This window comes from Colossoma macropomum, unplaced genomic scaffold, assembly GCF_904425465.1.
Source record: "Colossoma macropomum unplaced genomic scaffold, Colossoma_macropomum, whole genome shotgun sequence".
Lineage (NCBI taxonomy): Eukaryota > Metazoa > Chordata > Actinopteri > Characiformes > Serrasalmidae > Colossoma > Colossoma macropomum.
Genome location: NW_023494799.1, coordinates 2086779 through 2158867, shown reverse-complemented (window position 1 = coordinate 2158867; position 72089 = coordinate 2086779). Strand labels below are relative to the sequence as shown.

Here is a 72089-nt window from a genome sequence, read left to right as displayed (position 1 = left end):
GAGAGAACAGAAAGAGAGAGAGAGAGAGAGAGAAAACGGAGAGAGAGAGAGACAGAGAGAGAGAACGGAGAGAGTACAGAGAGAGAGCAGAGAGCGAGTGAGCGAGAGACAGAGAGAGAGAGAGAGAACAGAAAAAGAGAGAGAGAATGGAGAGACAGAGAGAGAATGGAGAGCGAGTGAGCAAGAGACAGAGAGACAGAGAGAGAAAGAGAGGGAGAACAGAAAGAGAGATAGAGAGAACAGAAAGAGAGATAGAGAGAACAGAAAGAGAGATAGAGAGAACAGAAAGAGAGTGAGAGAGTGAGAGAGACAGAGAGGAGAGAGAGAGAGACAGAGAGGAGAGAGCGAGAGAGAGAGAGAGAGAGAGAGAGAGAGAGAGGAGAGAGCGAGAGCGAGAGAGAGAGAGAGAGAGAGAGAGAGAGAGAGAGAGAGAGAGAGAGGAGAGAGCGAGAGCGAGAGAGAGAGAGAGAGAGAGAGATGGTATAGATCCTTTTTTTTATCTGTTTTTTTTTACCAGTAAATTACTCAATTTTAAGATTTCCTGACTAATTGAGGCATAGAAGACAAATTCATGATAAATTTAAGAATCTCTCACGAATTCAAAGACTGAAATTAGTAAATTACTTTTAAAATAAGATCATTAATCTCATATTTACAGATCTGGGATTTTAAATCTTGGTAAGTGCAGAACAGTTTGCCATGTGTAAACCATTAAAAATCAGGTCAACATGAAATTTTAAGTCAAAAATAAACCTTTTTAATTTTCCCAACTTAATTTAGCCAGAAGTTGTCCATACTTGTAACATTTTTATAGTGTGTCTAATTTACGGCTACAAAATACGGTTTAATTTGTTTTGAGTTTACTTAGAATAAACAGTGTGGTTTTGTCTTTAAGCTGAAACTGTTTACTCAATTCTCCCCCCCAGTTTAGTTACTGTCAGTTCCTGCCCACAGGCTACAGCTGTGGTCACACAGTGCCCCCAGCCTGGAGGGGGGGGGGTCTCCATATGAGACTTCCTCATGATCTCTCGTGTCCTGATGTTCAGGCAGTTAGACAGACGCACCACAGGTGACCGTTCTTCCCCCAAGCACAGACAGGTTTCTCTATCTGAGCGTGAGGATTCACCTTTCCTCTACTTATTCTCTATTTAACTACTTAAATGGCCAAAGACCAAAGTTTTATTACACTGCAAGAAATTGTATCTTGTCACATAAAACTAACTTACATAGAGTCAATAAATCTAATATTTCTCCTGTTAAGATTGCTGTAAGCTTAATTTAAGACTATTTATCTTATTTCTAGATGTTTTTTACTTGTTTAAAGTAATTTTATTAAGTAAAATTATCCCACTGTATTATTGGCAGATAATTTTGGTTGTTTTAAGAAATGAAGTATCTGCCAGTATAGTGAGAGAATTTTACTTAATAAAATTACTCAAAACAACTGAAAATGACAAGAAATAAGATAGTTAATCTTATAATAAATGCACAACCATCTAAAATGGGAAATATTAGATATATCGACAGAATTAAGATCATTTCACTTGACAAAATATTATTTTTTTGCAGTGCACACACTTCTATAATCTAATAATAGCTCAGCCAGGTTACATTGAAGTCCCTGTAGTTACTGAATAATAAGCCTTTGCATGTAATCTGCCTGGAATTTGAAAGGCTTACAGAGTACATTCATGGTGGAGGGATACATAATATGCAGGGCGCTGTGAGACAAAATAGTCCCCACATTAAACTTATTATTTCAGATTTTCCACTATTTTCCAACATCAACATTCCATATAAACTCAGAAGACTCGTGTAGGTTCACTGGTGTTTCTGGATAGTAAATAAAATGTCTATATTTGTGTTGTAGTCATGGCGACCCCTGGTTCCTATCACCACCACTGTAAAGAGATCTGAGTCATTTCACACCACCATTTCGATTACAGACTGCCTTTAAATATCTCTAATAGGCTTGATTATGTGGTTTCTGAGGCTGTATGACTCACTGTTATCTATAAACATGGACTAAAGCATGTTAGCATAGCTAAAAACAGTAGCAGCCACCTGGAACACTGAATTCAATCCATGCTTTAGTCCATGTTTATAGATAACAGTGAGTCATACAGTCTCAGAAACCACATAATCAAGTCTATTAGAGACACTGAACACCTCCACATGGTTTAAGACGAGCCTGTGATGATTTAGGCATGTAGGTAGCACCATGCTAATCACTGGGGCATAAGCTTCCATTACTTGTTAGCTACATTAGCCTTGGAGCTCCAGTGCTCAAACTACAGAAGCAAACTTCATGTTTTGGCTGATCCAATAACGGGAAAAATTGTGACATGATGAGCATTGTTCAAGTCCATTACCTTCCCCAAAAAATAATTTAATAAATACATGACCTGTCACATTATTCAGCAATGTTTCTTTTATGTGAAACAGTTTTCAGTGCATCCATACAAAATTCACTTTAGTTTCTTTTTGCCTCCAAAATGTCAGGTGGTGCAACCGTCCAACCATATATGCTGAATAAGTAAACCTTTAAAAAAAGGTAATTTAGTTTAAAAAAAATTCTAAATAAAATAGTTTGCCATGATTTTATGTTTGAAGACTTTAAAATAAAAACCATGTTGCAAAATGAGGCAACTTCAAAAGTGCTCAACCCAACTTTTGTCCGCAAGGTCTTTCTTCCTCAAATGTCAGACAGCACAACCAAAATCAAAGAACTTTTATTTTGAAATGCTTTTACCAAAGACAGGCCAGGGTATTACATCATAAAGAAGATGCCATGCGACCTTCATGGTGCAATGTCTGTCTTGTAAAGCTGTGATGTTTGAGTCGTGGTTAGAAAGGTTCACTTTACCATGTCAGGCAGTCTGACCTCAGGAGAACCATGAAAATGTGGAATTATTATAATAATGTTTATTTATCTGAAAAGATATCTGAAAAGTATGAACTCAAGCTGAAGGTAAGTAGATGCCTGTTTAATTTGAAATTAGTCTGAAAAGTCAGGCGGCGCAACCAGTCAGTCAGATGGAGCAACCAGACCAGCACAGTATAATAACTGAATCAGGTAATATATATTATTAACCTGTAAATTAGATTTTTTTTCTTTACTTTACTTTTTTTTTTTACTTACTTTACTTCATCATCACTTATGTATTTGCCATCAACACTACTTACTTTTGCAATTGTTGCACGGAGGCTGTGGCTGCAGGGTTGCCCTCAGTTTGCTAACATAGGACAGACTGCCTTCCTGCAAGAGAGATCAAAACATAAAACATGATCGTACATCAGGCTTGTTACAACAGAAGAACCCTTTTTAGAAAGGTATATATAGAACCACCTACAGCACATTCTCTGTCAACCTGAAGAACCCTTTCATGATGCATATAACTCTTTAATCACGCAAAGGGTTCTTAGAGTGTTCATGGCTCGATGTAGAATCATTTTCTTTACTAAAGAACCCTTAAAGAACCATCATTTTAAGTGTGTATATTAATGAAATTGACATTATCAGCTGGTAAAGCTGTAGTTATTCAGAAACAATGTTCATATTTTACTGATGTTTTTATTTGCTGTTCTAAAATAAATCTGTCATTGTTTGACACACAGTCTAATAGTGTTCTAATGCAATTTGATGTGTGTCTATCAGTTTATGTGTCTGTCTTATAGATGATAATATATAAAGCAGTTTGGTTGGAAATTATTTTTGTTTCTTACAGCATAGAATTGGATTAACTCTGTTTGCTCTGATTGATCAGATGTTTCTAGCAGGTGTTAAACTGACCCTCTGTCTGTTACAGTGAACCCACCCATGGGCTAAACTGGACACTGCACTTCCCCTCGTTTTGGGTGGGCTTGTACATGAACGATAGGAGCTGGAAACAAAGTTCAGGTGTTCGTTTGTAGCAGAGATGTTTATGTTGCTTGTATATAAGTATGATTATTCTAGCTTAAATATTTTGGTCCCACTTTATTTGGATGGTCCACTATAGATGATCTACAGATACTTAAATTATTAACAAACTTTCTGGTGATACTCAGTTGAGTCTCAACAACATTAAGGTTAGGGTTAGGTTTAGGAGTAGGTTTTGGGTTGAAGTTAAGGTAAGGTTTAGGTTTAGGGTTAGATTTAATATGTTTTTTCAGACTCAACTTTAAGTTCAGTTGCATTTCATTGATATTTAGATGGATGTCAGTTAAAGACAGACTGAGTAACATAAAAGCATCTACAGTGGACCATCCAAATAAAGTGTTACCGATATTTTTAAAATTATTTCACAAAAACTAAAACATGTTAGGTTGTCAAGTAAAATTATCCTAAAAATAATCAATAAATCCAATATTTCTCCTGTTGTGACTGTTATGAGCTGAATTTAAAATTATTTGCCTTATTTCTAGGCAGTTTTCACTTGTTTTAAGTAAATATATTCAGTTATAAAATTATCTCACTATATTGGCAGATAATTTTGCTTGTTGTAAGAAATGAGCTTGAAACCAGCAAAATTATCTGCCAGTATAGTGAGATAATTTTACTAAATATAATTACTTAAAACAAGTAAAAAAAATGGACATTATTCAGTTTTTGACATAATTTGAAAATACCCTTTGACCTTTACATTGTATGTAAATTTCATGATGAATGGACCAAAAGAAACGACCCGAAATGACTTGGAAAAAAAGTCTGGTTCCATTGACTTACATTAAAAGTACAGTAGATTTTTTCCTTCTCCTGTAAAGTTACTATTTTGGAGATACGAGGTTTGATATACTGACTAGATTTAAGATCATTTCACTTGACAAGATGCCATTTTTTGCAGTGTGCCCTGCTCTCCTCTATGTATAACTGTGCTAAATAAAACTGCACTTATACTGAGTAAAAGTTGTCAAAGCAGCTGCCCATTGACTCTAAGTGTTCCTCGAGTCAGTGGTTTTTCTGTTGTTTTGTAAGTAAAAACATCTTGAGAAACGACATGAAATTACCGTCAACGTTAATCGACTGCATTCCACAGACGTGATAGATGGACAATACTCTCAAAAATATTGAAATATTCCTTTAATGTTGGTGAGCGAACAGAATTCAGTTCCACTGTTGGTTTGAAAGTTATTACACAAGCATTTGGATGCTAAATGTGATGCTTACAAGCAGAGTGAAGACTCGGTGCTCTTAACTGTAGTGATGCTGCGTACCTTGATGAAAGTGAACTCCAGATTTCCTCCATCAAAAACGAGAGAGAGTACAGTCCTCTGGTCTCCACAGTAACCGGTCCTCTTTGTGGATTTAGGGTCCATGTTGAAGAACAAGCTCTTCTGCAAAATGAACAGGAAAGTGTTTCATTCAGTTCAGTTTCATTTGTGTGGAACTTTTCACAACAGGCCTCGTCAAGAAGCAGCTGTACAGAACCAGAGCTATAATGAACCGACAGTAGCTTTGACGATCAATTAATTGATTAATTGATTTGATGTTCAGTTTTAAGGGTTTAGATGAACAATAGATGAAAATTTGGCGAAATCTGACACATTTACACCGTAATGACACTGATTAGCGAGCATCAATTCTGTTATTAATTAACAAGTTATTAGATAACTTGATTAATTGATTTCTTTTATTGACCTTTTTGTTGACCATTTGGTCAACAAAAAGGTCAATAAAAGTGATTTAAAGTAATATGAAATGTGAAATAAAACGTAAACTATTTAGAGTGTTTCAGACAACAAAATGTTTAATGAGTGTTAAATGGTACCTGTGAGGAGTCTTGATGAGTTCTGTGTGGATTAAATATGTTTACTTGGTGATTTATATGCTTTTTTGTTTATGTGTATTTATATGTATTAATGCTGTCTTCAGACATTTAACAGGGAATTCTCAAAATTTCTCAAAATTATTAACTAAATTAAACAGATTCTACACCACACGCTGCATCCGCAAAGCCACCAGCATTGTGGACGACCCCACACACCCCTCACACAGACTTTTTTCACTGCTGCCGTCTGGCAGAAGGTACCGGAGCCTCTGCGCCATCGCTGCCAGACTCTGCAACAGCTTTGTCCCTCAAGCAACCAGGTTTTCAAACTCACAAGGGCTGAACTAAACCCCCCCTACACACTCATACACACCTCTTTTCATGCTCTACTTGCACTATCTATCTGGAACATTGTTGCCAATACTGTGTTTACACTGTTTACAGCCTCAGTAACTGTTCAGTAACTACTCAGTAATTATAATTGTTTTACTACCTCAGTAACTGCTGTGTTTATGTATGTTATCTGACGTAACTCACAGATCACAGCATGTTAAATATGTCTGCACCTTATTCCACAACCTCATGTCCAGAAATCTGTGCTGTGTCGGTGCTGCACTCTCCTGTCTGTTCACTGTGTCTAATGTCTGTTTAATTTATCGTATTTATTGTATTGTTTCTAGCTGCATTTTTGTTTGCACTCTGTCTGCACGTTCACACTTTATAATTTTATACTTTTGTTCCTTGTTGCACCGTGTTGTTCCTGCAGGAACGTAATTTCGCTCCACTGTGTACTTGTACATAGATGGAATGACAATAAAAGCCTCTTGACTTGACTTGAGATTTGAACAGTCAGAGTGGTTCGGTGTGAAATGCTCTGTTCTAGAGAAACTTATCGAGTCAGAATTGTTCACACTGTAATCCTAGCCTAGTAAGCCTAGTCTTGAACTAAATTGCAGTACTAAAGTGTGAATCACCATTAAAAATGAATTTTATTCTAGGCTTGGGCTTAATCTGTGTCTGGAACACTGACCGTATGTTTCTATAGCACCTTTTAGGCTGAGATACAAATAAAAAAGAAAATAATAAATAGAAAACTAGCAAAAAACAACAGGTTAAATGGGAATTCCACTAGTTTTTTACCAATTTCTGTATGTTTAAACGGTTAAGATGTAAACAGAATCGTTCAGAGTGGTTTGGCGTGAAACGCTCTGTTCTAGAGAAACTTACAATCACCACAGTGGTGGTGATAGGAACCAGACGTCCACCTCTAAAAGCTCCCTCACAGAAACATTACATGAAATGGTCATGAATTCACTGATACCCGAGACATTGTTTTAAGATACGTTTGAAAAGATTTTGGCCTTAAACTCCATTCATGGTGGAGGGATACATAATATGCACAGTGTTGTGAGGCAAAATAGTCCCCAAAGAAAACGTATTATTTCAGATTTTCCACTATTTTCCATCATCAACATTCCATATAAACTCAGAAGACTCGTGTAGGTTCACTGGTGGTTCTGGATAGTAAATAAAATGTCTATATTTGTGTTGTAGTCATGGTGACCCCTGGTTCCTGTCACCACCACTGTAAAGAAATCTGAACCGTTTCACACCAAACCACTCTGAATCTCTCTGATTACACCTCACACACTGAGTTATGCAGAACATTTGGAAAAATCAGTTGAATTTCCTTCTAACCTTTTAAGATAAATAAAAAAGGCTGTTTCTGGTGTTTAATCTACTCTTCTCCTTTAATTACGTAACTTCTCAGTGCTGGTGTTGCACAGAGATGAAACTACAGCAATGCATCCGACAATAAAGGCAGCACGGAGCTTCTTTTATGCAGCAGTAACTCACAGAAAGCTCCAGTTAAACACGCTAATCCATTTTACTGACCAGAGTGGACGTGCACTCTCACCAACTACTCTGAAGGCAGATTTGATGTTCGGTTTTAAGGGTTTAGATAAAAATTAGATGAAAATTTTGCGAAACCTGACACATTTACACCGTAATGACACTGATTAGTGAGCATCATTTCTGTTATACTGATAAATAAAGAGGTTCTATATAGAACTATGAACACTCAAAGAACCCTTTGCATGATTAAAGGATTCTTTGCATCATTAAGGCTTCTTCAGATTGATGGAGAATGAGCTGCAGCTGTTTCTATATAGAACATTTTTAAAAAGGGCTCTTCTGTTATAAGAGGCCTGACATCGTAACAATAGAAGAACCCTTTTTGGTGCTATATTAATAAAACCTTTGTCCCGTGTCCTGACGGAGGCCCCTGGCCATTTAAGGGGTTAACAGTTTTTGTTCTGTTTTCTGAGAGTTTTATGTGTTTGTGAACAATGTTTTACTGTATTTTTGACACTGTGACAGTGTTTTTTAGTGTTTTTCTGTGACCATTTGTTTTTGTTGTACTTTTAGATGCAGAGATGCTGTGCTGTCGCGTTTTATTTTTGTTTTGTTAGTATTTGTGAACAATTTTATTGTATTTTCTGACATAAAACCTTTTTAAGTGTAGTTTTAGGGCTGTTTTTGGGACCAATTTGCAGTTTCAGAGGGACTTTTGTGTTTTGTAAGTTTTTTTATGTTTTTGTGAACAATGTTTTATTGTATTTTCAAACACAGGACACTTTTAAGTGTAGTTTTTCGGGGGGAGTGTTTTGACCAATGTTCACTGTCATTTTTTTTTCTATTTTAAGTGTTTTTTTTATGTTTTTATTGTACTTTTAGATACTGAGATCTTGTGCTTTATTTCTGTTTCATGAGTATTAGTGAACAATTTTTATTGTATTTACAGAGATAATACCATTTTATGTGTAGTTTTAGGGTTTTTTGTGAACGATTTTCAATTTTACAGGTTGTTTTTCTGTTTTGTGAGTATTTGATGTGTTAGTGAACAATGTCATATTGTATTTTCAAACATAGGACATTTTTAGGTGTAGTGTTGGGGGGTGGTCATGACCAATGTTCACCTTTTTTTTAAGCATTTTTTGTGACCACTTGTTTTTATAGCATTTTTAAATACAGAGATCTTGTGTTGTCACACTTTATTTTAGTTTTGTGAGTATTTCTGAACAATGTGTACTGTATTTTCAGACATGAGACCTTTTTGAGTGTAGTTTTTGGGGTTTTTGTTGTGACCAACTTGCAATTTTACAGGGTTTTTTAGTATTTCAAACGTTAGTGAACAATGTCTTATTGTATTTTCAAATTTGTACTGTAGTTTTAGGGAAAAGTTTATGCACTATGACATTTTTTTCTATTTTAGAAAAAATTTAGAAAATTTTCTATATGATTTTTTTCTGTTTTAAGTGTTTTTTTGTGATCACTCGTTTTTATTGTATTTTTAAATACAGAGATCTTGCGCGGTCACACTGCATTTCTTTTTTGTGAGTATTTGTGAACAATAGTTTTTAGATATGAGACCTTTTAAAGTGTACTTTAGGATTTTTTGTAATTAATTTTCACTTTAACTGTCAACCTGTCCAGGGTGTATCCTGCCTTCCACCCAGTGAACACTGGGATCAGCTCCAGCTGCCCCCCGCGACCCAGAAGGATAAGCGGTTTAGAAAATGTGTGTGTTTTAGTCGTGTTTTGTGGTATTTTATGTGTTTGCAAACATTTTTTTTTGTATTTTGAAACAGACGACCTCTTAAAGTGCAGTTAAAGTGTGTTTTTAGTGCCCACTCTGCACCGTGACCGTTTTTCTCTGTGTGTAAGTGTGTGTTGTGTGCAGCTCCCTCAGTGAGGTGTGAACAGAGTGCGTTCTCACCCGAGGCCGTTAGTGCTGAGAGGGAGATAAAAAGTGCTGAAGTGATGGCGCGCGGTACCTTGTTCTCTATCACAGTGAACTCCACTCCCATAGACGCCCTCACACACACGCGGCCCTGCCGGTTCTTCAGTTCGTACGTTTCCACCAGCGGCGGGCTCGGTTTGGGCTGGAGGGTGGGCTTTTTGGAGGCGTTAAGCAGAACAAGGTCCTCATCTCCGGAGTGGTCCAGAGAGGCTTCATGCGTCAAAGCATGTTCGACCACTTCAGACTCCCCTGACACCACACTGTTTCCTGTGTGCACAGTTTTTCACACATACACTTTGTTCATGCTGGCAGAATTCACCACTCACTGCTCGGTTTGGTCACGACTCTCTTATCACACATTCAACATGCGCTGAGCGAGTTACGTTAAACTGTTATGTTATAAACGTTGTGAACACAGATTCTACAGGAAAACAAACCTTTTCACAGTGAAGCTACTGCACAGTGTACGACAACGGCCAAAGGGTCTACTCTGTAAATGCCTGTTGAGTTTCATGTGGATCAAAGTCAATGGTGTCATGTTATGGTACGTGTGTTCAGAATCCAGATAACTTTATGAATGTGCATGCACAACTGCAAACCCTAAAACTGTACTGGTCTTTATGCAGGTTCATATTACAATTTATCACAACTACAGGACTGACACATTAGTTTGATAGTAGACTCATAGTAGGTACTGAATAATTCATAGTAGATACTGAATAATTCATAGTAGATACTGAATAATTCATAGTGGTAATTGAATAATTCATAGTAATTACTGAATAACTCATAGTAGATACTGAATAATTCATAACAATTACTGAATAATTCATAGTAGATACTGAATAATTCATAGTAGATACTGAATAATTCATAGAAGATACTGAATAATTCATGGTAGTTACTGAATAATTCATAGTAGTTGCTGAATAATTCATAGTAGTTACTGAATAATTCATAGTAGGTACTGAATAATTCATAGAAGATACTTAATAATTCATGGTAGTTACTGAATAATTCATAGTAGTTGCTGAATAATTCATAGTAGTTACTGAATTATTCATAGTAGGTACTGAAAAATTTATAGTTGATACTGAATAATTCATAGTAGTTACTGAATGATTAAAAGTAGATACTGAATAATTCATAGTAGTTACTGAATAATTCATGGTAGTTACTGAATAATTAATAGTAGATACTGAATAATTCATAGTAGATACTGAATAATTCATAGAAGATACTGAATAATTCATGGTAGTTACTGAATAATTAATAGTAGATACTGAATAATTCATAGTAGTTGCTGAATAATTCATAGTAGTTGCTGAATAATTCATGGTGGTTACTGAATAATTTTTAGTACTTACTGAATAATAAGTAGTAGATGCATTGAGATATACTTCTAACTGAACTTCATCCTCACCCTGAAGTGACTTCATTCTGTACTTAAATCATTCTTCCTGTTAATGTTTGAGTCACATTGCCTTTTATCAAAATAACCACTACAATGTTTCTCACCGAGGCTTGTTCCACTGAAACTACTGCTGGAGGGTGTCAGTGTCGCACCTCGCTGAATCACACATGACAGAGTGGAGAAAATGAAACTCACCCAGGAAGAGCAGAGCGGAGAGAATGAACAACTGCATGGCGGCGATTCTCGCAACAGTCATCTTGAGAAACAGCTCAGCGTACGAAGTGCTCTGAAATGGACTGTAGTGAGGGATCTACTCTAAAGCAGTGCTGCCCTTATGGACGCATCCTTCTCTGGGAGGAGCTTTAGGTTTTGATGCCCTCAGCTACCCTGCCCAACTCCGTCTGTGGCTGCAACACTCTGAAAAAAGTGCTGCGTTGAATTCACTTTATTCAAATGTGTATTATAATCCACAGGATTGTTGCAAATGATCAGTTATTATTTACTGCAAAATGAATTAAACTCACAAAACACAAAACAGTGTTGTGATATATTTTATTATATTTTATTTATAAGGTAACTACTAGTTTAAGCTAACAGTTGTTGACAAGCCAGTCAAACTAATCATAGGCTAATTAATCACAGGCTCATCAGGATAACCAGTCATACATTAGCCAACCATCTGCTAACCAAACACAGGCAAACTAATCATTGACCAATCAGTCATAGGCTAACTAAATACTCACTAACCAATCACAGGCTAATAATCACATGCTAAATAATCATATACTAACAATCACTGGTGAAGTGATCAGGGTTAGGGTCATAGACTAACCAGTCACTATACAATCATCAACTAACCAATCATAGGTTAATCAATCACAAGCTATCCAATCATAGACTAACCAATTACAGGCTAAATGTAGACCAACCAACCATATGCTAACTACTCAAAGTACAACCAATCACAGGCTAACCAATTACAAGCTAAATAATCATAGGGTAACTAATCACAGGCTACCCAATCACAGGCTAACCGATTACAAGCTAACTAAGCATAGGCTAACTAATCATAGGCTAACCAATTACAGGCTAACCAATTACAAGCTAACTAAGCATAGGCTAACTAATCATAGGCTAACTAATTACAGGCTAACCAATTACAAGCTAACTAATTATAGGCTAACTAATCATAGGCTAACCAATTACAGGCTAACCAATTACAAGCTAACTAAGCATAGGCTAACTAATCATAGGCTAACCAATTACAAGCTAACTAATTATAGGCTAACTAATCATAGGCTAACCAATTACAGGCTAACCAATTACATGCTAACTAATCATAGGCTAACCAATCATAGGCTAGCCAATTACAGGCAAACCAATTACAAGCTAAATAATCATAGGCTAACCAATCACAGGCTAACCAATTACAAGCTAACTAATTATAGGCTAACCAATCACAGGCTAACCAATTACAAGCTAAATAATCATAGGCTAACTAATCACAGGCTACCCAATCACAGGCTAACCGATTACAAGCTAACTAAGCATAGGCTAACTAATCATAGGCTAACCAATTACAGGCTAACCAATTACAAGCTAACTAATTATAGGCTAACTAATCATAGGCTAACCAATTACAGGCTAACCAATTACATGCTAACTAAGCATAGGCTAACCAATCATAGGCTAACCAATTACAGGCTAACCAATTACAAGCTAAATAATCATAGGCTAACCAATCACAGGCTAACCAATTACAAGCTAACTAATTATAGGCTAACCAATCACAGGCTAACCAATTACAAGCTAAATAATCATAGGCTATCCAATCACAGGCTAACCAATTACAAGCTAACTAAGCATAGGCTAATTAATCATAGGCTAACCAATTACAAGCTAACTAATTATAGGCTAACTAATCATAGGCTAACCAATTACAGGCTAACCAATTACAAGCTAACTAATCATAGGCTAACCAATCATAGGCTAGCCAATTACAGGCTAACCAATTACAAGCTAAATAACCATAGACTAACCAATCACAGGCTAACCAATTACAAGCTAACTAATTACAGGCTAACCAATCACAGGCTAACCAATTACAAGCTAAATAATCATAGGCTAACCAATCACAGGCTAACCAATTACAAGCTAACTAATTATAGGCTAACCAATCACAGGCTAACCAATTACAAGCTAACTAATCATAAGCTAACTAATCACAGGCTAACCAATTACAAGCTAACTAATCACAAGCTAACTAATCACAGGCTAACCAATTACAGGCTAACCAATTACAAGCTAACTAATCATAGGCTAACTAAGCATAGGCTAGCCAATTACAGGCTAACCAATCACAGGCTAATAATCACATGCTAAATAATCATATACTAACAATCACTGGTGAAGTGATCAGGGTTAGGGTCATAGACTAACCAGTCACTATACAATCATCAACTAACCAATCATAGGTTAATCAATCACAAGCTATCCAATCATAGACTAACCAATTACAGGCTAAATGTAGACCAATTACAGGCTAACCAATTACAAGCTAAATAATCATAGGCTAACCAATCACAGGCTAACCAATTACACGCTAACTAATTATAGGCTAACCAATCACAGGCTAACCAATTACAAGCTAAATAATCATAGGCTAACAAATCACAGGCTAACCAATTACAAGCTAACTAAGCATAGGCTAACTAATCATAGGCTAACCAATTACAGGCTAACCAATTACAAGCTAACTAATTATAGGCTAACTAATCATAGGCTAACCAATTACAGGCTAACCAATTACAAGCTAACTAATCATAGGCTAACCAATCATAGTCTAGCCAATTACAGGCTAACCAATTACAAGCTAACTAATTATAGGCTAACCAATCACAGGCTAACCAATTACAAGCTAAATAATCATAGGCTAACCAATCACAGGCTAACCAATTACAAGCTAACTAATTATAGGCTAACCAATCACAGGCTAACCAATTACAAGCTAACTAATCATAAGCTAACCAATCACAGGCTAACCAATTACAAGCTAACTGATCACAAGCTAACTAATCACAGGCTAACCAGTTACAAGCTAACCAATTACAAGCTAACTAATCACAAGCTAACTAATCACAGGCTAACCAATTACAGGCTAACCAATTACAAGCTAACTAATCATAGGCTAACTAAGCATAGGCTAGCCAATTACAGGCTAACCAATTACAAGCTAAATAATCATAGGCTAACCAATCACAGGCTAACCAATTACAAGCTAACTAATTATAGGCTAACCAATCACAAGCTAACTAATCATAGGCTAGCCAATTACAGGCTAACTGATTACAAGCTAACTAATCACAGGCTAACCAATTACAAGCTAAATAATCATAGGCTAACTAATCATAGGCTAGCCAATAACAGGCTAACCATTTACAAGCTAACTAATCACAGGCTAACCAATCACAGGCTAACCAATTACAAGCTAACTAAGCATAGGCTAACTAATCATAGGCTAGCCAATTACAGGCTAACCAATTACAAGCTAACTAATCACAGGCTAACCAATCACAGGCTATCCAATTACAAGCTAATTAATCACAGGCTAACCAATCACAGGCTAACCAATCACACGATTACTGATTACAAGCTAACTAATTATAGGCTAACCAATCACAGGGTAACCAATTACAAGCTAAACGATCACAAGAGATAGAAATCTTTTATAGAACTATACTGTAATTTATTCTCATGCATGCTGACCGTTTTTATTGAGTGTTCCATAGTTTGCCAGCTTCACTCTCCATGGTAGCTGATGTATGATTTTCTGACAGTTTAAAAAGTTGGTGCCCAATTTTATCAGTCGGCTTTCAGCAGAGTTTATTACAGCACAACAGTTATCATGGCCAAAATACGGGAAACTGGAACTGCCCCCCATTTTTATTTCATAGATAAAAACATTGGAAATTTTAATGATATATTGACCACCAAACTGGAGCTGTCACCATTTTCATTTCAGAAATCTGGTCACCTTAAATTTTAAGCTAACTAATCACAGGCTGACCAATAGACCACTGTAGTCGTGCGTCATTCTGTAGTCCTCGTCATGCCCATATTAGGAACTCCAGGTTCTCTATGGCCAGAATGAATAGGGCTTTCGAAAATTCGCCTCTATCTCAAGCAGAAATAGATAAGTAAGCAATAGAACACCAGAGGGAGTGTCATCACGAAATAACATCACGGCTGTGATTTGGTCGCAGGCACAAGCTAGTTTCCTGTATTTTGGCCATAATAACTGCTGTGCTGTAATAATAAACTCTGCTGAAGGCCGACTGATGAAATGTTACTGGCAATAACACACTCCTCGAGTGTTCTACTGCTTTTATACAAGTTAAATAAATAAAGTAATAAATTAATAAACTGGGCCGTGAACGCGGCATTTAATATGTTTTAATGTTCGCAGTTCCTTCACCAAATTATAGTTCCTTAACGAGCAGCTTGTTGCTATGTCAGAGTAACGAACTCCGCCCACTCGTTGCACAGTCTGCTGTAAGCCTCGCCTTCTGAAGTGCGGACTGAGCTATAAAACTGCCACAATATCAGGTTCAGCTCAGTTTTGTCAGTTTTTGCCAGATCAGTATTAATGCTGTTTTGTTCCAGCCAGTCTGTAAAGCATCTTACAGCCCGTTTAGTTTGGCGAATGGTGTTGGGTTCATTTCTGGCTGATTCCAGGTTGTTTAGCTGTTCTTCTGTCACAGCTGCCGACTGAAAAGCTGCTCAGTGGTGACGACAGTTTGGGGATTTAGTGTCGTCTCATCTTCAGAGTCTGACCAAATTGGCTGTCGATCAAATGTGATCTTTAAAGTGTCCATTTTCTGTTTGTGGCAAAGTAAGAAGTAAAAACGCTCAAATGGCTTGAGCGTCTCCTACAGCTGTCAAAGTCGTTGCTTAGCAACGGTGCCTCAGCGGAGTGATACAGTGTTGTAAAAAGAAAGAATACTTTATGAGGTGGTGCTTAGGTCAGCGCGTGAGTGTGGTTCTCTCCTCACTCTGGGCTCCTATGCTTTCATATTTTTGTGCACAGCACGAGTAAGCATCATCAGGGGGTGGTAACATTGGTTGACTTATTTGCATAATGTCACCCACGCCTATAGCAGAGTTGAACCAGATGGGGCGCTGCAGAGGCGGAACTGACCACAATAACAATATTCTTTTCACAGTTTAGAAAGATACAGAGCCCCTAAGGGGCCATGGTTAAAAAAAACGTTAATGACATTGTGTTCCCTCGCAAAAAAATTGTGTTTCCTCGCAAATGTTTTGCATTACGATGCAAACAGTTTGCATTCTCTTGCAAAAGCTGTGCTTTGCTTAAGCTCAGAGATGAAGCAGCTCACTGAATTTTACGTTGATCTTGGATTGAAATATAAAGACATGGTGTCGCTTCTCAAAATCAAACATGATTTTGCTGTTAGTGACTCAAACTGAGACTGAGGGTCCTCGTACACTAAAAGCTACATTTACAGAGACCTGCAGAGAACAGTTGCTGAGTAAACTCAGCACCGACTGGTGAAGCTGGGAAAACAGCTTTTAACGTTAGCTACGCTAAAAAACAAAGCTCTAATGTAGGCATTGTCATTGGCCACCTCTGGTCCTACATTTGCTTGCTGTCTGATGAGCATATATTTTGCGAGGGAATGCAAAACATTTGCGGGGGAACGCAATGTCATTAACTTATCATTTTTACCACGGCCCCTTAGGGGCTCCGTAGAAAGATGTGTTCACATTTCAAGCAAGGCTGGTATATTTTATTATTACAGAGCAGTGCGTTTCAGCTGTTAATGAAAAAAAAGGTCCGAAGGGGGTCCGAACTTCGGGTAATGTGTCATACGACTGGACTGGTACTTTACACGACTCATGTAAAAGTCTGGGTTCAGTCCAGTTTCCAGTTCAGACCTTAGCCGGTTAAGAAAACTAATGTGAATTCAGCTGCATTTCACACAGACGCCTCTTCAAAACAGCTCCCACGTACTGTTTACTCAAACACATCATCCACCTACATACTCAAAACCCTCCCACTGATCAGCTGCACCTTCCTCCAGCTACGCGCTTCTCCCTCAGCATGGCATTAGGCTTTTTATAGCTTCATTAGCAAGACAGCTTTCATATTTGTAAGCAAGGTGTGAAATACAGGGGGTCCTGGGGGGTCTGGGACCTCCTGATTAACCTCGTGACCCCCTGAATGTCTCAAAGTCAAATTTTCTGGGAGTCCCTGAAAATAAACTTATGACGTTTTGCTGTCCGTTTGGGAAAAACAGACACTCCAATATAGATTCAGTGAAGCTCATTGTTTATCCGCTTCACCCACAATCAGCTTCTGTCTTTGGTGTTCTTAACTAACTACAGCTGCAGCACTGCTCTGCCTCAGGGTGGCGCTGTAGCAGACTGGTTCACCCAGTTGGTCCTTCATAGGCTAGAAACTGTAACTCTGCCCAGATTCCTCTGAAAAACTTTACAATGAGCTGCAGCAGATCTGTAAATCTGAAAACTCACCCAGTTTCCCAAGAGTTTGGAGTGAAGAGTGACTGTTCCTCATTTCTCACACTGAAGACAGAAGAGGAGACGAGGAAGATCTCAGTTACTGTGAGGAAGAGCGCAGAACCGCACTAGAACAGAGACTCTACAGAAGAGGAGACGAGGAAGATCTCAGTTACTGTGAGGAAGAGCGCAGAACCGCACTAGAACAGAGACTCTACAGAAGAACAGCTGATAAACCAGACATTTACTGACATTGAAGCATCAGCGCTGCTATGGAGAGAGAGAGTTAGCAGACAGACAACATGAGACCCATGAATACCAGGGGGTGTTTCAGACACTGTAAGGATGTAAACAGGGCTATGTTTGAAATTTCCTCAAGAACTCATTGTAAAACCATCAACATCATTACCAGTTAACATATACTGACCTTCTGAGTCATAATAAAACTGATTTGCGGCCGATAGATCAGCTGCTCCCATTCGGCCTCTTAAAAAGTGCTTTTACAAAGTTCTTAAAATTTCTTTTTAACATATCTTGGTGATATATTGACTATAAATAGGATTTCTTGTTTTAACTTTAAAAAAAGGAAATAACTAACCTCATCGCAGAGTGAGTTAAAGGGGAATTCCACCCATTTTTTATATTTTTGCTCAGTCATTTACTAAATAATGTTATTCGGACTGGTTTGGTGTGAAATGGTTCAGATGTCTTTACAATATAGACATTTTATTTACTATCCAAAACCACCAGTGAACCTACACGAGTCTTCTGAGTTTATATGGAATGTTGATGATGGAAAATCTGAAATAATAAGTTTTCTTTGGGGACTATTTTGCCTCACAACACCCTACATGTTATGTATCCCTCCACTATGGATGGAGTTTAAGGCCAAAATCTTTTCAAAACTATCATAAAACAGTGTCTCAGTCATCAGGCAGTGAATTCATAACCATTTCATGTAGTAAATTTCTGTGAGGGAGCTTTCAGAGGTGGATGTCTGGTTCCTATCACCACCACTGTGAACAGTTCTGACTCGGTATGTTTCTCTAGAACGGAGCGTTTCACACCAAACCACTCTGAACGACTCTGTTCGCATCTTAACCATTTTATTATACAGAAAATTGGTGAAAAAATGTTTGCTTGTTTTCTAATATTTTTCTTTTGTATTTTTAGATTTGTACCTCAGCCTAAAAGGTGCTATAGACAGTTGGCCAGTGTCCTAGACACAGATTAAGCCCAAGCCTAGAATAATATTAATTTTTAATGGTGATTTACACGTTAGCACTGCAATTTAGTCCAAGACTAAGCTTAATCTACAGCGCTGTTTACATCTTAACCATTTAGTTATGCTAAAAATTTGAAAAATGGGTGGAATTCCCCTGAAAACAAAACAATAATCTATATCTTACATTCTGCTAACTTATTATTTGGAGTTAAATAACTTACACTTTTGAGCAAAAAACATCAAATCATTTACTATACAGTGTTATTATTATGGCTGCTGGGATTTGATCCTCTTTAATTTGCTCAGTAGAACTTTGATGCCGTTTTTATTTGATTATGGTAGATTTTTTTACTCTCTCTGCCACAAACAACACTAAGAGAGCAATGCGTAAAGCCTCTTGCTTGATACAACCTGTAAAACACAGTAAAATATGAATAAACCTCAGTTTTTATTCAATGTACATAACAGTATGTGGACCTACAGTGTGAAATACGCTTCGTTTTGTAGATGGTGCAAAAAAATAAGTTCTGGGAAGAGCTTTAGAGGCCCGGGTGGATTTTGGAGAAGCGGCCCAGGGGTCAAAGGACAAAGAGTGGTTTTAGTTACACATTGGCTGTGTTTACCCATCCAAAGTCTTTGGAAAGAGCTGAACCGATGCTGATACTGAATCTGCGGCCTTTCTGTTGTTTTGAATAGGCAGCAGTGTTAAACGTGCAGAATGACACAGAATTACAGAAATTAGTTTGAAAAATTAAGCTTATTTAAGAAGTCCTAGGTATACAGGAACATTTTGCCGTCTCATCGTGACATTTTACCTCCGTTACCTCAGTATTGTAGGCCTACGTGACCTTTTAACCTGAAAAAGTCTGAGATGAGTCAGACATAACATCAACACAAGTGACTAATAGTTGCATGCTATGATAATGTAATAATATTAAAGGTGCACTCCACCTATTTCCACCCTGATCTGTATCTGCCGCACCGATAGCGCATGATTGATCACCACAGATGATAATTTCGATGTGCCTTCCTGAACTCAAAATAACAGAAAACCTGTTAATACTCTTATAACAGAAGTCAATGGGCAGCTGCTTCAGTGTCTGCCCATTCGTTTCTATTATATGTTTTGATTTAACCGATTTTCTTGGGGTTTCTTTCGCGTTCCACACGTAGAGATTAGGTTGGACTACACCTTTAATGTGTGACAGCACTCTGACCCCAAATGGGAGGCATTATTGATTAAAAAAAAAATGTGTGGGTTGGGGAATGAGCAAACATTTGCACTGTATCCAGTGAGTGACTGCATGCCTCGGTGCATTGACTCCGGGGGAGGTAGACTGGGTTACTTTAGCTATATAACGGACGGTCAGTCGTTAGAGAGAGCGAAGAGTGCAGCAGGGGCAGCGCCGACCCCCTTCATCTGCCCAAAGCAGCTCCAGAGACGTCCATGAGGTCGGAATAATGAAAGGAGACAGGATTTGTGCTCTTTTCGCCCTGACGTGGCTTTTCTACGTGGGATCACACGGCCAGGAGGAGGCCAGGCTTCAGTGCGGTGACAAAAGTGTGTTCGACGTCGTAGATTTTGCCCTTTTAGAGCACAATAAAGACTTAACTGCTGGAAGTCAGCTGGCTCTGTATCAAGTCCTGGGGGCTACGAAGGTCAGCTCAATCTGTTCTAACTTGTACAAGGACTTTTTCACATGTTTACTTGTATTTATGGCAGTTTGAGAACCTGCAGCTGCTCAGTGCGGCTTCTAACTTTAGAAGTATTTTCCTTTTTTCGCATTTTCTTTAAGCAAATCAACATCCAGCACTTTTCTCACAAGCAGGCCCAGAATGAAACTGATGAAATCATGTCAGTGCACTTCACAGCGAGGGAGTCCGACTGTCTAGCAGGCGGAGACAAAGTGTGGCACCAATGTGACTACCTGCAGGACCACTCTAAGGTAAGTGAAAAATTGTTTTAGCTAATTTAAAAGGAAATTTCTGCATAATTCAGTGTGTGAGATGTAAACAGAGAGATTCAGAGTGGTTTGGTGTGAAATGGTTCAGATGTCTTTACAGTGGTGGTGATAGGAACCAGGGGTCGCCATGACTACAACACAAATATAGACATTTTATTTACTATCCAGAACCACCAGTGAACCTACACGAGTCTTCTGAGTTTATATGGAATGTTGATGATGGAAAATAGTGGAAAATCTGCAATAATAAGTTTTCTTTGGGGACTATTTTGCCTCACAAAGCCCTGCATATTACGTATCCCTCCACCATGAATGGAGTTTAAGGCCAAAATCTTCTCAAAGCTATCTAAAGACAGTGTCTCAGTCATCAGGCAGTGAATTCATAACCATTTCATGTAGTAACTTTCTGTGAGGGAGCTTTTAGAGGTGGACGTCTGGTTCCTATCACCACCACTGTGAACAGTTCTGACTCGGTAAGTTTCTCTAGAACGGAGCGTTTCACACCAAACCACTCTAAAGGACTGGTTAAATCTATATAATTAAGCAGAAATTTTAAGAAATTGGTGGAATTCCCTTTTAAAAATCTAAAGGTTGCATTAATTACAACAAACACGTTAAGTTTTCTTTGGGGACTATTTTGCTTCACAGCACCCTGCATATTATGTATCCCTCCACCATGAATGGATTCTAAGACCAAAATCTTCTCAAAACTATCGTAAAACAATGTCTCAGTCATCAGGCAGTGAATTCATAACTATTTCATGAGATGGACGTCTGGTTCCTATCACCACCACTGTGAACAATTCTTACTCGGTATGTTTATCTAGAACAGAGCGTTTCACACCAAACCACTCTGAACCACTCTGTTTACATCTTAACCACTTAATTATGCTGAAAATTGGTAAAAAAACTGGTGGAATTCCCATTTAACCTGTTAATTTTGCGAGTTTTCTATTTATTATTTTCCTTTGTATTTGTATATTTGTACCTCAGCCTAAAAGGTGCTATAGAAACATATGGCCAGTGGCCTAGGCACAGATTAAGCCCAAGCCTAGAATAAAATTAATTTTTAATGGTGATTCACACTTTAGTACTGCAATTTAGTCTAGTAAGACTAGGCTTAATCCACAGTACTGCACAAAACTCTTAGGCACCAAATTATTTATCCAGGCACTGTGTGTGTTTTTGCTTGTATATTTTCAAGGTTAAGTGACCCTTATTAGTCCCACAACAAGGAAATTTCACCTCCACATTTTAACCCATCCGTGCAGTGAAACACCACATACACACTAGTGAGCACACACACTAGGGGGCAGTGAGCACACTTGCCCGGAGTGGTGGGCAGCGCTATCCACAGTGCCCAGGGAACAGTTGGGGGTTGGGTCACTTCAGTCATGTACTGTTGGCTCAGGGAATCCAACCGGCTACCTTCCAGTCACAGGGCTGGTTCCCTAACCTCCAGCCCACGACTGCCCCCTATATAACATTAAAGGGAGCATATAAGGTAAAATCCAGTTTTACCTGCTTTTGTGACATCAGAGAGTTGTGATGTAGTATGCGAACATTATTAAAGTTTCAGATTGTAACGGTCCAGACCGTCCATACATGGAAACTAAACTGTGAACTCATAGTTTCTGTGATGTCACAAAAACCAACATATTTACATACATACACCTATGCAACCCACATCAATTTGGCCCCGCCCATTTACGTTACAGTTACAATGAGTGTTTCAGCCCAGACTGCTTTTTGAACCAGGCAGCCAATCAGAACAGAGCTCATTTACATACAGTCATATGCAAAAGTTTGTGCACCCCTGGTCAAATTCCATGTTATTGTTGTTTTTCTGAGTGTAAATAAGCTACACATCCTCAATGTGTTTATTTGCTGAATTTAAACATAAAATGTCGGCTGTGCAAAAGTTTTGGCACATTTTATATTTTGTGTGTTTTTTCCCAAATATGTTAAACAAGTGAATAGAAATTATGCACTAACATTTACAGAAACATGCCATTTTTGAGTCTGTTCTCTGTAAAGGGTGTGTTAACTTATTTTCACCTAGAAAACCAATAAAACAAAAGTAAATAATGGTCACAAATGAACTATGGCTGTTTTTGGTACACAGAACCACATACACAAAAAGTAACAAGAAAATCTTATATAAAAAAAGTGGTTAAAAAATAGCTAGACTTTATTATTATATTACTTTATATTGTTTATCCTGACTTTATTATATACAACTTATTACATACTGAGGTTTATTATTCAGTAACTGCAGGGACGTCATTGCAAACTGACTGAGCTGTTCTTAGATTATAGAAGTGTGTAATAAAACTTTGGGCTCTGGCCATTTAAGGGGTCAATGAGGGGCTGATTAGATGAACTAGGTATTGTATGATCACTACAAATAACACTGAGCTTGGAAATGTTTTGAAATGTTTGGAAATACAAATTATTTGAATAATATTAATTGTAATAATAATTGTATTGCAATGATATTACAAATTATTGTAATAATATTAATAAAATATTATTTTTCTAAACAATAAACTTACACTTATTGCTCCGATAAACATATTTATACATATATATATTTTTTGTGCAGCACCGTATATCTAGGAAACCAGCACAAATGTTTTGCTCTTATTATTATAATCATTATTATTATTATTATTATTATTATTATTATTATTATTGCTACTATTGCTCTATTTTAAATGGCTGTTTTGGGTCATGTTTAATATTTTCATTCCTCAGCCGCTCCGTATCTGTCACACAAAGGTCCTGCTGAAAGAAACAAATGAGCTCCTCTCACACGAGTGTTCAGGTATGTTATGAGCGCAGATCTGTGTTTAACCTTCATATATGAGGCTGTTTCTTAATCTCACTTCATTATGGCCTTAATAACGAGGTTGATTTGCATAAATGCGTCATTCATTTCAAGCTGTTATTATATTATACTATGCTCTGTCCCTTTAAAGCTTATGTTAATTAAGCAATAGAACACGAGAGGGAGTGTGTTAGTGCGAAATAACATCACGGCTGTGATGATCTACGGTGACCAAATCACAGCCGTGATGTTATTGGTGATAACAGGCTCCCTCTGTGTTCTACTGCTTTTATACAACAGTTAACAGTTCTTACAGCTGCTGTTACTTTATTCCTACTTTTGTATGTTACATCAGTTTTAATGAAACATTTTAAGTGACTATAGTATCATATATAAATATAGCTATGAATAAATAACACTATTATTGTTATTGTTGTTGTTATTATGATGATTATCACACAGATGTTTTCCGCTCTCCCCTCAGTGGAGCCGCCTGTAATTGCTGACCCGCGTCCGCCGTGTCTGGGCTGCCCCATCGACATCGACGTGGAGAGTGAGGATATCAGAGAGTCTCTGAGTTATTCTCTCTCCAAAGCCAATGTGGCGCACAACCACACGCACTTCTTCATCCTCAACACCGTCGACTCGGCAACCAGGCAGGCAAGTCGTCTTATAATAAAGGCGACAAGTTATTAATGCAAAACAATGAACTTTCACATGTAAAACCAGAATTCTAAGATCTTATAATTCAGGTTTTACTCAGTAGATGGAATTCATGGTTTTTCCCCATTCAGTTTCAATGTGGAGAGCAATTTTTTATCAGTATGAATCACATTTTTAACACTGTAATTCAATTTGTATGTAAAAGTTACACTGAGATGTTAAATTTCTTATTATTATTATCAAATTCTAATTGACTTCTTACTAGTGGAGGTGCTAAATGTAGCTTTATGCTAAAAACATGCTAAAATTTAGTTTTCACATGAAGGCTTAGCTTATCTTACATGTGGCAATTACAGTTTCAATGGAAAGAACTCAATTCAAACATATTAATCAGGTGAATCGCCATGTTAAAACTTAATTAATACGACACACTTGAAAAACATGGTTCTTCAAGGGTTCTTTAGTGATGAAAATGGTGCTATATAGAACCATCAACACTCAAAAAAGCATTAGCATGATTATAGAGTTCTTTGCATCATGAAATGGTTCTATATAGCACCAAAAAGGGTTCTTCTACTGGTACAGGCTTAACATTGTAACAATAGAAGAACCCTTTTGGGTGCTTTTCAAAAAGGTTCTGTATAGAACCATATACAACAGATTCTCCATCAATCTGAAGAACCTTTTCACGAAGCAAAGATCCCTTTAATCATGCGAATGGTTCATTCAGTGTTCGTGGTTCTATATAGAACCATTTTCTTTTCTTTTTTACAAGTGTAGTAAAAACTGTCCATTTCATTAAAATGAACTACTGTCTGTTATTAAAATGTGAATTTTACATTTTATATTTATACTTAGTTCAATCTGAATTCAGAGTATCTAGAAATATCTGGAGTAAAAATGTTTCGGAATAGAATAGAATAGAGTAAAATAATAACTGTTATAGAATAGAAAAGAGAATAGAATAAAATGGAATAGAATAATGCTGAATTAAACAGTAGAACAGAACAGAATATAATAAAAGATAATAGAGTAGAACTCAATAAAATAGACCAGAATTGAAAGAAATAGAACAGAATAGAGTAAAATAGAATATTTTCACATCAGAAGTTTACATTTTGTATTTATACTTCGTTCAATCTAAATTCTGAATATCTAGAAATATCTTGAGTAGAAATGTTTCAGAATAGAATAAAATAGAACAGAATCGAATAGGAAAAGGAATAAAACAAAATAGAATAAAACAATAGAATCAAAATGTTTTAGAATAGAATAGAGTAAAATAACTGTTACAGAAGAGAAAAGATAGAATAGAATAAAATGGAATAGAATAATGAATTAAACACAGTAGAACAGAATAGAAAGTAATAAAAGATAATGGAGTAGAACTCAATTGAATAGAACAGAATTAAAAGAAATAAAATAGAACAAAATAGAGTAAAACAGAATATTTTAACAGAATTTTACATTCCGTATCCTTATTTAGTTCAATCTGAATTCTGAATATCTAGAAACGTCTGGAGTAAAAATGTTTCAGAATAGAGTAAAACAGGAATAAAACGGAGTAGAAAAGAACAGAATATAATAAAAGATAATAGAGTAAAATAGAACAGAACAGAATTGAATAGAATGGAGCAAAACAAAATAGAACAAAAAATAGAATAAAATTGTTTTAGAATAGAATAGAGTAAAATGATAACTGTTATAGAATAGAAAAGATAGAACAGAATAAAATGGAATAATGTTGAATAACAGAGTAGAATTCAATAAAATAGAACAGAATTGAAAGAAATAGAACAGAATACAATAAAATAGAATATTTTCACATTAGAATGTTACATATTTATACTTAGTTCAATCTGAATTCTGAATATTTAGAAATATTTAGAGTAAAAGTGTTTCAGAATAGAATAGAATAGAACAGAACTGAATAAAAAGGAACAAAATAGAAGAAAACAATAGAGTGAAAATGCTTTAGAATAGAATAGAGTAAAATAATAACTGTTATAGAAAAGACAGAACAGAATTAAATGGAATAGAATAATGTTGAATAACAGAATTGAAAGAAATAGAACAGAATAGAATTCTGAATGGAATTCAGATTGGTTCAATCTGAATTCCAAATATCTAGAAACTTCATTCTGCAGCTGGAGCTTGTTTCAGTTTTAGTTGTAGATATTAACATGTTTTTAGTTCGTATTTCAGCTGAATGGCCTCAAGGTTGATTCTTTAGACAGATTTGTTTTGATTGGTCACTGACCGCAGTGGCCTCACCGTGTACACAGTCTGCTCTGAGTTCACTGTAAAGGGAATCAATGCGGTGCTCCGTGTCTGTGTGCTTTTCAGGTGATCGCCGGGTTCAGATATCGTCTACGGTTCGACATGCTGAAGAGCAACTGCAGCAAATCTGAATTCAAAGAAGTGACCGAGGAATGCCACGCAGACGAGAACGAAAAGGTAAACCTGGAAATGAGACACTTTTCACATAATACATAAAATAATGTTGTAAACATTGTTATTAACGTTCACTCTAAAGTCTGTACATAAAAACTAATCTAAGTTATACGCTGAATAGAACAGAAAGGAACAGAATAGAATGGAGTAAGACAAAATAGAATAAAACAGTAGAGTAAAAATGTTTTAGAATAGAATGGAGTAAAATAATTTAATAAAACTGTTACAGAACAGAATAGAAGAGATAGAACGGAATAAAATAATGTAGAATAAAACAGAATATAACAAAATAGAAAGTAATAAGACCTAGTAGAGTAGAATGCAATAAAATAGAACAGAATTGAGTAAAATAGAATATAATTCAATAGAAAGAAATAAACTAGAACCTAATAGAATAAAATAGAATAATATAGAATAAAACACAACAAAACAGAATAGAACAGAGTGTATCACCATAATAGAAAGCAATACAATAAAAAATAATACAATCAAATAGAGTCAATAGAAAACTATAGAATAGAAAGCAAAATAGAAAAGAGTAGAATATAGTAAAACAGAATGAAGTAGAATAGAATAGAATAGAAAAGAAAAGAAAACAATAAACCAGAATAAAAAAGAATGGAACTAAATAGAATAAAATGCAATAAAATAGAATTGATAGAAATAAAATAGAACCTAACAGATCAAAATAGAGTAATGTAAAATAGAATACAACAGAATAGAATAGAAAAGAAAAGAAAACAATAAACCAGAATAAAAAAGAATGGAACTAAATAGAATAAAATGCAATAAAATAGAATTGAAAGAAATAAAATAGAACCTAACAGATCAAAATAGAGTAATGTAAAATAGAATACAACAGAATAGAACACAATAGAAAAGAATAGAATATAAATATAATAGAATGCAATACAGGAGTAAAGAAAATAATAGAATGGAAAAAAATAGAATAGAATAGAATAGAATAGAATAGAAAGCTAAACAGACTAGAGAAGAGTAGAATATAGTAAAAAGTATTTAAGCAAAAAATATTTTCACAGTATAAATAAACACTTTGGTAAATAAACTCAAACATTCTGTGTGTATTTTGTTTAGACGTACATCAACTGCAACTCCACTGTCGATGTCGCCCCCTGGAGGCACGAGATGCCAGAGACGCACGTGCAGTGTGCACCAGGCCTGTTACCGGGAACGGTGAGGCTTTACGATTCACTTTCAACACCTCAATCAATATTAAACAGGGACGCACGATCGGAATCGGCCTGGACCCGAATCTGATTTTTGCTCCAAACATGCAATTATCAATAATGCAGTTGCACTGCAGTGATGCAATTATCACTGCAGTTTTATGAAGTGATTAACTTAAGGCAGATGCACCTTCAGCCCCAGTGACGTCACGTGCACGTGCACTCTCTGCCACAACGGCAGAAGCAGCACAACGGCACGGTAACATTTGGCCGCTGCTGCTTAGCGACATCATCACTTAGTCCATTTTTCGTCCATAACACAGCTGGAGAGTTACATTTAATGTACCTCCCTGCAGAAAAAAATCATAGAACCCATTAAAAGTGTCTGGTTCCTGGTGGTTTTCAGTGGTCGCGGGTTGATATCACAGTGTAAAGGACTCTGATGGTTTAATCAGGTCTTCTGGGATTGATTCCACATACATTTGATCGTTTCCTAATGGCCTCTAAAACCATCAGGTTTTATTCCTAACGGCCCTGCAAACACAGTTACGCTGTGACATCGTACTGTTTCGGTGCCCACAGCGTCGTCTGCTTGATGCTCTCTACATTGTCACACGACACGTTGTAACAACGTTGAGACAGCAAAAGTAATCAGTACCACGTTGACTGTATGTTGTCAGAGCCTCCTAGAATCCTTAATGAGTTCTATTTTAATCAATATTACAGTTTTTAATCACCGGTTCTGATCGTCTTCAGCTTGGCTTTCATGAGTTTCAGTAGCCTTTTTTTTCTGCGAATAAACCCGACATTCATGTCTGATCACTGCGGTAGGTTTTATATTTAATTACCCTATTATCAGTATGGCAACGTCATTAATAGGCTGGCGGTGCATGTCTGCAGCATTTGTGCTGTATTTGACTGCTTCTGCTACAGCTGCACCAAAATATTGTAGCATAATGAAACACGACCCACTAAACAGCCAGTCGCCCGGTTCTTTCAGTGAAGAACTTCATCTGACTCGCTATTTAAACAGGCTGACGAAGTTTTACCCATTAAACTACATACCGTTGTTAATACTGTTAACTGTCGCCCCGTTTTTGCCCGAAACAGCCTATCCAAAGTAAAAGCAGCACTGTTCTTACATACTTTGAGCTACCGTCATGATTTTGGTCAACACCCTCAAGATTATTTCCCATCGGTCAGAATAACTGAGTCTAGAATGGAGGAGTTCATTTCCGTCTGACTCATAGATCTCTAAACTGATCTCTGACTCTTGCCCTGTTACCGCATGTTTGGATTATTATGTCTCTGAGCATTGAGGCTTTGAAGGTTTGCTGGCGTTTGCTCATTCGGTACTTATGTAATTATGTAAATGAGACGATTGTAAATGCTGTGAATAACGGATCATAAAATAGTTTGTGGGAATTGAATCCTCAGATTTCAAGCTTTCTAACGGTTTACTGCAGCACCGCATTGCAGGACGATTAGGCTACGTTCACAGGTTGAAGTGGCACAAATCCGATTTTTTGCCCTAATGTGACTCAGATCAGATGTTTTCAGGGCTGTGTGGACACAAAAATCTGATCTTTTCAAATCTGACCTGAACCACCTTCATATGTGGCCCTAGATCGGATACGTATCTGATTCGTGGCCGTGTGACCTTAATGTGACGCTCAGATCGGAATTCATGTGCTTTTTTTCCACTGCGCCATCATTCAGCGTTACCATGGCAGCAGCGCCGAACAGAAGTTAAAGCCTGTAAACGGTGGAAAAGCAGCTCATCTCACCTTTTTCTCCTTCGTCTCGCTCTAATAATGAAGCTGAGAGCTGATCAGAGTTAATGATCTTCTCAGCGAAGCTCGTTCTGCTCGTTAGTTTGTGCTGATGATGAACGTGATTCATTCACGTGACGTTACTGAGTAGGATGAGCTCATGAGGGTCATTTCAGGACGCCGGTTCATCACTTTAATGACAGATTTGAGTCACTTACCTAAACGAGTGTGAACCATCGTGTCAGAGAGATCGGATTCGAGCAAAAAATCGGATTTGAGCAACGAGGCTTGTAATGTGAAGGCAGCCTTTGATGCATAAAAATGATGTATAATAGACTAGAAGTAAATGCTCTGATGAAAGTGTGCCGGTACTGGAACAGCGATCCAGATAAGGTTAATAGAAAGTGCTGGGAATGTTATTGTGTGTGTCATTTAACCCGCATAGAGCGAAAAAGGCTAGTTTGTCTGTAAAGGAATCTGCAACAAGAATTCCTGGTATTATAGTGATAGTTTGGCAAAAAGTCAAATTTACACTATTTTCTCCATTAAACCAAATGTAGTCGATCAGGCACCATCTTTAATTTTGCACTTGAGGCTACAGCAGCTAACAAGTAATAGTAGCTTATAGCTCGCCAATTAGCTCGGCTAAATCAGCCTCAAAGCAGGTGGAGGTGTTCAGTATTTCTAATAGACTTGATTATGTGGTTTCTGACACTGTATGGACTAAAGTACATTAGCTTGCACTGCAGCTTCTGTTACTTGTTAGCTACATTGGCCTTGTAGCTCCAGTGCTAAAACTCAAGAAGTGAACTTCAGATGTCAAATCCATTGCAGTTCATACTGCAATACATTCTAAAAACATGTATTTCAGAATATTTTGCCATCTTAACCAAATATATTTTAAAATGCACTTATTATAAAATGTATGTGGAAATATTACACATAGAAATGTACCACAAAAATAAATGTATGTCAATGTTTTTATCAAATATATGAAAATATCCAAATTCCTGTCTGATGCGCTTCACGGTCTGATACCTTTAGAAATGAGTTTGTGTTCCAGTATCTTCATTTTAAATATGATCAAATGATCCTTTATCAGGACAGAAGCGAGTGTTGTGGGTATTGATACTCTGTGAAAATGCAGTTATGATCTGATATCTTGTTTATGTGAAATACATTGTGTGTGAGAGTCTGACTGCAGACGTACATGGTTAATGTAAAGTACAGTGCAGATCACTGAAGTCGGTACGTTTAGTTACATCTGGAACCTTCATTACAGCAACTGAACACAGATAATAACTAATACTAATAAATGCATTTTGAAAATATATTTAACCAGTACATTTTTTTGGCCATTATCATACATTGCAAATATATATTTGGAATATATCGCTGTTGTCGGAAGAAAACCTTGTATCTCCAAAACGGTAACTTTACAGGAGAAGGAAAAAACCTACTCTACTTTCAGTGTAAGTCAATGGAACCAGACTTTTCTCCAAGTGATTTTGGGCCGTTTCTTTTGGTCCATTCTTCATGAAATTTACACACAATGTAAAGAACAACAGGCATTTTCAAATTATGTCAAAAACGGAAAAACGTCAAAAATGGAGATAGAAGGATTTCTTCCGACAGCAGTGATATTGTTTTTCCATATGGATTGGCTGACCAACTACATTTGAGTGTAAATTAGATTTTTGGCCAAACTATCACTGTAATATCTGCCTTGTTGGTGTATGATGCTGAGAATCTGTTCGTTTCAGAGGTTCGTGGTGAGGAGACGTCCTCCAGGCTGGTCTCCTTTGAGGAACATCCACAACTTTGTAGCTGTGACTCCAACTAAGCCACCTAAGAAAGACGATTCCTCAGAAGAATCCCAGGAAGGCAAAGCGCCCACCGGTGCCCCCACAGCAGAAGACCAAAACCCAGCTCCGCCTACAGGTCCCCCGCCACCACCAAAGCCCCCCCGCCCGGACCCCCCAGCCATCCCCACTGCTTCCACCAGCTGCCCCAGCAAACCCTGGAAGGCGTTCAACCCCATCATCGCCAGCCCTCCACGTCCACGTCCACCTCCACCTCCCCCCAAAAACAAAACAGAGAGGAGCCTCAGCAACGCAGATCTGTTAGCGTGAGTGTGTAATAAAGTCCTACGAGATCTGAGACACGGAATCTGTAGTTTTCCCTCCACGGTCCATCGTCCAGCTTCAAATTCCTTCTTCTGTTATGGAATACTGAATAAAGTGTTGTTGTCATGTCTGTGTACTTATTACGCAACATTACAGTAACGCAGGATATATTATTAAGCACTGCAGTAGTGAAACGGCTTCTATTCTGCATTGTTTTTTCATTACAAATGATATTATAAGCATAAAACTTTGAATCTTTCAAATATTTACATGAATTTACAATTTTCTTAGTGTCCATCGCTCTTTTGCTTTAGTAACAGTGTGCACTTGAGCTCACACGACTCAGATCACTAACAGCGACAAAAGAAATGCAGAAAAGTAACCAAAATCTAACACTGTAGGTGAATGTGGGTTCACTATTTGGCAAAGAACAGGTCACAGTTGCCCTTTTTATCAATGTGTTTTAACTGTTATTATTGATTTTTAAGGTATTTAAATTTTAAACCATTCATAAGTCTTCTTTTAAAGCGGTACTTAAGATTTGACCTTACTGGAGTATTAGTGAAATTGAACACTTGTACATTTGCACAGTTAATTTTCTTAAAAAAAAAAGACTTTTACGCCTTAAATTTTAATTTAGATCTTTGAAATACTCTCAGAGACCTTTAAGGAGTTTTTTCTCTTTTTATTGTTATTAATAATTCATCCGATCTGAGTTGAAAATAAAACAGCCCACAACTATACCAGTTTGTGTTTCATTAAAGTACATTTTTGGCTCCGTACTTCCACTTTTATTGAGTAAAATTAGGAGAAAAGTCCAGAGCAAAAAGATTTTCCAATGTCGATTCACCATTTACACTGTACTTTAGTCCAAGACTAGGCTTAATACACATCTGGGAAACCAGTAGAGATACCAAAAAAATCAGTAGTTCACAATCCAGTCCTTGTTTTTGTGTTGTTTGTTAAACCGTTGAAGGCTGGATCATCAGGATCTGTGGTGTTGACCTCCAAACTATGCCTGAGATCCTGAGAATTAGTCTATTAAATCACAAGAAAAGTGGAGAACACTGGCTCCAGAGAGGCCTTGTGTGTTTTTGCGTTGAAGTGGCTGCCAGTGCTGGCTAACCATTTTGACCCTGTTTACATCTGGTCACTTCATGCATTTTGAGTATCAGGATTATATCTGGATGAGGCATTTCCACATGAAAATGCAAGTGTAAACACACCCAGGACGCATTTAAAACACATCAACAGATTATCAACAAATCTGATCACTCAAACAACTTCAGGAGGTAGACTGAGATACATTTGAGCCACGTTATAGTGTAACTCCACCCAGTATAATTAAAACCCCTCCCAGTGCACCTAAAACGCCTCCCAATACAACTGAAACTCCTCCCAGTACAATCAAAACCCCTCCCAGTGCACCTAAAACTCCTCCTAGTACAACTGAAACTCCTCCCAGTACAACCAAAACTCCTCCCAGTACAATCAAAACCCCTCCCAGTGCACCTAAAATTCCTCCTAGTACAACTGAAACTCCTCCCAGTACAACCAAAACCCCTCCCAATGCAACTAAAACCCCTCCCAGTACAACTGAAACTCCTGTCAGTACAACTGAAACTCCTGTCAGTACAACTGAAACTCCTCCCAGTGCAACTAAAACTCTTCCCAGTACAACCAAAACCCCTCCCTGTGCAACCAAAACTCCTCCCAGTACAATCGACACTCCTTCCAGTACAACAAAACTCCTCCCAGTGTAACTGAAACTCCTCCTAGTACAACCAAAACCCCTCCCAGTACAACTAAAACCCCTCCCAGTGCAACTGAAACTCCTTGTACATTTGCCCAGTTAATTTTAATTTTATAATTTAATATATGCAAAAATCTCTACAATCTCTCCATCATCTAGAAAACTCAAGGTTTTTCTCTCTTCTTATACTTCTTATACATTTCCTGCTATTTCATCCCACGTATTACGCACTCTGGAGCTACCGGTAATAAAACTGATCTGAAACAGAAAAACCAAACCCTCCCAGTACAACCCAAACCCCTCCCAGTACAACCAAAACCCCTCCTAGCACAACTGAAACTCCTCCCAGTTCAAACAAATTAAGAACCCAAATTTTTGACAGATGGAGGATCAGACTTACTATTTAGCACAAGAAAAAGTGAGGGAGGCTGAATCCTCGTCATCAAAGAAGCGAAAACATGACGAAGCCAAAGAAAAATTGGGACAGGCGACGACAGAAAAGATGACGACCACCGTAGGTTCTACTACATGCTTGGTTGGTTGTAATGTGCACCCTCACCACTAGATGCCACTAAATCTTACACACTGCACCTTTAAAGAGATTCGGTCGGAGTGCCATTAACAAGAGATATATTAACACTCATAGAAAGCCTCTCAGCCAATCCGATTGCAAGGTCACAACTAACTGTGATAATATAATTTAATACATACAGAAATCTCTATAATCTCTCCATCATCTAGAAAACTCAAGGACGTTTTTCTCTCTTCTTATACGACATTTCCTGCTTTTTCATCCCACGCATTACACACTCTGGAGCTACCGGTAATAAAACTGATCTGAAACGGAAATAAAATTTGTGTTCCATGTTAAGGTCATGTGGTCAGTTGTCCAACCTGGGAGTAAAATTGAAAGGTTATATTTGACCCTCTAGTCTAAACTTTCTGATGTCCAGAGGTTAAAAGAAGATGAATGAGCGGTTTAAATGGTCCGGCACGCGGCCTGCACCGTTTGTCCTGTAGCAGGATGTGTGCAAATGAGGTCATGACCTAATCGTGTCCATCTGACCCTGCTCTGGACCTTCTGATGAGTGTTAGTGGAGTGATGTCACAGAGAGGCCTATAAAAGTTGGAGATGGCCAGTTTGACCATAAGCTGCATCTGTTCAACACCTGTGGCTGTCAAAGAGACCCGAGTTCTGGACACCATGCTGAGCGAACGTCTCCTGCTGTTAACGCTTACCTGCTACGTCTTGGTCTGGTCAGTTAACTGCGATGATTTCATGGAGGTCCGTTCTGCGGAGGAGGAGAAAGAGCTGGTAAGAGTTTCTTTAATGAGGAATTTTACTTATATTTAGTGGAATTTCAATGGTTTCTATTGTTGGTGTTAAGGGTTCTTCAGTGAAGACAATGGTTCTTTATAGAAACTTGAACACTCAAAGAACCCTTTACATGCTTAAAGGGTTCTTCGCATCATGAAAGTGTTCTTCAGATTGATGGAAAATGTGCATTAAAGTGCTATAGACAGTTCTATATAGAACCTTTTGAAAAGGGTTCTTCTATTGTTACAAGCTTGACATTGTAACAATAGAAGAATGCTTTTGGGTGCTACATAGAACCATTTTCATAAAAAGGTTCTATATAGAACAGTATATGTCGTATATGGTTCTATATAGCACCTAAAAGAGTCCTATATAGTGTCAAAAAGGGTTCTGCTATTGTTACGGTGTCAAGTTTGTCACAAAAGAAGAACCCTTTTGAAAAAGGTTCCATATAGAACAGTATATGTCATATATGGTTCTATATAGCTCCTAAAAGGGTCCTATATAGTGTCAAAAAGGGTTCTGCTATTGTTACGGTGTCAAGTTTGTCACAAAAGAAGAACCCTTTTGAAAAAGGTTCCATATAGAACAGTATATGTCATATATGGTTCTATATAGCACCTAAAAGAGTCCTATATAGTGTCAAAAAGGGTTCTGCTATTGTTATGATGTCATGTTTGTAACAATACAAGAACGCTTCTTGGTGCTAAATAGAACCATATACAGCACATTCTCTATCAATCTGAAGAACCATTCAACCATGCAAAGAAATATTTAATCATGCAAAGGGTTCTTTGAGTGTTCATGGTTCTATTTAGAACCATTTTCTTTACTAACCCATGAATAACCATGTTTTGTAAGAGTGTGTGGTTCTTTACTGTATATCTGAGTGTTTTATCTGCTGTGTGTGTTGAGGCTGTGAAAGGTAATGTTTAAGTAGCCGTATCTTGATGTCTGATCAATTCTATCCTAGAAGCACAACGAGTCATTGTTTGGGTCCCAAATGAATCTGAGCTGTGTGTGAAATTAGGGGGCATCAACAGAAGCGATTATACCCTTATATTTACACCGATCAGGCATAATGTTATGACCACCTCCTTGTTTCTACGCTCATTGTCCATTTTATCAGCTCCACTTACTATATAGGTGCACTTTGTAGTTCTACAGTTACAGACTGTAGTCCATCTGTTTCTCTGATACTTTGTTAGCCCCCTTTTACCCTGTTCTTCAGTGGTCAGGACCCCCATGGACCCTTACAGAGCAGGTACTATTTGGGTGGTGGATCATTCTCAGAACTGCAGTAACACTGACGTGGTGGTGGTGTGTTAGTGTGTGTTGCGCTGGACTGAGTGGATCAGACACAGCAGTGCTGCTGGAGATTTTAAAACCCTGTGTCCACTCACTGTCCACTCTATTAGACACTCCTACCTTGTCAGTCCACCTTGTAGATGTAAAGTCAGAGACGATAGCTCATCTGCTGCTGCACAGTTTGTGTTGGTCATCCTCTAGTCCTTCATCAGTGGTCACAGGACGCTGTTGGCTGGATATTTTTGGTTGGTGGACTATTCTCAGTCCAGCAGTGACACTAGCCACGTTTACATGCAGCCTGATAATCCGTTAATAATCCGACTAATAGCTCAATCGGAATAGAATACGTCCATGTAAACACCTCAATCGGAGTAGTCTAATCCGATTGAGGCCATTCGGAATACAATTTCTATCCGATTAAACGAGGTGGGTAAACTTCTAAATAATCCGTTAAATAGAAGAATAATAGCCATGTAAACGCCTGAATCCGATTACATTCCAATCGGAACGTGTAAGTATGTTCTGCGCATGTGCGTCGCGTCACGGCGAAAGTTTACACCGCTCAGCATGGCGGAGCAGAAACTGGTCTGGACCTCACGTGATGTTCGCTGTCATGGTAACGTTTACTCTAAGAGCTACTCCACGCATGCGCGTCATTTTGCATCGGATTACTTGTAGTGAGCATGTAAACGAAGATTGTTGAATAGAGTGCATATAAACACCTCAGTCTAAATCTGTAATCGGATTGTATTCAGTCGGATTGGCAAAAATCGTTGCATGTAAACATAGCCACTGAGGTGTTTAAAAACTCCAGCAGCACTGCTGTGTCTGATCCACTCAGACCAGCGCCACACACACTAACACACCACCACCACATCAATATACACAACAACAGCACTGTTTAAGGTAAACCTTTGCTTTATAAGTACTTGACGACCAAATTACCACCGTGAGTCTTATTTAGCACCAATCCAGCGGCCCCTCTTCTCACACTGGGGCTGAATCGCAAATGGCTCCCTCCTCCCTACTTAGTGCACTACGTAGGAGTTTAAATACTGGATCCTGCAGCCCAACAGAACAAAATACAGCTAAGAAACAGTCATTTGGGACTCAGACACATCCACACTCGATAAATGATGCACTGTTTGACTGTAGAGACTAGAATATCTAAACTTTCATAGCTAGAACACTATTTAGGGAGTACGAAGCCGTTTGGGACAGGGACATTTGAAGCGTGTAAGACATTAAAGTGACATTTTTAGACTTTTATACTGCTGTTTTTCAGTGAATCATACTGTAAGTGCTTTAATTCAAGTCTGTGACATGAATGATGGAGCTGTTTAGGCTGTTTGCCATCTTTTAGCCTGTTAGCTAGCTGACCAGCCTGGTTCTAGATAAGAAAAAAAAACTGTCAGGTCCTCGGTTTAAACAGAACCGAGTTCTTACTTCATCATTGCACTCGGAGGTCCATGTGAGCAACATTAGAGTCAAAGATTATTTGACATTAACAGCACAAGGATTTTTCATGTCGTGGCGCAGTGACAGAGTTCAGCTTACAGATATTCATGCCTAGACGCCGCATTGGGTCCAGCCAGGCACGTCAACGGCGCCGCCATTTTGGGGCGGTCAACATCGCTGCTGAACTGCATTCAGTACCATTACAGAGCGGCAGTTTATTAAAGATTCTGTCCAAAATTACACTATTTCAGGAATATCACACTCAGAAAGTGGGATAGGATTATATAACGGAGGGAACGCAGTGATCCACACTCATGTCTGTGTGATGTTTGTGTAGATAAGGTCGTGTGGTTAATGAAGCACAGAGAACCTGTTGATGTGATTGTTTTTCCTCTGGTTTTATATTAAGCTTCATTTAATAGTCTATTCAGGATCTTAACTCTATGTAGTAGTTATTTATTTACAGTGATGGTTGAAGCTTTGTAGCTGGGTAAATTACAGCATTCCTTAATCCGTGTAGATATTCGTAATAGATTAACGTTCACACCTTTTTACACAAAGCTGAAGTTAGCTTCCTATTCGCCAGTTTCTTGTTCGAATTTTCCCGTTCCACCTTAAATGACGCAGCCTCCAGAAAGTGACTGCTGCACCGTTTAAGGTGGAACTCGAACAAGAAGCTGGCGAATAGGAAGCCGACTTCAGCTTCGTCCTTCTCACTGAGTTTTGGGGGTTTATTTTATTTTCTGTGTATTAAGTGTATTCAGTGATTCACACACTGATGGATTTGCTGATGTGTCTGATTGTGTTTCTCACGCTAAACTCGGTTTTTATCGTCAGGTCCAGACTGAACACTTTCCTGCTGGTCTGGACGCCAATTAGCACGATCAGTTATTAAAGTAATAAAAGCTACCGAGAGCAGCTCTCTGCGTTCCCTCCGTTATATAATCCTATCCCACTTTCTGAGAGTAATATTCCTGAAATAGTGTAATTTTGGACAGAATCGTTCTTAAACTGCTGCTCTGTAATGGTGCTGAATGCAGTTCAACAGCGATGTTGACGTGCCTGGCACGTGTATATATATATATATATATATATATATATACACACACACACACACACACACACACACATATATATATATATATATATATATATATATATATATATATATATTATATTCTGCGCCTTGAACGCAGTTAACAGTTGTGCAACTTTAGTAGCTTGAAACCTACATGGAACTACGTTGCACTTGAGTTGCACAATGTGAGGCACCCTGCAACTCTCTTGAAACTCAGCCCCAACAGTTGAAAGCGCGTATATATATATCTAGGGCTGCAGCGCTTTCAACTGTTGGGGCTGAGTTTCAAGAGAGTTGCAGGGTGCAGCGTAGTTCCATGTGGGTTTCAAGCAACTAAAGTTGCACAACTGTTAACTGCGTTCAAGGCGCAGAATTTAAATTATTTTAGCTGTTGCTCATCACTTTACATTATGGTAGCTCAAGTTTTGGAAAAATGATTGACAAAACACCATGTGTGTTTCTTTTCTTTCGTGAAAGTAATTTAGCTCATGGTCAAAAAAAAGAAAAAAAAAAAAGACTCAGTTTGCAAAACATTTTATTGTTACAGGTCTTCATGTTTACAGGCCTCATTTAAGCCAGTTAATTGATTGTTAGCCGATTAATTCACGATTAATCAAAATACTGTTTTTGCAGTCCTATATGCAACATAGCGGAATTAAGCTAAACACATTGGATATGATAATGATAAGATTTTGGTAAATAAAACACTACAGAAAGGATTAAGCCATGAAAATAAAGTATATTTTTAATCTTGTGTTTTACAGATTGATGCTCTTCAGGAGGTCCTTGAAAAACTGAGGAACAAACAGATCCCGTCCACTGAGAAGAGGCTGGGCTGGGTCCCTTCAGTGGGTCAACTGTTCATCTACGGATTTAAGGGTTCTTTAGTAAACACAATGGTTCTATACAGAACCGTGAACACTCAAAAACCATTTGCATGCTTGCATGGGGAAACGGTTCTTCAGATTGATGGAGAATGTGTTGCATCTTTTTGAAAAGGGTTCTAAATAGCACCAAAAAAGGGTTCTGTTATTGTTACAGTGTCACAATTCACCCTTTTTGGTGTTATATAGAACCATTTTCGAAAAGGGTTCTATGTAGAACCATATACAACACGTTCTTCATCAATCTGAAGAACCGTTTCACCATGCAGAGAACACTTCGATATATAGAACCATTTTCTTTACTAAAGAACCCTTGATGAACCATCTTTTTTTAAGAGAGTATGGATGCACAATAATTTCAGGATTACATTTCTATCAGGAGACAACTGTTAAAGGGGAATTTCACCAAATTTTCATAATTTCTTCACACTTTAAGGATGATGTCATTCAAAGAGGTTTGATTTGAAGTGCACCATTCTAGAGTCAGAATTGTTCACAGTGGTGGTGATAGGAAGCAGACGTCTGAAGAGTTTAACACTTCTGTAAGGTTTTGGCCTAAAATGTATTTTTAAAATCTATTCATGGTGGAGGGATACATGCAGGGTGTTGTGAGGCAAAATAGTCCCCAAAGAAAACGTATTATTTCAGATTTTCCACTATTTTCCACCATCAACATTCCATATAAACTCAGAAGACTCATGTAGGTTCACTGGTGGTTTTGGATAGTAAATAAAATGTCTATATTTGTGTTGTAGTCATGGCGACCCCAGGTTCCTATCACCACCACTGTAAAGACATCTGAACCATTTCACACCAAACCACTCTAAATCACTCTGTTTACATCTCACACACTTACGCAGAACTTTCTTAAAAATTGGTGGAATTCCCCTTTTGAAAAAACAGCATCTGACAGACTGACACTTCAAATAGAATTATTGTATTTTGGAAGAGCAGAATGTTTACTACCCTAAAGTGTCTGCATATATATATATACACACACAACTAAGCACTTCTGGATTAAAACATCAGACAGACGCCATAAATGTACATGTATATCTATTAAACCTGTCTCTGCTTTGTGTTGCTCAGTGTGAAGCTGGAGAGCAGTGTGCCGTCCGTAAAGGTGCGCGCTTTGGAAAGGTGTGCACCTGTCCTGAAGGAACCGCATGCAGCTTCTCAGCTCTACAGTGCTTGTGAGATGGAAGTCTGCTCTCCCGCTGGACGACTGTAGATAGCTGTATCCATAAATAAATGCATTTTATACATATCAGCCTTCTGTTGGAGTTTTTATGGTGTCTGTCACTCCGTGATCTGTGTCAATTTGAGTTGAAAAAAGCGCTGTGCAGTTTTTCATCACTAGATGGCGCCAAAGGTGCAGATGTGAGTCATGTGAGAGAACGTATGGTGGAGAAATGCCACTCAGTAATGTCATGTGACTGACGCTAGAGGGCGCGCCTGGGCGAGTTCAAAATGAATCTATGAATATGGAATTTTGCAAATTCACACTTTCTAAATGCTTAAACTGTTTTTACATAGAATTAATTCATTTCCTAAACACAGAACAGAATAAAGCATTTTAGCACTTCTGTTGTTTTAGTGCTTCTGAACTCCACTTGTAAGACTTTATATTTTCCACTTGTAAGTCTTTATGACGTCAGTGAGCGCAAATTGCTGTACTCAGCTAAGAGGTCATCAGCTTGTCAACCAATCATCTCCCAGCAGCAGTGATGCCAACCAATTGGCGCTCAGTAGCAGTAAAGCAAACCAATTGGCGCTCAGTAGCAGTAAAGCCAACCAATCGGCGCTCAGTAGCAGTAAAGCTAACCAATCGGCGCTCAGTAGCAGTAAAGCCAACCAATCGGCACTCAGTAGTAGCAATGCCAACCAATCAGCGCTTAGTATCAGTAATGCTCACCAACCATTCAAAGATTTTGGCTTAAAACATTTGTTTACATCTGTCCATGGTGGAGGGATACATGTAGGGTGTTGTGAGGCAAAATAATCCCCAAAGAAAACTTTTCAGATTTTCCACTATTTTAAAAATCAACAACCTATATAAACTCAGACTCGTGTTGGTTCACTAGTGGTTATGATGGTAAATAAAACAGCTGTATGTGTGTTGTAAACATCACTGAGAAATCCAGTTAGATCGCACCGTTTTGCTGGACGGCTAAAGTAGCACTGACACGAATAACTCGTTCCCTTAAACAAAGCACAGTACACCGCCTACTTTACAAATCATTAAGTTTATTCAAAATTTGTAAGTTTTTTTCTTATTCAACACATTCATGAAAAATACGGAAATGAACGTTAATCAACGTAGTTACACAGAGTCCAAATGCTGATATCTATAAACCTGACTTCGTCCTCAGAGGCGACGTTTAAAGACAGTACACCAGTTTACCAGTTTCTAAATACCCAAAACAGTTTGGGTAATATTTAATCAATCCATTACAATAGGCTTTGTACATTTATGCTAAAACACGCACCTAAAGCAAACTTAAAAAAAAAACAAAAATAATAACCATTTAAGGATACTTTAACAAAAGGATAAAAGGAAAAATGTATCTAGACCAACAGAGCATTATTCACGATATTCACATTTCAACCTCTCCCTCAACGGGAAAAACATGAAGATGCGCAGGGGTGCTGAAGGACATCTCAGACAGGAGGGCGGAGAGCCAGACAATCCGCCCAGGAACGACATACTCAACGCTTTCTGGAATGTCCAAAAGGCTCCGTTAGAGCAGACGCGTGAGGAGGGGGAAAACAGAGTCCGTTCAAATAGAAAAACAAAAAAACAGGGGTTTAATCATCAAATTTGATCTTCTTTCCTTGTGGCTTTGCAAATCCTCCACCTCCTCTGCCACCTGGAACACAAAGGTAAGAATAATCAAGATCAAAATTCAAGGCAAGAAAAGCAGCACGACTTCAGTTCCACTCCAGACACTTATAAATTCCATTTACGAACTAAAGAACTAAATTAACAATTCAATAAAACTCGCAAGGAACAATTTCTATTAATTCAAAAGTCAATTTACAAAAAAAAATAATTCTATATCGAACCACCTTTACTAAAGAACCCATTACGAACCACCTGTAAGTGTGTAGCTAAACTGGGAAAGCCTGCTTTGTGGAATACGCTTCTGGAAATTCCAGAAAATAAAAAAAGTTGGATTTGCATCTGAGTAAAGAAGCAAGGATGCGAATTGGGTTTCCGTCCATCTAACAGACACGCATTAATGTAGCTGTGCAATGTCGCTGTTTGTAGCTCGTGGGAGGAGGCAGGAGGACATTAACAGCTGTATAAAAAGCTGTACTGAGGCCGTTACGCTCTTAACGCAACGCAGAAAAAAAAAACGCATGAGAAAATGAGCTTGATGTGTAACGGCCTTGGATTTTATTGGAGTTCTACTGAAATTTAAGTGATTAGACAAGATCGGCAGTCTTGGGCCCAATCCCATTTCACCCCTACCACTCAGCCCTACCCCTCCGTCTAGGGGTAGGGTGTCCCGATTCTTGTTGAGATAGAGGGGTAGGGTGAAGTGTTAGGGCTACATGACCCTCCAAACAGAGGTTTTTCAGAGACTCCAAACGGAGAGATATGAGAAAAAAAGAAAAACCGGCAAGATGGGGAACAAGAGACCAAAGAAACCCACAAATGTGAGAATTTTCTGTTAAAAGTTCCAATAACCACTGTATTATCTTAGTCTGTTGTTTCAATGTATCATGGTCCTTTTGTTCATAATAAGCATTAAAACACCCTAGTAGTGCTGATGACTCGGTAGCTAGTTAGCTAAATTTCCAGTTCTACCTTAAATGTTGCAGCAGTTACATTCTGCCATCTCAGGCGTCAGAATTGCTGCTCCATTTAAGGTGGAAAGGGAAATTCTGAACAAGAAGCTGGTGAATATCTGACTTCAGCTTCATATCACTGAAGAATCAGTGGTGGGTGATAATAAATAATTGCCCCCCTCTTTGAAGGCATATGATGCCCTAAATGTAACTAAAGCCCAGCAGTGAGGAGCTGAACTTTACCCTCCTCTGCAGACTGGCAGGGTCGCCTACAGAGCAGCGCTGGTAGCTGTTAATGAAGTGATGCTCTTTTTATTTGAGGGTCCCATTTCAGAGGGAAGATTTCAACCACTACCCTGTAACTCAGTTCCAAGGGGCAACACTCGAAAACAAGGGGTAGGGGTAAAAATAAATGGGACTGGGCCTTTATTTAGGTATGAACTGCATGCATGTATTCATCATTAATGGTCTGGCGCGATTTTAATCTACACATTTATGTGCAGCTGTGATGCGGTCAGACTTATCTGGACCTTATCTGGATAGGAGCTGCCCGTTATGGCCAAGTGTCTCAGTCTTACCTCTGAAGCCTCCTCGTCCTCCACCGCGGTTTCCTCCTCTTCCTCCCCTGAATCCGCCGCCACCTCCTCGGCCGAAACCTCCCCGTCCTCCTCTGCCTCCCCTGAATCCGCCGCCACCTCCGAACCCGCCGCGACCCCCGGAACGGCCTCCCTCACCCTTCGGCCGGGCGTAGTCCAGCGTCACTCTGTTTCCGTCAACCTCGCCGTCCTCCATGGCCTCTTTGGCAGCTTTGCAGTCCTCCTCGCTGTCGAAGTCTACAAAACCAAACCTGAGAGAGAAGAGCTCGGGTTCATCATCTGAAACTACTGCAGAGAACATTCCAGAGGAGATCAGGGGTGAACGAGTGTCTCACATGAGGCATAGGCGACTCCCACCACAGAGGAGTGACCCGTTATACTGTGAACACTGCTCTACTTCTCGTGCGAATCCGTGCACTGTCACTGGTCAGACAGAGAGGAGCTCATGAGAAGAAACAGCAGGACAGTAAAAGGTGTATAAGAGCTTTAGTAGTTTTACCTGTCAGTTCTGCTGTGATTTAAGAAAGAGAAACATACAACCTTAATCCAGTCTGAACTTGCACTGCATGTACTGTTCATCAGTACGACTGAGCTCTAAAATCCAGCACTTTACTTTGAATAAGCTAATATTTATAATGATTACGCATCACTTGTTTTTCCACTTAAAGCACTTTTTTTTTAAAAAAAAAAATGTTATTTATATCTACACTGCAAAAAAACAAAAACAAAAATATTTTGTCACATGAAATTCTTAATTGTAGTTGATCTGTTATTTTGAGATGGTTGTGCACTTAGTTTTTTCTAGACATTTTTTTTTCCTTTTACTTTATCGACAATTCTCACTAGACTGCCAGGTAATTTTACTAGTTTCAAGTACGTTTCTTAAAACAAGCAAAATTATCTGCCAATATAGTGAGAAATTTTTTTAAAATCAAAGTACAAAATGTCGGAAAATAAGTTAAATACTCCTAAAATAAGCTTACAACAATCTCATTAGGAAAACTAGACTAGATTTTACTTGACAAGTTTTTTTGCAGGGTCTAAAGCATGTTGAAAGGCTTTTGTATGAAACATGCTACATAAACAAACTCGTCTTAGTGAGTAGCAACCTGCAATGAGTTGTTTTTACAGTAACAAGTTGTGATTTTAATCCTGTAGGAAAATTTTAGTGATGTGATTTTAATCCCGTATTAAAATATCAATACTATGCAAAAACTAATACAGGCCTGGAGTTTAGGCTATAAAAATGAACAAACTTTAGCTACAATCACAATATTGGTCATAAAAAAAATTGCAATTATGCATTTTCATTATTCAGCCCTCCAAGCATGAGAATCAGGCATGTCTGAGCAGGAAATCACTGAGCTGTGTAACATCATGGCTCTGCACTCGTTTAGTTCTGTTTGTTCAATTTATTTATTCGATGCTATTTTCAACTAATATTCAGTTGCGTAAAACACTAATGATACAACATCTAAAGTGAAATAAATCTGAAGAACGCTGCTCGGCATGATCAACCACAAAGCTACAAAAGTTGAATTACCCTTTAGAAGACCCCGTCTCCTTATCTGTGGCGATTCTGGCAGCGACAGCCCCATCAAACGCGTCCCTCAGCGTCTGCTCTGTAGTGTCCTCTGACAGACCTTTTACAAACAGTGTTTTTGTGGGACCTGTAGAGATAAAAGTTAGCAATGAAATACAAGCCAAGTTTAGTCTCAGAAGTCAAAACGGGTCCCAGTTGTTTATTAAAGGAAAGTTCACTGCAAAAACTGCAACCTTAGCCGACTGGCCAAGACACAATTAGGGTGTTTTCACACACACAAGGCTTTTCCAAAGCCAGGATCGCTTGCTCTGCAGGTTCGGTACATTTGGTTGAGTGTGAAAGCGGAACATGGAACCAGTTCTGGTTCTCCTGAAATTGGTGGTCCCGGTTTCCCAACTCTACTGTGGTCCACTCTGCGTGTGGAAGTTATCCGCTCCCAGCGCCGCCTGTTTGGTTCATTCTGTAATGTGACGGCTTCAACTTATGGTAATACGTCTCTTTTCAAGTTCCATGATGTCGAGAACCGTTGAGGACAAAAAGCCCCTATATAAGATGACGAGCCCCTCCCCCAAACGAGCCCAGACGCTGTATTACAGAAACCTCTTATCTTTTAGTCTTAAGTTATGATCTGACAGGTCAAGATAAAGATTTCACAAATTCGTATTACAGAAGCAAATCTGATCTTAATTTAAGGATCTTACAGCATCTTTTATCATCAAACTTACTCTACTGAAGTCCACAATCAACTGTCTTGTCAGTTACCTAGCAACTGACCATACGTGCACAGCTGCAACGTAAACATGTAATCAAGTTAGTCAGACAGTTAACGTTAGCTGCTGTTAGCCACTGGTGTTAAAAAAGTGTGATAAACTAAGTAGTGAATACAGTGAGAGCGCCCCCTGCTGTTTATCAGAGCGCCGTCGCTCCCCAGTTTCAGTCTCCATTTCCCAAACGCTTTAGCCGAGCGCGCTAACGTTACTCCTCCTAATAAACAGACACACGTTCAGCTCCGTCTCATTATTCACCACCATCACTGTAATATTTCATCATCAACATTAACACACGAAGGTGATCAGAGGGGCGGTGGAGATCGAGTCTGCAGCGTCTGAGATCTTTAAAACGCTGTTATGGAAAAAACCTCAACTCAAAGCTCCGTTTTCAGTTTAGATTAATGTGGCGTCATTATGCTGGTTATACTGAACTGTGCTGCCTCTCACTGTATAAAACAATAGAAACAGACGGTTAAACAGAAGTTAAGGCGCTCTGGAGTTTATCTTACAGTTAAGAAAATATTTAGGATATTTTGGCAACTTAGGATGTTTCTGTAAAACCGTTTTCTTATCTGGAAATAAGAGATGAAGATGAAGAACTTAAGAACTGTTGTTCTGTAACGTCTTCTGTCCGAACTTCAGTCTTAACTGAAGTTGCCATGACAACAAAGCAGATAAGATATGGGCTCAGACTTAAGAGTTTTCTGTAATGCGGCCTCAGAATCAGACCTGGGCGTGGAGTCGATTTTTCCAGGACAAGTGTGAAAAATTAAGTCTGAACTTTGAGTCTTGTTTTAACCTGGAGCTATGAGGCTAAAATAGCTTACAGGTAACAGACCGAAGTTTAGCTCTGGTGTAACAAAGAGCAAAATTCAGATACCAAACATGTCTCAGCCAGTCATCTGAGCGATTTTTCACTGAACTGCTCCTTTAAGGTGGTAACATTTCTGGCTATATGGGTCACCTGAGGAGCCTTTGCCACCACTGCTGTCTCCTCTGCTCTGGCTGAACTCCAGCCGAATCGTCCTGCCCTCCACTTCTGTGTTGTTGCACGAGTCCAGCGCCTCCTTCGCGTCATCTGTGCTCTCGAACTCCACGAAGGCGTAGCTGCAAACAAAAGACACATTCTTACTGATCTTCACTGAGGGGAGTCAATACTTGGGCCAATTTTCAAAATTACTTTCAAAAATAAACCAAAACAATACTAAAATAACCAATGTTGAAAATACCCATGAGATTTCATGATATACCGACTCGTTTCCTAAAGAATTATAATCTAACCAAATCAGAGATTCTCATTTAATGTAAATGAGCTCTGTTTTGATTGGCTGCCCTGTATTGCGCCTTCTTCAAAAAGCGCTCAGAGCTGTAGAATCACAATATTAATGTGCAGAGCTGCTGTAGGCAAATACATAAATAATAAATAAAATAAACAAATAAATAAAATTAAAATGAACACATCAAGTGTCTCACATGAGGCATAGGCGACTCCCACTACAGAGGAGTGACCCGTTATACTGTGAACACTGCTCTACTTCTCGTGCGAATCCATGCACTGTCACTGGTCAGACAGAGAGGAGCTCATGAGAAGAAACAGGAGGACAGTAAAAGGTGTATAAGAGCTTTAGTAGTTTTACCTGTCAGTTCTGCTGTGATTTAAGTGACTAGAAACAACATTCAACCTTAATCCAGTCTGAACTTGCACTGCGTGTATGACTGAGCTCTAAAATCTTTACGTTGAAGGCTAATGTTAATACTCACACCCCCTGACTAATTTCCTTTTTAGTTTGCTTTTTGTTTTTATTTTAAACGACTGGCACTATGTTTATTTTTTCACTCGTAAGCACGATCGTTTTCCTTTTGTTGCTTTTATTTATGAAATATTATGCAACTTATGTAAATATTATTCACTCATTTATGTAAAGCATATTGAATTGCTTTAGTGTAAAACATGCTATGTAACACAAATGAAGCTACAATGTGTTCAATGTATAGCCTGAAAGTAATAACTTGTGATTTTAACCCAGTAGGAAGATTTTACAGTGACATGATTTTAATCCTGTATTAAAATATCAATACTATGCCACAACTAATACAGCCTGGAGTTTAGTTTATAAAAATTATCTGACCTCAAACTTGAGTTGCAAATCACAATATTGGATATATATGGAAATTGATTGTGAAACTAAAAATTTAAATTAATAGGTCAAAATAGATTATAGCAATTACTTCACCAGGGTATAAAACATGATAAATACACACACACACAAGAAAGAAAATAAGTAAATATTAAAATAGACAGAAATAATTAAAAACAAACTTCAGATTCAGATAGATTGACAGATTATAGCAACTAAAAACTATTAAAACCTGGTAAATATACACAAAAGATAGACAAAAATAAATTAAAATTAATAGACTGAAATGATTAAAAACAAAAACTTCAAATTTGATAGATTGAAATAGAAATAGAAAACAAATACTATTAAAATATGGAAAATAGACATTTTAAAGAAACAGGCACACAAAATATTATGCAAATGAGTTGGTTCTTATGACGTGACGTAACAAACAATGAATTAAACTGGCTATTTTTGCAGTGTAGTGTTCGTACATGGACTGTTGACTTGAGAAGCGAATGGTAAGTTTTGTAACTTTAACGTTTACATATTTCAGACTCCTTTCAAACTGGTTTAAAAAGTGAGGGAATTTCAGTTTTCCATGATACCGGCCCTTTAAAGCTGTAATGAGGTTCCATCATAGTTTCATCAAACATACTGCTGGTATAAACAAACAAAACAACAGACCCCTTAGCCCGGCCGTTGTTCTGTGGTATTCTGATGCCGACAGCCTTTTCAAACACACTCTGGAGGGACTCTTCTGTGGCACTGAAGGCTAAGTTGTTTACAATCAGGACCTTGCTTGCACCTCCCGGAGCTGAAGAGAAAGCTGGAGAGAGGATCGAGGTAAAGAATAAAAATAGTTAGTCAGGCATTTGAAGTATCTCAATAATCCCACCTCAGTCACTACGCCAGATCAGTACTTGACTATCTTGAGGAACCACACGGTGTTTCAGGTGAAAAAGTTTCATCCTTTCTGGCCAGGAGAATACATACATTTATTTTTTTGAGAGTTTTTTTTTTGCTCACCTGCTCCTCTGCCACCCTGCTGCTGCTGGCTCTTCGCTCCTGTGAAGTCCACCATGATGGAACGGCCCTGAACATCTGAACCCTGCGTCTCCTCCAACATCTTCTCTGCGATCGCCTCAGTCTTGAACTCGATGTATGCAATTCTGTCAAGACAAACAACCATCAATTACCTGTTTGCAAGTGAAATGATCTTAAACTGATCAGATATTTGGGTTCTCCTTTATTTAGAAGGTCCACTGTAGCTGCTTACATTCTAGAGACAATTAAATACCAGCATTAGGCCTGATTCACACATGCTACATTTGCACGGCGTGAGCGCTACAGCTCAAATGTGCTGACCTTTCATATGTACAGCGTTTGTACTGTGGAACAGCGAGAAAGTTACAGACGAATAGATGGTCACATCAGTTTCTCTGCTCAATAAAAATATAAAAGTGAACAGTATGTTTGTTTATCTTAGACAGCATTCTGACTTGTGATTTGGCAAGAGTTGTAGATCAAGCGGAAAATCTGTCTGCAGCAAAAAATAAAAATAACAAAAAAAAAAAAAAGCTTAAACTTGTATACGGTTTTCTGTTTTTCATTTATTTTTATGGCTGGTGTATTTTGCTGCGTGACATGGACGGAAAAAAAAAATCTGCGCCTGGGCTATTCTGTAAATAACGCAATGCTTCAGTGCGTCGGACGCTCTGTCACTTCATACAACCTGTGTGAAAGCACTGACCAGTTAACACAGGCGCTGAAATGAAAACCAAGACTTTCCACACCATTCTCACTACGCAGAAGCAGCATGTGTGAATCAGGCCTTAGGGTTAGGTTAAAAGGTGAATTCCACCATTTTCCCCCAAAAAAATTCTGCACAACTAATATTTTGATTAAAAGATCTGATGTGAAATGCTCAGTTCTAGAGTCTAGAATTGTTCAAAGTAGTGGTGATAGGAACCAGACGTCCACCTCTAAAAGCTCCCTCACAGCAGTTATGAATACACTGCCCGAGACGCTGGTTTACAATAATCTCTTGGCTGAAACTTTCCACTATTTTACCACCAACCTTCAATATAAAACTCAGAAGACTCGTGTAGGTTCACTGGTGGTTCTGGATAGTAAATAAAATGTCTATATTTGTGTTGTAGTCATGGCGACCCCTGGTTCCCATCACCACCAGTGTAAAGACATCTGAACCATTTCACACCAAACCGCTCTGAATCACTCTGTTTACATCTCACACACTGAACTGTGTGGTTAGAGTAATAGTGTTAGTGTTAAAAGTTTAAGTGATTTGATTTTTTTCCATGTTAAATGTGCGCTAATACTTAAACGTCAGTCAAAGTCGAGGCGATCATCTACTGTGGACCTTAATAAAATAAACAGTGCTCATTACCCTCTGCTGGAGCCATTATAGCCCATAGGTATCCTGATGTCTATTGCCTGGTCAAAGATCTCCTTCAGCTCATCCTGTGTTATGGTGTATGGCAGATTCTTTACAAACAGCGTACGGGCGTCTTTCTCTGCAGGAACATACATAAAACACAACACAAACCAGAGACATGATCACCTACTGTGTTTATCAATTCATCATCAATGCTACAGATAGTGCTGCCAAATCAGTACTTGACTATCTTTTCAAACCCACACAAGAGTTTCAGGTGAAAAAAAGTGTCATCATATTTGGCATCGTGTAAATGTGGAATTCCATTTTTTGTAATTTTCTTTACAATAAATTTATTATCCACAATTAACAAAAATCCTATCCACCATTCAGAGCGGCTTGATGCTAAATGCTAAGTTCTAGAGAAAACTATTCAGAACTGTTCACAGTGGTGGTGATAGGAACCAGACGTCCACCTCTAAAAGCTCCCTCACAGAAAGTTACTACATGAAATGGTTATGAATTCACTGCCTGATGACTGAGACACTGTTTTATGATCGTTTTGAGAAGATTTCAGACTAAGTTGGACGGTAAATAAATGTCTATATTTGTGTTGTAGTCATGGCGACCCCTGGTTCCTATCACCACCACTGTAAAGACATCTGAAGCATTTCACACCAAACCACTCTGAATCTCTGTTTACAGCTTAAGTTGAAGTTATACAGAAATTTACAGAAAAATCTATTAAATACAACACTAAACAGTAGTAAGCTTAATAAAAAACAAAAATGAAAACAAAGAAAAAGACTACCTTTCTTGTTTTCCTGAGAGTTCTCCTTGCTTCTTGCTCTGTCCAGTTTGAGGGCCAGACCCATGCACTTCTTCCCGTTCAGAGCGAGAGCTTTCTGCAGCTCCTCTTCAGAGGCGAAGTCGACGTAACCGAACTTCCTGCAACAGCAAGTCACATAAATTCTTTAGTCACAAATTCACCCGACCGTAAGATTTCACTTGCAGCAAAACGTGCGATCAAATATTAAAGCTGGGCTGACACGACATGATTGTTTGCCTGATTTTAACACCCATTTGCCCCTTGCGACAAATTTTCACAATCTGAAGCGATTTCCCAGTTCGGGAGCTCAATCGGAAGCGACTGATGGGGTGGATGATCCGTAGAGTGAGAGGAGAAACGAGTGAGTCTTTAGCCCTCCAATCAAAACTCTGGAGTGATCAGAGATCCTCCGATATTATTAAACGTTTGATATTTACGGCTCAAAAACGTTCACGAGTCCTGAAGTGCGAGAAGGTCAGAGATTTAATCAATGAGTTACTCAAAGAGTAGCCAATCAGAGAGCTAGAAGAGCGGAGACAGTGGAGCTACATGTAAAGACAGGCAGATAAGAGCCGATATCAATGTTTATAATGTTGGATCCAGATGTCAGGTCGTTCTTGACAATTTTAGCTCAGCTCCCAGTTTGTAGTGCAATATGTCTCCAGCTCATACTGTGATATCAGTGTCTCTCAACCCCATTCTAGTCCCCAGTTTGTGCTTTTGCTACACACAAAAGCACAAACAGGTCCAGTAAGTTTTATTTGTGTCATGTGATCTGAGGAGTTTGAGCTCTTACAGCCCAAACTCATTGTGTGTTACACCCCTTTGCCTTGTCGTCTAGTTTACACACCTCACGAAAACTGTTACAAACTGACGTTAAGTTTGTGATGCTCTCCATTTTAGAAAGATTTTTTGTCGTTCAGTGCACACCGAGCCTAGGACCAAATCCATCAACTCACTTGGAGCCTCCAAGACGGACATCCTGAATGTCGAGACTCTCCTTCTTGAAGAACTTGGCGATAGCTTCCTTGAGTTCATCGAAACCTTTATCTGCGTTCAGGTTGCCCACGAAGAGACTGAAAGCTGAAAGATAAGAGCTCAGAGTCAGGAGCCAGTTTACCTGGGAAAAAGAGCAACAGCCATACAACTGCACTAAGTCAGAACAGTGAAAAGGTGACATCACACATCAGTATTAAGTCCCTTAATGATCATCACGCAGAGCACAAAGCCTAAAGCAGTGTTGCCCCATCCCAGTCACACATGCTGCTGTTTCCAGAGGTGCCAGTTCATGTCTAACCTCCCTGTGGCTCAAAGGCAATTTTTATCAGAAACACCCATCATACAGAAGCACTTTGGCGGACAGTTAAACACTGTAGTTCATCCGTTGCTGCACCACTAAATAGCCCCCATATCTTATTTATCAATGGGCAGTTTCTGACCACAAGACTGCAAATTATTTGGGTGGTTCAAGTGTATCAGACACAGCGGTGCTGCTGGGGTTTTCACACACGTTAGTGTCACTACTGGGTTCCAGTCAAGAGCAGTTCTGTGCTCAGAAAATGACCACTGATGAAGGGCTACTGGATGTCCAACCTGTGTATTAACAGAGGGACTACAGTCTCGAACTGCATACCAGTACGTGGAGGTTTAAGAGAGACAGTAGCAGCCAAAATTTTGACATATAAAATGAAAATTAGTTGTGTAATTGGTGTAACTTTAATAACAAAACTCAATCCGAAGAAAAGTTAAACTGGTCTACCAGATGAACGCGTATACCACCCACTACTAGACTGAGCAGTTTCCAATACAGTGGCAACTCTGCAAAAAGGTGCACAACTGGGATCAGGAGCCACTGGCCTACAGCCTCCATGCTGTCAATCTTACTTTCTCCATCAGCCTTGGCTTTCTTAGAAGGAGGAGTTCCCTTCTCCTTCTTATCCTCCGCTTTCCTCTTGCCTGGAGTGACAGGAGCAGCTGCAAATAACAAGCAAGCAGTACTTTGGGTTACAAGAGACATTTTAGATGATTACAGATTTAAAAAGAAAACAAAAACTCATTTTCTAAGGGTGTATTTCACACCTAAAAGCCTGTACCAAGGTCCAAACCAAGATCCATACCAAGAGCCATGTTTCTGTTACACTGAACACATTTGATCTGGTTAGTTTTGGTTTCACATTGTACCGTAGTGAGAGCACTGAAGAACTCTGCATGACACACCTGCATCCTGCATGTGGTCAGTTCAGCAGGCAGCCTTTTTACATATGAATGGAGAAAAATGAATATATTCTCTCTCTCTCTCAGAAAATAAGGTATAACTTTGGACCAAACAAGGCAGGTGTGAAAGCACTCCAAGGAGACAATCAGGTAAAAAAAAAAAAAATTCAAAATAAATAATGACAATAAGCAACAATGCTGTCAGAAACAGTTAACTGACACTGCAGTAAACCAACCAAACAGCCAAGTGAGGGGGGGGAATAAAACCCACTATTACCCTACAGAAATTATTACTCATAAGACAGCAAACTCTGACACTTTATAATATACCACTAATCTTATTTAAAGTTCTACCCTTTAAACTTATTTGCCATTTGAAACCCATTCTTATTGACTAAATTTATGGCATGTTAAACACACTTTAGGGCTGCAACTAACGATTATTTTCACTGTTAATTAATCTGTTGATTATTTTCTCGATTGTTAGAAAATGGTGGAAAAAAAAAAAAAGTTGATCACAGTTTTCCAAATCCCAAGATGACATCCTCTTGTCCACACTGCAAAATATATTCAGTTTGGTGTCACAAAGGAGTAAAGAAACCAGAAAATATTCAAAATTTAAGCAGCAGAAATCAGAGAATTTTTACCTTTAAAAAAAATTACAATAAAAAAAAAACAAAAAAAACTACTCAAACCAATTAATCGATTACCAAAATAGCTGGTGATTAATTTAATAGTCAACAACAAATCAATTATTTGTTCTAGAAAACGTATATTATTACCACCGACTAGCCCAGGAGTCGCAACCCAAATGTAAATTTTGTTCTTTCAGCGCAAAACCTTGGGAGCCACATCTTATATCCATTTTACCATCTTGGCTGTACATGTGTCTGTGCTAATACGCTAGTATAGGTTAAAAAAAAAAAATTGTAATGTACAAAACGAAATGTTTCTCACATCTCTGGCAGGAAACTTTCCAAAAGTAGAACAGTTTCTTATAAAACAACATCTCAATATTCAATTTTTTACGAGGCTGAAGTTGCTTCTCATTTGCCAGCCTCTTGTTAGAATTTTCCCCGTTTCACCTAAAAAGGTGCCTGAGGCGCCAGAACATAACTGCTGCACCGTTTAAGGTGGAACAGGAGAATCTGAACGACAAACTGACTTCAGCCTCACAACTTTAGTGTGTCCAGCTGGAGTGATTATAAAGGCAAATAAGCCCATTAGTCTCCAAATTATCGATGTTCGTCTTAAATCTTCCTCTTTGCCGTTTCGTTAGCTACTAGCTGGGCGAGACTGTTGTCTGTGTTACTATGGTGACCAGCAGTCTGCACTGATCTTCAGGGTTAAAGGGTGAATTAGCAGTTCTACATTAACTCCAGAGTTTAAGACCATTTATTGATAAAACTGTGTTGAACGATCAGCAGAGCTTTATTTTAACCTAAAAATCTGACCAGTTGACAGTCTTTGCCTTTTTCTAGTATCTTACTGACCATTTTCCTGATGTGTGGGTTCCTCAGACCTCAAAATACCTGAGATTCTTTGCTTGTTTTAAAAAAAGAGACTCATTTATTTGCAGGCAACTTCTGTCCTTCCTGTGCTTCTTATAACTACTTTTCAAATGGTTACCTTCTTCCTCTTCCTCCTCTTCATCCTCATCGTCGTCGTCTTCGTCATCCTCATCATCCTCCTCTTCCTCCTCCTTGGCCTTCACCATTCCAGCTTTTTTGGCAGGAGCGGGTGCGGTGTCCATTTCCTCCTCCTCTTCCGAATCTGCAGTGAAAACACGATGAGAACTGAAGCCGTGATCCACAGTGACAGCAGGAGCTCCATGGATGAGGAATCAGGCACATCAGAGCAAACAAATCAGCAAATCTTTTCAGTATTAAGTCCCTAGATGCTCATCACATGTGCACAATTACTCCACATCACCCCCCAAATCATGAGAAGTGCTGATGCCAGACACTGAAGCCCAAAATAAACGTGTATACACACCATCTTCATCATCATCCTCGTCATCGTCTTCAGATTCCTCCTTGGCAGCCTTTGCTGGAGCTGCTTTAGCTGCAGGTTTGGCAGCTGCTGCCTTCTTAGGGGGCGGGGCTTCCTCCTCTTCTGACTCATCTATTGCCAAATCAGAATAAACCACACCCTTTATTAATGCTGCATTCTGATATTTCTGAAAATTGTAAATGTACTGAAAGTAAACAAAAAAGTTTCACATTTCACGTTTTCTAAATATCAAAACATGGTTACTATTGCAATAAAAAATAAAAGATCACAGTCCGCAAAAAAATAAAAATAAACAAAAAGATAATTTAACCACCACTTGAGAGTGAATGGCTTCAGAAGGCTGAATAGGTGGCAGACGTTAACGTCAGGTTAGCAGCAGCTGTACGCGATCTTAATAGCTGCCACGATGCAGCCGGGAGCCAGACCAGAAACATATTTCACAGTAGTACACAAATGCAGATACCTTGGGCTACACAGACACGGATTTGTGCATCGTTTTGCTGTAAAATTTGTCAACAACTCAAAATGCAATCTACATCAAGCATTACAGCAAGGGGCAGCCAAGCTGTTCTGTTCTGATCTGTCCTCTATCGCCCCCAAGAGCACAGTGTTTTAACTGCCACAGTAACGTAAAAAAGCATGTTGAGTTTCTACAAAAGGACGATGCGTCTGTGACGCGTCCGTTGAGTTTGTGTATTTGCACCGAGTATGTTTCAGGCCTTAATGTGACATTGGTAACGATTCGCTTCCACTGTTTGAGAAGTTTAGCTTGTGTTCTGGCCGCCATTTAGACTTCACGATTAATCATGATTAATCACAACCCATCACTGTGAGCATCAATTAACTGACACCACTAGTTATTGCGATACTCTAGACACTAAAAGTGCATGGAATGGGGGCATTTGGGGGCAGGATTTAGAGAAAACCTGTTGGTGGAGGCTTGGTGGTAACAGCTTTCCACAGTTTCAGGTTGTCTCTGTGTGATCTCGCTACAAGATCATGTCTGGCCCTGTGAGACAACCTGCCGATGCAAACAAGTGGACATTTTCTGACTTTCAGGTCTGCAGTATTTTTTAAGTATCGTCAAAGATCTTATGATGCAGCGCAGACGGCTAATTTTAACAATTCTCCACAAAAAACTATGAAAATCTGGAGAGACCGATGGTCCCATAAGTGATCGACTGAAAACCCAATTTTGTATTCAAATGATTAATCATTTTACTATTTCAAACCTTCATCATCGTCATCATCATCGTCGTCATCTGATTCCTCCGCAGGGGCTGCTTTCTTCGCAGGTGTAGGTTTAGCAGGTGTGGCCTTAGCTGGAGCTGCTTTAGCGGGTGTGGCTTTCGCAGGGGTAGCTTTAGCAGGAGCTGCCTTTGCAGGTGTGGCTTTAGCAGGTGTGGCTTTCTTTGGTGCAGGAGGCTCCTCTTCTGCAATGAAGAAAAAGTGCACGTTTTAAATATCTATCACTAAAATCAACCTGACTGGAGAACATCTTGCCAGAAGGAATTATCCTATAACCTCATTATGCATTACTTCTGATTTACTGATACAGCACTACAGCATTTATCAAGCTGTACATCTATAAAAACAACGAAACGTTAAGCAGCAGCTCTAAACTGGGAAAGAATACATAATCACCAATACTGAATCAACCAATACTCTGAAAATCTAAACCTTTTTTGATGCCCAGCTTGCTAGTAAACCTTCACAAGAGCATTGCTCAGTAGCTTGTCTTGTCTGAGCTGTACATAATCTAATAAAAACCCATTTTATAAGTGGCAAAAAACCATACCAGAGTCATCATCCTCATCATCATCGTCGTCGCTGTCCTCCTCCTCAGCAGGGGCTGCTTTCTTTGCAGGAGTTGCTTTAGCTGCAGCAGGTTTCGCTGCTTTTGGTGGGGGCGCCTCCTCCTCTAATAATGAGAAGAAGGGAAAGAAAAAAATAAAAAATAAAATAAATAGTGTTAAATTGCACAACTGAGGTCTCTTAGAGCAGGGCTTCTCAACCACCAGGCCCCAAAGCACCTTTTGGTGGTCCACGAAAATTATATATTTTAATTTGCCACCATTCTGTTGATATCTTGTGTTAACTGCCATGTGTCGCAGGGCTACACACCCAAACAAAGCTGTGTTGAAAATTTCCCCCAAAAAAAGTTAACTTTGGTTTTCTTTAGGTCTTTCATGCTTTCTAGTGATTAACAGGTGGACCTCGAAATGAATAACGTTGAAAACAACTGTCTTACAGAACATCCCACAGTCAGTTTACATGTTTTGTTGATTGTCAGAGTGTAAATAAGTTACACAACCTCTACAGAAGACGCACTTCTGCACGTTTTAATGCACGATTACAAATTACTGACTGAATTTAACTCATACTTTATTTTCATTATTCATTAGTTAACTACATTTCACAGAAAGCATTTCTGTGTTCGCTGTAGAGGATGTTCCCTTGTTTTCGCTTAGAAAAATCAACAAATCATGCAAATCAGTGTGTTCAAACTTTTGCATAAGCTATTTTACAAATGTAAAAGCACCGCATACCGGACTCATCATCTTCATCATCGTCATCCTCATCATCGTCGTCGTCACTTTCTTCCTTGGCAGCAGTTTTTCCATTTTTTACTGCCTTTGCCGGGGCTGCTTTCTTCTGCACCACAGCTTTGGCTGGTGGCACCTACGAATGAGGCAGAAAAATAAATAAATAAATAAACAAACAAACAAACAAAAGATAATTTACAAAAAGTAATACTCAAAAAACAAAAATCTCACCTCTTCCTCATCCTCTTCACTGTCATCCTCCTCCTCACTGGACTCTTCAACCTCTTTGGGAGGTGGGGGAGCCTTTTTCTTGGGGGGCTCCTGTTTTTTTGCTGCCTGCAAAACATCAGGGACACCGCGATTAAGACTATCCGTCAGCTTATTCCATAAAACCTATTTGATGGAATTTTTTTCTTTATTATCGGACACCATTTCATTCATTATTCCATTTAACTTGCTCCATATTATCCTATACAATTCACCCGTCGCAAGCTTTATAACATCATGGCACATATTTTATTTTTAAGAGGTCTGAAAGTGAGAAATCTTAAACTGAAGTTGAAACAGAAAAAAGTTTGATAACAATAAATTATTATTATTGTGATTAGTATCTTTTTATTTGATTTTTCTATCTATATAATGCTCCAAAAAGCATATAATCATGATGCATAATTTCATCACAACACCTACAATCAGTCATACATCATTCTGCACTACTTACACATTACTTCAAACAATTAACGACATGCTATTCTAAGAAATATACGCCTTGCAATATGATCTATATAACCATGACATAACGTCACTCTAAGGAGTGTAGAATTCAGTCTTTACAGTTTATTCGGTAAATAAATATAAATAAGTGAAATCTAACATGATGGTCTCGTCCAAAGGCCACGTGTGAGGAGGACAAACCCCACGTGGGGAGCAGCAGCGGCCTCGTGCTAAAGCTAACGAAGCTAGGCTAAAGATAAGCTAACCGAGCTGAAGCAGCCCAGTTAACCGAACATCACGCCGAGGCCTCCGCTAGCCGACTATGCTAAGCTAACTGCAGCCTGCTAACAAGTTAGGCGCCTCTGCTGCACTAGAAACGTATAAATGTAAATAAACTAAAAACACTGCGCTTCCAAAACGACCCTGTAAACAAATAAACACAATAACAAATAACAAATATGCCGCGAAGTGACCGCTAAGGCTGGCCAGGCTCTCCGTTAGCTACCCAGGCTAACTAATCTTCCTGTTCTCCAGCGTCTTTTTCGAATTATCCGTTCCACCTTAAATCGTCCAGCAGTTACAGCCTGGCGCCACGGGCTCCACAACGAAACTGCCGCCACATTTAAGGTGGAACGGAAAATTCGAAGGCGACTTCACCGTCGTGTTATTCCGCCACGCTTTAGTCGACTTTTAAACATGGTTAAACACATTTTAACACATTTTGGACCCCTAATGGAGACATTTAAGCACGATAGCTATAAAAATAGACACACCGAGATAAATAATCGAGTTTAAGATCACGATTTTACCAAAAGTCGTATAACGGTGCAATCAGCGCACATATGGAGAAGGCCCGAAAACCTCCATTTTAAACACTGCACAAGATTTTCACTTATTTTATGAGAACACTGACACTCTGCATTAAAAACCGATACCACCAAAACACACCGAATTAAATCGGAAAGCATGAAAAAATACTGCATATTCCGTGAGCTGAGCTGTAAATGTTAAACTAAACTGGTTAACGTTAAGTTTTCTTAAGACCTCATTTTAGATCTAAGCAGGTTAAAGCATTTCTAACGTTCACAAAAATATGAAATGAAAGGATTACCTTCGCGAGCTTCACCATGGCTGGATGGTGTTTTTCCGAAACACGAGAATAAATCACTAAACTGTTGGAAAGTGAGTTTATTCGGAGCTTTTTTTCCCACGTGTTTCAACCTGCAGTCTCCTCAGCACTGAGGGGGAAATCCTACACCACGCCGCTTTTCTGCACCGCGGGATTTTTATTCCCACCAGTACTCGTACAAGTCCCGCCTCTACTGCGCAAAGATTGGCCAGCCGTTCAGCTTCACGGAGAGTATTGGCCAATCGCAGCGCAGGAGGGCTGGATTCTTCGGAATACGGGTAGAGCAAGAGAACGCTTCCCTCCCACCGAAACCCTGAATATATTTGCATAATAATTATTAGTGTAAATAAAAAAAGTAAAATACAAAAAAAAAAAAATACACAAAGTTAGAGTTTTAACGAATGAATCGTAGTTTTATAAACAGCTAATAATAAGAAGAATAACTTATTAAATTAACTATTTAGAATCCCACTATTCCAAAAATAAACTCACAAATCGTATAAAATAAAATGAGCAAAAATACAATCTAACAATAAAGCTGTAACAGTATAAGAGCAGCAAGAGTAGTAGTAATAATACATTTATTAAAACCTGATATCTTTTTTTTGACTCTTTTACATGTAAATATATGCATGGACATAGAAGTGATCACCTTATTTACATATAATCACCATCCTAAGGAAACAAGTATCTCCATTTATTTTATTTTTATTTTTATGTTATTACGTATTACAATGTAAAGCTGACTTTTACATTGTAATAGACTTAAGCGACAATTCACAGCAGATTGGGGCGGTTTGGGCTCCGTCTGAAACGGCCTTCTGCAATTCTCACGAATGGTCACACGATGGAGCCATTTCTCAGCTCATTCTCAGCTGGAGAATTATCACTGTGTAATGTCTTCCGAGTTTCTCAAACGCTAGAGGGCGCTCCCGAGCGAGTCCAAAATGAGTGGGTTAAGGTGGAGCATTTGAGCAAAATCATAGTTTATAAATGCTGAAACATTTTAATGTAAAAGAATACAATCATTTAGTTATAGAAGTTTAAAACGGCGCCTGAGAACTTGTAGAGAGGAGAATGTTCACCCTGCAATGTCTTCCAGGTTTCTCAAACACTAAAGGGCGCTCCCAAGCGAGTCCAAAATGAATGGGTTGATATGGAAGGCCTCATACGTTAGATTAACTACCAACATAATTAGGAAGTGACAGAGGAACCAACCAATCACACATTGATTTACAATAAATGATAAATGCGCTGCATTGTCATGTAAAATTATCTTAAATATAGTCAATAAATCAAAATATTTCTCCTGTTGAGCTTGTTTCGGTGCCAGTATAGTGAGACAATTTTACTTGATAAATTGACTTAAAACAAGTACAGAATGTCTAAATATAAACTAAATAGTTTTAATTTAAACTTAATTTAAACAAACTCAACAGGAGAAATATTAGATTTATTGACTATATTTTTACGATAATTGTACTTGACAAGAGACCACTTTTTGCAGTGTGGAACTAATAGGTATGAACCTCTGTTCATTTCACCAAAGGGAATTTTTTAAATAAAGCATTTTGTGACGATACAAGCACAGCAGCAAAGAGTACAGTGTAATTGCAAGCATTTTAATTTACCATGTAACAATGAAGATTTTTTTTCTGTTTTTACCCAATTTTCTCCCCAATTTAGTGTTTGCAAAATACCACAAACGAGCTTGGTGTCCTGCAATCTTACAACGCTACCAAGCTGGGAAGGTTAGGAACCAGACGTCCACCTCTAAAAGCTCCCTCACAGAAAATTAGTACGTTAAATGGTTATGAATTCACTGCCTGATGACTGAGACACTGTTTTTATGATAGTTTTGAGAATATTTTGGTCCCAAAACTATTTTTTAAACCCTTACATGGTGGAGGGATACATGCAGGGCGTTGTGAGGCAAAATAGTCCCTAAAGAAAACGTATTATTTTAGATTTTTAACATCAACAATCAACATTCCATATAAACTCAGAAGACTCGTGTAGGTTCACTGGTGGTTCTGGATAGTAAATAAAATGTCTATATTTGCGTGGTAGTCATGGCGACCCCTGGTTCCTATCAGAATCAGAATCACTTAGTTTCGCCAAGTATGTTACACATACAAGGAATTAGTCTGGGTGAGTCACACATGGATGACATGTTAACACACTGAACAGACCAGACAAAAACAACAGACTGTGATAAAATCACTGTAATGCACAGCCTCTTTTATAAATCGGTGGCCAACATAAAATATGATAAAACACACAATTTTCCAGAAAATAATTGTTTAAATAAAACTAAATATAATAAATAATCTAATATAAACTAAATAAATAATCGGCATAAACAAGTATTCTGCCAAGAAATGTAGTCCCTTTAGAGTATGGTATCGTTGCCAAGCAACCATGGACTGCTGAATGAGGAGAGCGATCGGTCACCCATTGATGTATATCGCGGTCATTTCATGAACTTTTTGTCGTATAATAATGACCATATGATATCACAGCACAGTTTAATACAAAAACCTTCACTTTATGAGCACTTTCTGGCCACCAAATCACCACAGCGAGTCTTATTTAGCACCAAGGTAATGGTGCCCGTCTTCTCACTCTGGGGCTGAATCTCAAACGGCTCCCTGCTCCCTACTTAGTGCACTACGTAGGAGTTTAAATACTGGATCCTGCAGCCCAACAGACAAAATACAGCTAAGAAACAGTGATTTGGGATTCAGACACATCCACACTCCATAAATGATGACGCACTGTTTGGCTGCAGAGGCTCTAATTTCTAAACCTCCCTAGCTAGAACACTATTTAGGGAGTACGGAGCCGTTTGGGATTCAGTCTGGGTTTGACGTGACTTCGGACTGAAACGAGGACATTTGAAGCAGGTAAAACATTCAGGTGACATTTTTTAGACTTTTATACTGCCGTTTTACAGTAAACCATATCGTGAGTCCTTTAATTCAAGCCTGTGATATTAATGATGGAGCTGTTTAGGCTGTTGGCTCTTTTAGCCTGTTAGCTTGCTGACCAGCCCAGTTCTAGATAAGAACATAAGTCGTCAGCCCCTCAGTTTAAACAAAAATCGGGTTCTTACTTCATCACTACACTCTGTGCTCCATGTGAGCAGCATTAGAGTCAGATATTGTTCCATTAACAGCAGAAGGGTTTTTCATGCCGTGGCGCAGTGATACAGAGTTCAGTTGTTGTGAAGAGGTCATAGGAGTGTGTATATCGTGGATTTACAATGGCTTTGAACGCAGCCCAGCCAGTCAGATTTCAGGACAGGAATTATCCGTTTTATAACAAATATTACACTAAGAGAAAGTAAAATTAAATACATTACATAAAATATAGAATAAAGAATAATAATAAGAACAGTCAGTGTGAAAGGAGCTCAGGAGATGTGTGTAAATCTGTACATATGCAGATATGAATGTTCTGTATGTATACAGGTCAAGAAGATATGTGCTATAAAATATATTATACAACTATTATATACAGAATATTACAGAGTGATACAGACATTTGTAACAATGTACTTTGTACAGTAGTGTAAATAAGCATAGTGCTACAGGAGGAGTTACTGTAACACAGTGAGGAGGTTTGATAAGTTATTGTAGTGTAAATACAGTGAAATACAGTGATACAGTGAGGAGGTCTGATGGTCAGTTTAAGTGTAAAATGTGAGTGTCCACTGTGGTTAATGAGCTACAGCTCTGGGGAAAAAGCTGTTAGCATGTCTGGCTGTGCTGGTTTTGATGGCCCTGAATCGTCTACCAGAGGGAAGAGGCGGGAAGAGTAGATGTCCAGGATGAGGGGTCAGCTGTAATTTTGATTGCCCTCACGATCTACAATCAATCATTTCACACCAAACCACCCTGAACCCCTCTGTTTGCACCTCAAACGTTTTTGAAAATGGGTGGAATTCCCCTTTAAGCACAGTCAGGATCCAAAAACAGCATGTGCATTAAAAGGCCAGAAGGTGGCAGCATTTGAACACAAACCAGCTAAAGCTGCGTCCTCCACCACCCCCGTCAGCACAAAGTGTTTAAACTCTTCAGGTGGAGATGAAGTTTAAATATAAATGCTGTTTATGTGTGAAATGTTTATTTCTAACACAGGTCCACTGCTCCACAGCCCAATGCTGGGCTAGAGGGGTATAAAGCCCCCCCAGCATTGGGCTGTGGAGCAGTGGACCTGTGTTTTCTGGAGTGATGGAGCTCCATCCAATACCTTTGGGATGAGTTGGAGTGATCCAGAACTGACCATCCAACATCAGTACCTGACCTCACTAATGCTCAGTCAAATCCTCACAGCAATGTTCAACATCAAAAGCCTTCCCAGAAGAGTAGAGGCTGTTACTGCAGCACAGACTCACTATTAACACCTTCATCTCTGAAGATAAGGTGGTGTCTACAGGCTTTTGAGCAGATGGTGTATGTGTAGACCTTTTTTACAGCTACCTCCCACTTTTATTTTCATTTATTAAATTAAAACGTGTCTAGTTTATCTGCTATTATTATGTCTTAAACAAGGTGATGCTCTCAGGTCACTCCATCTAACACTAACCTGAATGTTTACATTAGACCACCATGGCTCTTCAAGGGTTCTTCAGTAAAGAAAATGGTCCTATATAGAACCATGAACACTCAAAAAAACCCTTTGCATGATTAAAGGGTTCTTTGCATGGTGAAGGGGTTCTTCAGATTGAAGGAACCCTTAAAGAACCATAATTTTTTAACGTGTAGTTAAGATTTTTGGAGGATCTGATGTCGCAGGTTGCAGTGAGTTCTGTGTTACTTTCATTGAATAAAATTTTAATTTTAATTTTAGGACAAAAATGAAAAAATGAACTCATCTTTCCTGAGATTTCATCATGTTTAACATTAGATTCCTCCCTCTGGATGAACTGTAAACGTACCCAGCCCGAATTCATTAGCCTGTCACTTGGTGCCATAATGTGTTTTGTAGCGCTGCTGTCGGTACAAAACCTCATATCTCCAGAATGGTAACTCTACAGGAGAAGAAACAACCTACTTTACTTTTAATGAAAGTCAATGGAACCAGAATTTTTTTCCAAATCATTTTGGCTCATTTCTTTTAGTCCATTCATCATGAAATTTACAAACAGTATAAAAGGCAACAGTTATTTTGAAATTATGTGAAAATATTATGTGAAAAATTGAAAAACCACTTACCACTGGAAGCAGCCATGCTTCTGTTGACTAAACATACTTTTACTACCTAATAGTGTTGTAGTGAAGACCATTAGGGGCGAGTCTGACTCAGGACCAAGACTTTGTAGTAGTCGAGACCGAGTCAAGACTGGATTAAGATTTTTTATATATCATTATACCTGGTATATATCACTAAATAAAATTACATTTCATCATCTATTTTGTAAAATAAAACATTAAAAGCAATGCTATTAAAGCAATAACATTAAATAATACATAGCCTACAAATATTGCTAATTATTATTATAATACAGTCCTAGTCCAACTTTGCATTGTAACTTTTAGATTCAGTAAATGATGGTGAGGTTCGTTTTTGTTCTTCTCTAAAACTGCATAATCACCACCTAAAGTCAATATAAACCAAACAAGACATCCATTTTTATAAGTAAATGAAATGTTATTATAGTAATGATAACATTCTGATCTGTCCTCAGCAGATGTTTGAATTTTAGAACCAATGAACATCAGCAAACAAATAATCTCCAGTTAATCCATCACAGAAAGATCAATAAGATCCTCAACCAGCAGAACAGGTTTGATGTAAACATGTACAGTATCCACTATGAATTATTCAGTATCTACTATGAATTATTCAGTATCTACTATGAATTATTCAGTAAATATTATGAATTATTCAGTAGCTAGTATGAATTGTTCAGTATATACAATTAATTATTCAGCATCAACTATGAATTATTCAGTATCTACTATGAATTGTTCAGTATATACAATTAATTATTCAGCATCAACTATGAATTATTCAGTATCTACTATGAATTATTCAGTTTCTATTATCAATGATTCAGTATAAACTATGAATTATTCAGTATCTGCTATGAATAGATACTAAAGGGGTAAACACAAGCAGTATTCATTAATACAGTAGCATGCAAAAGTTTGTGCACCCCTGGTCAAATGTCACATTTCCGGTTCTCTACAGAGAACAAACTGTACATTTTAATGCACACTTACTGTTAATTTTCTGAGTTTAACATGAAAAATTAAATGTGACATTGTGTGTTTTATTTTTTTCCAAATACTTTAAAAGCAACAAATAAACAGAAATTGTGCACTAAAATACGCAGTACCTAAATTTGTTCCCTGATGAATTCATCTAAATATGTGAAGTGACCAGGTGCACCCTATCATTTGCGTGTATATTGTCATTTATGTGTATAGGTCACCTTATAGATCTGTGCTCTGTGAGATTATTCACAGATTCATGTTTAATCTCACATCTTTAATGATAATTCTCATTACTACCTCAAAACTGATGCTCAGAGGAGGATGGAGGGTGGGTTCCTCTTTAGGTTCCTCTCAGTGGTTGCTGCTTAAGCTCTCAGGGAGATTATTACATTTATTAGAATGAATTTTGAATCTCAGATGCACTTTAAAGCTGCATGATAGCACCAGTTCCTCAATACGTTTCTTCTGAAATGAAGGTGTAAATAGTGAGTTTGTGCTGCAGTAACAGCCTCTACTCCTCTGGGAAGGCTCTAAATGTTGAAACATTGCTGTGAGGATTTGATTGAGCATTAGTGAGGTCAGGTACTGATGTTGGATGGTCAGTTCTGGATCACTCCAACTCATCCCAAAGGTATTGGATGGAGCTCCATCACTCCAAAGAATGCAGCTCCACTGCTCCACAGCCCAATGCTGGGGGGGCTTTATACCCCTCTAGCCCACACTTGGTACTGGGCATGGGGGCCTTAAGCTCATGTGTGGCTGCTCCAGAGCCCCATTCTATTGGTCAGTGCTTTGCTGTGGAGATTAAATAAGCTGTTTCTGCAATGGGTGACCTTAAAGTAGCTGGATTCACACATTAGATGAGCTGTATGAATAGTTTTGGACCTACAGTCTAATATAAGTCTAATATCACATTTCTCCCATGTCCTGTAATTGAAATGTATCCTGGAAAATCATCTGCCTGGACGCAAATAGCTCAGTGGTGCCCCCTTGTGGTTCAAAATAAAACACCTTTGGCCCGTTTCCAGCGCTTTACAGCTTCAATCCTGATAGTTATAGAGAAATAACTGCTTTTAATAAACAGTAGTCAGCCTAAACGCATATTTATATGAGATAAAAATACAATGAGCCTGGCTTAGCTGTCGAAATCAACTCCTAAGAGGCAGATCATCGCTTACTTAGCCGATCTACTGTAAGAAATATTAGATTTGTTGAAAAATGTTGAGGAAACAACAAGCTTTGAGTGTTTTCAGCCCCAGAAATGGACATCAAAAGAGACGTCCTTAGTAAAGTCTTATCATATGGTCTATATTAAACCATATCAGGTTTCTTCTCTTGTTATCTCAGTGAGTTTTTAGCTAATCCTGCCGTCATGTTGCTTATTGCAATCATTTACAATGATTATTATGAAAAGCACTATGAGAATGATATTAAAATTTGATTTGTTTGAATGAAACAGCTGTATGACCATGTTATAGCTACATTTACATGCTGGAATATTGATTTACATGAGGACAATACAGGCTTATATGCCGTTTTCTTATTATGGCCCCTCATTAGCATTAGGTACACATGATGTAAACATTGTTTACAGCATTTTGGACCCAAGCAGCTTCAAACCGTGTCTCAACTGGCATGAAAGCACTGTAAAATGTACATACTCTAATTACTATGCATACAAATATAGGTATTTCTGATGCAGTGGGATGGAGTACAGAGCCAAAACCAATCAAATCTTCATGCGAACAAAGAGAATTCTTTTGTTTTATAAAATATATGCACGATTCTAATCAGTTATGCACGTTTTTTAATCATTTTTAAAACATTTACAACTATTTGAGACAAAAAAAGTTACAAACAGAGTTGACCTGCAGTTTTTTTTTTTTTGCATTCATTTCAAAATGTTACATAAATAAACTCATATTTATAAATATCTCTTTTTATAAACATATAAATAGCCTTTTTTTTTTAAAACATAAATACATTTATGCTGGAATGAAGTACATGAATGTACAGCAGCAGCGACAATATACAGCTTTGCGAGTTTTTCTTTTTTTACACCACTGTCCCCAATCTCGTGGAGTGTGTTGTCGTTTATACGTGTGGTTTTTTGTTGGTTTTTAATGATGTTCGTCCCCATAACGCTGGTCATGGCGCTTCTGTACCGTTAATCCGGCGCCTTTTAGGTTTTTTTCCCCCAAAAGAGGAACAACTAAGTCAATATTGTCCAAATCCAAACGGCGTCCTTTAATCACTCTGGAAGAGAGAGAGAGGAGAGCGCATGGTTAGATGAGATTCCTCACAGAACAGTGCAAAATCACAGCGTTCGGGCTCCTATAACACCAAGAATCAGACTCAAATAAGGACACTTTTCCAGCAAAACACAGAAAAAAGGCCACACTTTGGATTCACATCATGGCCACGTACATTACATCAGCACAGTTTTGTCTTCCAGTTTGCTCATATTTGGCAAAGACGCAATATATTTTATTTATGCAGAAATGATGCACATATTCGAATGAAGCAAATTCAATGCACTGCAGTGTTTCAGAGTAGAATCCTCGCTGGGTTTGGTGTGTAAACACAGTGTCACGTATAAAAAAAACCTTCTGAATCACTCCGCACTGCGAGGCGCCAAAAAAAGCCCCCGCCGTGATGTAATGGCCTGGTGTCTCTCCACTAAATACCCCGGTGCCCTCGAGCCACTCCGGCTAACTGCCTCTCTGCTGCCTCACCGCCTTCGCTTCTTTCATGTTTTGGCGTTTATGTGAGTCAGGTGGAGGATTTCCTGCCCGCTTCGTGCACCAAAGGCCAGCGGAAAGCCCTCTTAGCCGAAGGAAAAGCTACTTTCCTTGCTTGGCCCGGCTACTGTTGAGGCTTTTTAAGAAGAGAGGCAGAACACTGATCCTATATTAAAGCTGGATCAGATTAAAATTGACACGTGTAGCCTCTGCCTGTCATTTTCCTCATCAAAACTGTAATTTTCAGGCTCGTCCACTTTGTTTTCACCCACTTTCTCATGACGTAAGATCAGTTTTGAAAATAAAACACTGCAACCCCTTCATTAATAACGGAAAGTGATATGTTGTGCCTTATATCTGCTGCATTAATATGAATTACTCAGCAACCCCTATAAATTACTGAGTATATGCTATACATTTTTTTGTATCTCCTATGAATTATACAGCATCTACTATAAATTATTCAGTAACTACTATGTATTATTCAGTAACTACTATAAATTATTCAGTAACTACTATGAATTATGCATTAGCTACATTAAAACTAATGTATACATTCTGTATTATAGCTGTGATTGTCCCTTAGAGGTTTAGAGGTCAAAGCGCATTGCCACATGTATATAAGACTGAAAAACAATAGCAATAAATTAATGAATGCGCTGGCACCAACAGAAGAAGCCCCACCTACCATGAGAGGTTGCTTGCGGAGGGGTAGTGTGCGGGCTGGCAGCCCATGCCGCTGAGGGTGCCTATCCTGTCCATCTTGTGTCCGAAGCAGCCGCTGCGGGTGGTGCCGCCTGCTTTCTTCGAGCCTGTTTTTTGTCTGCGTGAGCCAGGCTGTTCGCTCATGATCTTCGCCCACACGCCCTTCGCCCGCGTGTCCACGCGCAGGTCCCTCAGGAGCCGGGCTCGGGCCGCCAGCGCCCGCTCAGCGTCCCCCGAAATCACCAGGTCGGCCAGCTCATCACCCAGAAGCTCCCTCAGCGTCTACAACACAGAGAAGAGCGGTCAGAAAACAGCAGCTCAGTAGAGGAGAGGTTATATTTTACCTTTATAGCTTCTACTAATATATGTTTGTGCTTTTGCTGCCTGTGTTAATAAAGGGTTAATAAAAGTTTCTATCTATCTTCTGCTGATATGTGAAGAGAAATCCCTTCTTCATCTTATTCCTGCCTGGCATATAAAGATTTTAATTCTGATTCTAAACACCAACTTTCAAGCTCCATCACCTAGAATTTGCCAAATCTTTGGTCTATGAATGAGATGAAGCTACAAACAGAGCAAATCAGTGCATAAGAGTGATTCTCTTAACATCTCAGTGTCTTTCCATTCCTGCTGGGCTCTAAAGAGTCACTAGATGAAGCACTTTCAGCCACAATAAGTCTGAATAAACTCTAAAAAAGACGCATTCTCATGAAGACACCACATCCACAAACTCTTCTAACAACAGGAAAGGGGTTAAACACAGAGAAGATCACACAGCTAAAAAAAAAAAGCCCTGAAAAGAATCATGTCGACACCTGCACCAAGAGAAGCTCCTGTACTTGGCAAAAAAATCCCCCAAAAAATCTAATTCTGATTCTTTTGTGCCTAACACAGCCTCGCTTTCTAAAGATTTCAGCCCCCACATTTGTGCCAAAACTCTTTTGTAGAGCTTCTAAAAAATGGATCCATTCAGAGTGGATCCAGCAGTGACATTTACATGTCAAAGGCATGTATTTTCCCTGCCCTGTAAAGACTGAAGGGTCCAACAGCAGCGTTCACTCCAAAGTGCCTAAATCTTTGCTCTGGCTAATGATGTTCATTGCGTAAAATGGTTACACCCCACATCCCTCCACTTAAAAGCAGCTAGTTATTATGATTTAAGTCCTACACGTGCTATTTAACCATATTAGAGGCCTAACTGAGTACCTGAGACGGCGTGCTGGGGAGCTAAAGCTCACAAAACGCGCGCAAATTCGCTGCGTAAAAGCGCCAAAGCAGGAGCGCGGCGAGTTTGCGATGCGCAACAGCCAAAGTGGCTTTAGGAAAGACTCCCACGCGCACCACGATGGCACCCGCGTGAAAAGTGTCTGGAGAAGCTCTGCGCGTCCTGGAGGAGGACAGAGGGCGCGCAGGGCGTCTCTAGAAGCGCGTTAACGCATCTACGCTTTTACGCAGTGGGTCTGAGTGTCTGTACGCGAGTCCTCACCTCGTGCTGTGTCTGAGTGGCCGGTCTGCTCTCCGCGGTGATGACCAGCAGCGCCACCAGCAGCCCAAACGCAGCCCAGTGCGCCATCACGAACCTCTGAGACGGACAGAAAAAGACAGAAATGCGCAGAACGGAGTTCGGAGGGTCGAAGCTCTCAGCGCTTCAGCTCTCAGTGCAAAAGCCGCGGTTCTTCGAAGGCTTTAAGGCTCGCACTGCTCTCTGCCACTCGGCGCTCTGCGCGTGCTCTTATAGCGCACCGAGCATGACGTCATGAGAACCTGCGCTCGTGCGTGCGTAATGCTTCCCCTCCGTCCCTATCCATCCCTCCTTTCGCTCCCTCCCTCCATCTCACACACTCCCACTCCTTCCCACACACACACACACACACACCCACACACACACACACACCCACACACACACACACACACACACTCACTCTCTCTCTCTCTCTCTCTCTCTCTGTCCCTCTCCCTCTTTCTATCTCTCTCTCGCACACACACTCTTTCTCTCTTTCACTCATTCTTCCCCCTCCCACACTTTCTCTTTTCTTTCTTTCCCATCTCTCCTTCCATCTCTCTTTCTTCCTTTCAATTTTTTATCCCTCCATTTTTCTCCCAGTCTTTTTCATCTGTCCTTCCTTCTCTCTCTCTCTCTCTCTCTCTCTCTCTATTTTTACTTCTCTCTCTTTCCCTTTCATCTTTGCATCACACTCTCCCTCCATACCACATCTCTCTCTCTCT

The 72089-nt window shown here is 38.7% G+C and overlaps 5 protein-coding genes and 3 non-coding genes across 8 annotated transcripts in view; 2 read left to right on the top strand and 6 right to left on the bottom strand.

Moving 5' to 3' along the window:
• Nucleotides 1-11356, bottom strand: part of LOC118819500 (lysosome-associated membrane glycoprotein 3) — a 16542-nt gene extending 5186 nt beyond the window's left edge. The window contains exons 1-4 of the mRNA XM_036587326.1: nt 11165-11356; nt 9590-9822; nt 5197-5316; nt 3187-3259 (exon numbers count right to left, since the gene is read on the bottom strand). Of these exons, the coding sequence (XP_036443219.1) occupies nt 3187-3259; nt 5197-5316; nt 9590-9822; nt 11165-11225 (487 nt within the window). The 5' untranslated portion in view covers nt 11226-11356. The remainder of the gene's footprint in view (nt 1-3186; nt 3260-5196; nt 5317-9589; nt 9823-11164) is intronic.
• An 8666-nt stretch (nt 11357-20022) lies between these two features.
• On the top strand, nt 20023-31853 carry kng1 (kininogen 1). Its single transcript, XM_036585924.1, has 7 exons — nt 20023-20390; nt 20561-20677; nt 23453-23522; nt 24010-24185; nt 26535-26645; nt 27738-27836; nt 31365-31853. Exons 1-7 carry the CDS (start codon nt 20193-20195, stop codon nt 31731-31733), a joined length of 1140 nt encoding a protein of 379 aa, XP_036441817.1. The 5' UTR covers nt 20023-20192; the 3' UTR covers nt 31734-31853.
• Nucleotides 31854-33442: 1589 nt separating this feature from the next.
• On the top strand, nt 33443-40735 carry cart1 (cocaine- and amphetamine-regulated transcript 1). The gene is made up of 3 exons (XM_036586746.1): nt 33443-34795; nt 39407-39490; nt 40616-40735. The coding sequence occupies exons 1-3, from the start codon at nt 34613-34615 to the stop codon at nt 40721-40723; spliced, it is 375 nt and encodes a 124-aa protein (XP_036442639.1). The 5' UTR covers nt 33443-34612; the 3' UTR covers nt 40724-40735.
• A 1198-nt stretch (nt 40736-41933) lies between these two features.
• Nucleotides 41934-60324, bottom strand: ncl (nucleolin). Its single transcript, XM_036586262.1, has 17 exons — nt 60176-60324; nt 58582-58686; nt 58354-58486; nt 57603-57725; nt 57037-57237; nt 55787-55915; nt 55421-55564; nt 53462-53551; nt 52537-52660; nt 51560-51696; nt 50761-50887; nt 49380-49522; nt 49038-49179; nt 47195-47337; nt 45461-45587; nt 43900-44168; nt 41934-42396 (listed from the first exon to the last, which is right to left on the bottom strand). The coding sequence occupies exons 1-17, from the start codon at nt 60191-60193 to the stop codon at nt 42335-42337; spliced, it is 2217 nt and encodes a 738-aa protein (XP_036442155.1). The 5' UTR covers nt 60194-60324; the 3' UTR covers nt 41934-42334.
• LOC118819580 lies at nt 44242-44372 on the bottom strand. The gene has a single exon (XR_005008183.1). It is a non-coding gene; the product is annotated as a small nucleolar RNA SNORA75 (small nucleolar RNA).
• LOC118819579 lies at nt 47693-47823 on the bottom strand. Its single transcript, XR_005008182.1, has one exon. It is a non-coding gene; the product is annotated as a small nucleolar RNA SNORA75 (small nucleolar RNA).
• Nucleotides 55639-55706, bottom strand: LOC118819581. The gene has a single exon (XR_005008184.1). It is a non-coding gene; the product is annotated as a small nucleolar RNA SNORD82 (small nucleolar RNA).
• A 7891-nt stretch (nt 60325-68215) lies between the features above and the next one.
• On the bottom strand, nt 68216-71555 carry nppc (natriuretic peptide C). Its single transcript, XM_036586724.1, has 3 exons — nt 71350-71555; nt 69847-70145; nt 68216-68673 (listed from the first exon to the last, which is right to left on the bottom strand). Coding segments are annotated over exons 1-3 (387 nt in total). The 5' UTR covers nt 71437-71555; the 3' UTR covers nt 68216-68672.
• Between the last annotated feature and the right edge of the window lie 534 nt (nt 71556-72089).

Bases quoted from the DNA above. Each gene is read 5' to 3' on its own strand.
- kng1 (XM_036585924.1), top strand. From the start codon at position 20,193: ATGAAAGGAGACAGGATTTGTGCTCTTTTCGCCCTGACGTGGCTTTTC. The intron at 26,646-27,737 runs GTAAACCTGGAA...TATTTTGTTTAG, and splicing joins ACGCAGACGAGAACGAAAAG to ACGTACATCAACTGCAACTC. The intron at 27,837-31,364 runs GTGAGGCTTTAC...TGTTCGTTTCAG, and splicing joins CAGGCCTGTTACCGGGAACG to AGGTTCGTGGTGAGGAGACG.
- cart1 (XM_036586746.1), top strand. From the start codon at position 34,613: ATGGCCAGTTTGACCATAAGCTGCATCTGTTCAACACCTGTGGCTGTC. The intron at 34,796-39,406 runs GTAAGAGTTTCT...TGTGTTTTACAG, and splicing joins CGGAGGAGGAGAAAGAGCTG to ATTGATGCTCTTCAGGAGGT. The intron at 39,491-40,615 runs GTGGGTCAACTG...TGTGTTGCTCAG, and splicing joins GGCTGGGCTGGGTCCCTTCA to TGTGAAGCTGGAGAGCAGTG.
- ncl (XM_036586262.1), bottom strand. The intron at 58,487-58,581 runs GTGAGATTTTTG...CCTCATTCGTAG, and splicing joins GTGAAGAGGATGAGGAAGAG to GTGCCACCAGCCAAAGCTGT. The intron at 52,661-53,461 runs GTAAGATTGACA...CTTATCTTTCAG, and splicing joins AGCCAAGGCTGATGGAGAAA to CTTTCAGTCTCTTCGTGGGC.
- nppc (XM_036586724.1), bottom strand. From the start codon at position 71,436: ATGGCGCACTGGGCTGCGTTTGGGCTGCTGGTGGCGCTGCTGGTCATC. The intron at 70,146-71,349 runs GTGAGGACTCGC...TCTGTGTTGTAG, and splicing joins CCACTCAGACACAGCACGAG to ACGCTGAGGGAGCTTCTGGG.